We start from the raw sequence: 72,089 nt of genomic DNA on the forward strand, positions 1-72,089 counted from the left end.
AAGGGATAGATTTTGAGGAAACATTTGCTCCCGTGGCCAGATTAGAAGCTATTAGATTACTTCTAGCTTTTCCATGTTTCATGGATTTCAAATTGTATCAAATGGATGTGAAAAGTATCTTCTTAAACGATTTTATAGAGGAAGAAGTATATGTAGAACAATCTCCTGGTTTTGAGAATTATGAATTGCCAAATCATGTGTTTAAATTACATAAGAAATTATATGGATTAAAACAAGCACCTAGGGCTTGGTATGATCGACTAAGCAAATTTCTACTGAATAATGATTTCAGTAGAGAAAATGTAGATAAAACACTTTTTCTCAAAAGGAAAGACAAAAATCTGCTAGTGGTACAAATATATGTAGATGGCATAATATTTGGTGCCACAAATGATAATCTTTGCAAAGAGTTTGCTAATTTAATGCAAGGAGAATTCGAGATGAGTATGATGGGAGAACTAAACTTCTTTCTCGGATTACAAATCAAGCAAATTAAGAAAGGTATCTTCATTCATCAAACTAAATACACAAAGAAAATATTAAAGAAGTTTGGGAATGAAAATCACAAGGAAATAGGCACCCCAATGAATCCCACTAATAAACTAGACAAAGATGAAAAAGGAAAAAGTATAGATATGAAGCTTTATAGAGGCTTAATTAGATCCTTGCTTTACCTTACTGCTAGTAGGCCAGACATAGTGTTTAGTGTGGGAATTTGTGCTAGATACCAATCAGATCCTAAGGAGTCACATCTAAGTGCTGTTAAAAGAATCCTTAAATATTTGAGAGGAACTACAAACATAGGATTATGGTACTCAAGAGACTCCTATCTAGATTTGCTTGCATACTCTGATGCAAATTTTGCTGGTTGCAAATTAGATAGGAAGAGCACTAGTGGAACATATCAATTTTTAGGAAATAACTTAGTATCTTGGTTTAGCAAAAAGCAGAATTCAGTAGCATTGTCAACAGCTGAAGCCGAATATATAGCTGCCGGCAGTTGCTGTGCTCAAGTACTTTGGCTCAAGTAACAACTAGAGGACTATGGAATTAAACTAGATAACATTTCTATTAAGTGTGATAACACTAGTGCCATTAACCTTACCAAGAATCCAGTTCAGCACTCTAAAGCCAAACATATTGAAATAAGATATCATTTCATTAGAGATCATGTGCAAAATGGGAACATATGTATTGAGCATGTGTGTATTGAAAAATAATTAGCTGACATATTCATAAAACCTTTGAGTGAAGATAGATTCTGTATGCTTAGGAGGGAATTAGGCATATGTGATCCTTTTGATTAAGGAGATATAAAAAGGAGCAAGTTGTCTCATGATACTCTCATCCCATTTCGAAAAACCCATGAAACATTAGTCAAACTAGTCATCTATAGATTCCTTACTAATGTATCATTGTCCCAGTAAGAATTTGTAAGGTTTGGAGGAAAGGAAGAATTTTTTTTTAAGAAAAAAGGAAAAGAAAGAGAAAGAAAAATTTCTGAACTAGGATCGACCCAAGCTAGAATGGGGTCGACCCAATGTTGAGTCGACCCAAGAAAATTCTGGGGTCGACCCAACGACGGGACCCCACTTTTAAAAGGGGGACCCATGAGCATTCTAGGGTACTGTTTCATCTTCCAAAAACCCTATTTCCCACTCTCAAATCTCTTCCAATCATCTCCAAACAGTAGAAGGAAGCTTCCCCAAGCCGTTAAATCAAGATCTTGAAGGAATGGGACCCAAGCGAGCTGTGGCTAAGCGATCCGGGAGGGTTTCACGGACAACCCGTGTTGATAGAAATGCTACAGAGTCTTCTACAGTGCCTCAACAAGGTGAGACACGTGTAGAGCCTCCTCCTCCTCCCTCCCCTTCAGTCCAACTTGCAAAATATGCGGAGAGACCGGTTACCACGGGAAGAAGGATCCACTCCGAGTTTTTGGATCAAGAAGGGTTTCGGTTGGGTGATTGGATCCGAAGGCAAGGATGGGAGTATCTTTGCTCCCTAGATGTGGTGATCTACCCTGGGTTGGTTCGTGAGTTCTATGCCTTCCTGAAAGTTGGAATGGGAGGGCTTATATCTGAAGTCCAAGGAGTAAGGGTTAGGGTTTCAGAAGAAAGCTTGAGTGAGTTGCTTCATCTCCCCTGCGAAGGAGCTACACCGGAAAAACCAGAGAGTAAGTTGAGAGCTCTACAGCTAATTTTTGAGAGAGAGGATTTTGATTATTCAGAAAATCTAGTAGCTAGCTCTCTATCAGCTGAGATGAGGTTATTACATAACTTCATAGGTCGGATACTGTTTTCGAAGAGTGGAAGATTTGATCTCATATCTGAGCGAGATCTGGTTGTTATGGAGCATATTATTCAGGGCATTCCCCTGAACCTCCCAGCTATGATGATCAGACAAATGAGAAAGGCAATATGCAACTCAAGAGTCTCCTTGCCCTATGGTATGATACTCACCCTGGTCTTCCGACAGCATGACATATCAGTAGAGGGAGTGATCTCCAGGCATCTACTATTTACTGACACGTACACTGCACGATCTCTTATTCGCATGGGTTATGAGAAGGTGAACGGGCAATGGGTGCGTGCAGGAGCTGGGATACATACACCAGAGGGTGATGCACCAGAGGGTGATGTACCAGAGACTGGAGACCCCATCCCTAAGGATGAGGAGCCTGCGGATCATCCTACAGCACCTTCAAAGGCTGGACCTTCGTCATCCACACCTACGGGATGTACAGAGGAGTTTTGGAGTAGGATGACTGAGCTTGTATCAGCTCAGGTGAGGACTCTCTCTGATGGGATGTGGAGCAGGATGGATAGCATGACTGCTGAGATTAGCGATCTCAGAGAGCAGGTAGGAGCTTTACGGAGAGAGAGAGAGAGGCTCATGGTCCATTTGTGCCCCGAGCAGCTGAGTCAGAGGTTTCGGCACAGAGTCATCCAGCTCAGCGAGGTCGACGCCAGACTTTGTCCCATCAGGCTCGACCTTCCCTCGCCACTTATGCTAGGAGGATGAGGACTAGATCACAGCCATTAGATACCCCTAGGCTGATGTTAGCACTTTTGGTATTAGTGCCTAGGATTTATCTAGTTCTCATATTTATTTTGTGTTGATCATGTACTTTGCACTTTGATTGAAGAACATTGTATTTTTGTGTTAATGTATTACAATGTTTCATGTTTGATCAATAAAATCTGAATGTTTATTATTTACTGTGTCTACTTATCTATTGCCATGCACCTATTTGATGATAACAAAAAGGGGGAGAAGTAAGGAAAGAAATAAGTTGATAAACAAGATTGAAAATGATAATAGGAAAGATTATACACTTAAGGGGGAGTAATATGTAACAATGAAAAGGTTAAAGTCTCAAATTGAAATCAAATTTCAGAATTTGGCACGCACTTCTTGGTATCAGTGCCCGGGCTCTGATACCAAGAGACAAGTGCCCTAATCTTCTTCATCCAAGTGCTTCACTCAAGAGTCAAAAGGAGGTGGTAAAGCAGATTCCATGAGATATTAAGAGCTCCATCCACCCTTGAAGAGTAAAACATTCTTGACAAAGAAGAGAGAAGTTTCATCAAGCGATAACTATATTCTAAACTCTTCTTTGTAGTTTATTATTGTTATATTTGCTCATCTAGGAGCTTCAACTTTCTTCTTTCTTTTGTTAATCACCTTGTAAAGGTTTGTTGGTGAGCCCGCAAAACCAACGGTGTAGGTTTATTGGTGAACCCGTAAAACCAATTGTGAAGGTTCGTTGGTGAGCCCGTAAAACGAACATAGGTTCTTGGTGATCCCGAAAAAATAAAGGATAAAGGTTTCGGATTGTGAGCCCGGAAAACAACCCAACTGTAATTCGTGGGATTATAGTGAATTCCCAAGGGGTCGCTTGGGGAGTGGACGTAGGTGCTTAGGAGAGCACCGAACCACTATACTTCTTGTGTGTTTGTATTGTGTATTAGTTTAATTTCACTCACTCATCAATTGACTAAAGTAAGATAGCAAAAATTTAGAAAAACCAATTCACCCCACCTCTTGGCTTGTCACCTTGGGCAACACTCCTTCTTCTTCCTCCTCTTAAGGTAATCAAGAGTTGATTCAAAATAGAGGACTTCAGCCATCAATAGCCATCTCTGCAAGGGAGCTAGCGCCCTGGGGAGATACGAAAACTTCGATCGGTGCTTTGCCTCGTGTGGATACCCGTAGAGGCCGGATGTATGCGCGGCTTCCATCGAACCTTTCAACAAATCCACGAATATCAGATTTGTGGAGACCATCTACCCACACAAAGTGAAGATCTTATCTTCTTAATGATTTAAAAATGGTTTAAAGAAATTAATCCTAATCTATCTACAAACGAAGTTTTTAAAAATACGTTCATGCGATGAACGGGATCTTGCATGCCTTTCCGCTGCGATCTGAAAATTTTTTGAAATTTTTTGCAGCATGTGACAGATACTAACATTTCTCTTATGAGGAGATCAGTCGAAGTTTCTCACTTTATCGTGAAGAGCTGCTATTCAGACATTGGAACATTCTTTCACAGCAAACTACTTCATCGGCTTCAGCTTTTGCTTTCATTGACTTATTTTTTATATGCTCTAAAGCTTTAAGGTTTCAAGTTATAGCATTCTTTTAGTTGGATTAATTGCTGCTGTAACAGTTTCATTGATTTAAAACTTGTAAAGGCTCTTTCAAGCCTTGATTGGAAGTTGCTGAATCAGGTGTATTCAGTAAAGGTGATAGTTTTGGTTGGTTCATCTGAAAACCAATTGGGTTGTTTGTGAGTCCGGAAAAACAAACGGTATAAAGTTTTTGGTTAGTTTGTCTGAAAACCAACTAGGTTGTTTGTGATCCCGAAAAACAAAAGGTTTTCGGTTGGTTGTGAGGATGATAGTGTTATTTTGATGATTAACACAACCATTGAGGAAAAGCTCTATCATGGCATACACTCAAAATTGCTTGAAAATATGTTTCATTGATTATATGAATTAGTCTAACTTTAAGATACAGAAAAGTGTGGATTGAGTCGACCCCAAGCTAAGTGGAGTCGATCCTGGCACACCATGGAACTATCTGGCACACCCCTGCAAAAATGGCACAGATGAACAGTAAGTGGAGTCGACCCCATGTATCTTTGAGCCAACCCCAGGTGAGGAGCCGACCCCAAAGAACCTTGAGCCGACCCCAGTTTGAAGCCTCAAGAAAATAACTTTCTAAAATTTACTGAGAGGGCCGACCCCAAGATTCCTTGAGCCGACCCTAACTGGAGCCGACCCCAGGAACACTTGAGTCGACCCCAATGGAGCCGACCCCAACTGAACATGAGTCGACCCCAAGGATATGTGGTCAAAACCATGTCTCTGAAATTTCTGAGAGGGTCGACCCCAATGGAACTTGAGTCGACCCCACTGTAGCATGGGTCGACCCCAAGAAAGCATGAGTCGACGCTAATGAAAACAGCCAAAAATACAAGGTTCTATGGTTCCTGAGAAGGCTGACCCCACTGTAGCAGGGATCGACCCTAGAGAAAGTTGGGTCGACCCCAGAGGAAGTTGAGTCGACTCCAAGTCTGATGAACAATAAGTTGAGTCGACCCCAGAAAAGTTTGGGTCGACCCCAACACAGGCAAGGGCATAACGGCTAGTTCTGCAGAAGTACTTTTTGACCTTCCAACGGCTAGTAACAGATAGTTTTTCAAATCTAACCAATAGGGAGTGACCAATAGAGGTAGGCAAGTATTTAAAGTGACACTATTCATCAGAGGAATGATATTTTGCCAAGAAATCAAAGTTCATTTAAGAAAAAGCAAGCCCTAGCATCCTTCATCCAGGTTCTCCATTTAAGTCTCAAAAGGAGGTGGTTGAGCAATCTGAGTGTGCATTCAATAGCTCCACCAAACCATTGTGAAGTGAAGAAATCTTGGCAAAGAAGAGAAGAGCATCCTCAAAGTGATAACTATTTTCTCATCTCTTCTATTAGTGTAAAATTGTTATATTTGCTCTTCTAGGAGTTTCAAACTCTTTCTTCTTTATTACTTTGTAAGGTTTGTTGGTGAGCCCGTAAAACCAACGGTGAAGGTTTGTTGGTGAGCCCGCAAAACCAACATAGGTTTTTGGTGATCCCGGAAAACCAAAGTGTAAAAGTTTTTGGATTATGAGCCCGAAAAATAATCCAACTATAATCCGCGGGGTTATAGTGAATTCCCCAGGGGATGCTTGGGGAGTGGACGTAGGTGCTTAGGAGCGCACCAAATCACTATACTTCTTATGTGTTTGTATTGTTTATTGTTCTAACTTCACTACATGCACTCAATTAATATTAACTTAACCACTCACTCATCAATTGATTTTTTTTAAGGATTGAAAAAAAACTTAGAAAAACCAATTCACCCCTCCTCTTGTCTTGTCACCTTGGGCAACAAGTGGTATCAGAGCAAGGTGCTCTTATAGTATTTATTGATCTCACGATCAAGAGTCAAAAATCATGACAACCCAAGTAGGATGTTCTATGAGCGAGGGGCAATCCACAAATAGACCTCCTCTGTTTAATGGCACTAATTACACATATTGGAAAGCTAGGATAAGGAGATTCATTCAAGTTCTAGATTATGACTTGTGGAATATCATAACTAGAGGACCACACACACCCATAATTAGTATAAAGGGCATAATCATTCCTAAACCAGAAATGGATAGGAATGAGAGTGATAGAAGACTAGCACAATTAAATGCTAAAGCAATTAATGTACTTTACTACTCACTAGATGTAAGTGAATTTAATTGAATATCTACATGCATCTCTGCGAAAGAAATTTGGAATAAACTAGAGGTCACACATAAGGGAACTAATCAGGTTAAAGAGTAAAAAATAAATATATTAGTACATAGGTATGAATTGTTTAAAATGAAATCCACAGAGTCCATAACTGAAATGTTCACTCGATTCACGAAAATCATAAATGGACTAAAGAGCTTAGAAAAGTCTTATACTAACTCTGAACTAGTGCGAAAAATTCTCAAGTCACTACCAAGAGTCTGGGAGGCCAAGGTAACTGCAATCCAATAAGCTTAGGATCTCAATACACTACAATTGGAAGAACTTCTAGGATCACTCATGACCCATGAGTTGACCATGAAGCAAAACTCAGAAGAGAAGGTCAAGAAAAAGAAGACCATTGCCTTGAAATCTACGACTCCAAAATAGGAAATTGAATCAGAAGAGTCTGATGATGAGGAGGAATATGATGAAGAAGGAATGACTATGCTCGCAAGAAAATTTAGAAAATTTATGAAAGGGAAGAAGAAATTTCATAAGAGGAAGCCCTTCCTCAAAGGTAGCTCGAGCAAGGAAAAGGGAAAGGATAAAGAAAAAGAAAAGAAAATGCCAATTTGCTATGAATGTAACAAGCCCGGGCATTTCAAGATAGATTGTCCGGAATTGAAATAGATGGTAAGAAAGCTTAAAAAGAGGAACCTCATGGCTGAATGGAGTGAAAGTGAGGAGTCAAGTTCGGAAGAGGAAGATCAACAAGAGACGGCCCAAATCTGCTACATGGCCAACGACGATGAGGTAGATTCTGAACTTGAATGTGATTTTACGGTAGAAGAGTTACATGATGCAATTTTAGAACTCATGGAAGAACACAAGAAGCTAATCAATAAAAATAAAGTTCTAAAATGTGAAAATCAATCTCTTATCAAAGAAAAGCTGAAACTATCTAATGACTATGAAACATTAAGTAGGAAGTTCACTAATGAAACTAAAAGTCTAATTACTGAAAATTTCAAGCTAAAAGAAGATGCAGAAAAATACAAATTCTTAGTGAACAAGTTTACACTTAGCTCAACTAAATTAAATATGATTCTTGATAGTCAAAAAGCTGTATATGATAAAGCTGGATTAGGATATAAAACAAATAGGAAGCAAAAATACTTAAAGAACATATTTGTGAAAGCCAAAAATAAAAACATAACTTGTCATTGCTGCAATAAAGTAGGACACAAAGCATATGAATGTAATTTTAGAAATTTCAACTATAACAAATAGAGTGATAAGAGTAAGCTAAAATTCAAAAAAAATTGGGTTCCAAAAGAAACATCAAGTACTAACCCTAAAGGACCCAACATAGTTTGGATACCTAAAGTATATTCTTGATTTTGATTGCAGGAGTGTCTTACAGCTAATAAGAGGGATAGACGATGATATCTAGATAGCGGCTGCTCAAGACACATGACAGGTGACATAGAACAATTTGTCACTTTGGAATCTAAGGAGGGTGGAGTGGTAACCTATGGAGACAATGGAAAAGGACTTATCATTGGAAATGGTAAAATTTATATTACTCTATCCACTTTTATAGAAACTATTTTATTAGTTAATGGTCTGAAACATAACTTACTTAGCATAAGTGAATTTTGTCATAAAGGTCTTAAAGTCACATTTGAAGCCTCAATATGCATAATCACAAATCCTAAAGATAATAGCATTGTACTTATAGGACATAGGCATGGAAACATTTATATGATAGATCTTCATGATCTAGGCAAGAAAAATGGATTATGCTTAATCACTAATGAAGAAAGGAAAAGTGAAACAAGTTGGCTTTGACACCATAGACTAGGACATACTAGTATGGACTTAATATCAAAACTAGTCAAAAAGGATTTGATAAAAGATGTGCCAAAATTGATTTTTGAAAAAGTCAAAATCTGTGGACCATGCTCATTAGGAAAGCAAACAAAATCATCTTTCAAATCAAAGAATATAGTATGAACCATTAGGCCTTTTGAACTCATACACATGGATCTATTTGGGCCTATTAGAACTGTAAGTCTAGGAGGAAAAAAGTTTGGATTAGTTATAGTAGATGATTTTTCAAGATATACATGGGTTTCATTTCTTGCACATAAGAACGAAGCATTTTCAGTATTCTTGAAATATTATAAAAATATCATAACTGAAAAGAAGCTCACCTTAATTGCAATTCGAAGTGATCATGGAACTGAATTTGAAAATCAACACTTTGAAGAATTATGTAATGAAAATGGTATTTCTCATCAATTTTCAGCACCTAGAACGCCTCAACAAATTGGGGTTGTTGAAAGAAAAAATAGGACATTGGCAGAAATGGCACGCACGATATTGTGTGAGTCAAATCTTCCAAAGTACTTTTGGGCTGAAGCCATAAATACTGCTTGCCATATTTTAAATCATATTTTAATACGTCATATAACAAAGAGAACTCCTTATGAACTTTGGAAGAATAAGAAACCAACTGTTAAATATGTTAGAGTATTTGGGTGTAGATGTTTTATTTTAAACAATGGCAAGGAGGATCTAAGTAAATTTGATGCCAAGTCAGATGAAGGTATCTTCTTAGAATACTCTACTTCTAGCAGGGCATACAGAGTATTCAACAAAAGAACTCTTGTAGTTGAAGAGTCAATTAATATTATTTTTGATGAGTCTGATAGTGAGTCTCCTAGGAGAGAAAGTACTTTTGATGATGATGCAGAAATTATTGAGTTTGAAAAATTGAATCTTAATGACGTGCCAAACCAAGAAAAAGAAGATGATCGTGTGCCACCACAATCTCAAGACTTGCCAAAGGAATGGAAGTACGCACATGGACACCCTAAAGACTTAATCATTGGTGATCCATCTCAAGGAGTAAGAACTCGATCCTCTCTTAGAAATTTAAATGACTATCTTGCTTTTGTTTCACAAATAGAACCTACGACTTATGAAGAAGCTGAGAATGACATAAATTGGATTAATGCTATGCAAGAAGAATTAAATTAATTTAAAAGAAGCAATATATGGACATTAACTGAGAGACCAAAGCATAATTCTGTAATTGGAACAAAATGAGTTTTTAGAAATAAATTAGATGAAAATGGGATAGTTATAAGAAATAAAGCTAGACTTGTAGCTAAGGGATACAATCAAGAAGAAAGGGTAGATTTTGAAGAAATATTTGCTCCCGTGGCTAGATTAGAAGCTATTAGATTACTTCTAGCTTTTGCATGCTTCATGGATTTCAAATTATATCAAATGGATGTAAAAAGTGCCTTCTTAAATGGTTATATAGAAGAAGAAGTATATGTAGAGCAACCCTCTGATTTTGAGAATCATGAATTCCTTGATCATGTATTTAGATTACCCAAGACACTATATGGATTGAAACAAGCACCTAGGGCATGGTATGATCGACTAAACAAATTTCTGTTAAATAATGATTTCAGTAGAGAAAATGTAGATAAAACACTTTTTCTCAAGAGAATAGAAAAAAATTTGCTAGTAGTACAAATATATGTAGATGACGTAATTTTCGGTGCCACTAATGATAGTCTTTGCAAAGAATTTGCTGAATTAATACAAGAAGAATTCGAGATGAGTATGATGGCAGAACTAAATTTTTTTCTCGGATTGCAAATCAAGCAAACTAAGGAAGGCATCTTTATTCATCAAACTAAGTACACAAAGAAAATATTAAAGAAGTTTGAAAATAAAAATCACAAGAGAATAGGCACCCCAATGAACCCCACTAGTAAACTAGATAAAGATGAAAAAGGAAAAAGTGTAGATATGAAGCTCTATAGAGGCTTAATTGGATATTTGCTTTATCTCACTGCTAGTAGGCCAGACATAGTATTTAGTGTGGGAATATGTGCTAGATACCAATCAGATCCTAAGGAGTCACATCTAAGTGCTGTCAAAAGAATTTTTAGATATTTGAGAGGAATCACAAACATAGGATTATGGTACTCTAGAGACTCTTGTCTAGACTTGCTTGCATATTATGATGCAGATTTTGCTGGATGCAAATTAGATAGGAAGAGCACTAGTGGAACATGTCAATTGTTAGGAAATAACTTAGTATCATGGTTTAGTAAAAAGCAGAATTCAGTAGCATTGTCAATGGTTGAGGCCGAATATATAGCTGCCGGGAGTTGTTGTGCTCAAGTACTATGGCTCAAGCAACAACTAAAGGACTATGGAATCAAACTAGACAACATTCCTATAAAGTGTGATAACACTAGTGCTATTAACCTTACCAAAAATCCGGTTCAGCACTCTAAGGCCAAGCATATTGAAATAAGGTATCATTTCATTAGAGATCATATGCAAAATGGGAATGTATGTATTAAGCATGTATGTACCGAGAAACAATTAGCTGATATATTCACAAAATCTTTAAGTGAAGATAGAGTCTGCATGCTTAGAAGGGAATTAGGCATATGTGATCCCTTTGATTGAAAGCAAATGAAAGGAACAGGTTGTCTCATGATACTCTCCTTCCATTTTGAAAAACCCATGAAACGTTAGTAAAATTATTCATTTATAGACTCCTTACTCATATATCAATGTCCCATAAAGATTTGATAAGGATCAGGAAGAAGGAAGAATTAAAAAAAAAAAAAATCTGAACTGGGGCCGACCCGAGCCAGAATGGGGTCGACCCCTCCTTGAGTCGACGCAAGAAAAATCTGGGGTCGACCCAACGGCGGGACCCCATTTTTAAATGGGGGACCCGTGAGCCATTTTAGGGCATTCTTTCCCTTTGTCCTCTTCCTAAAACCCTATTTCCTACTCTCCAATCCCTTCCAATCAACTTCAAACAGTGCTAGATTGCTTCCCTAAGCCATTAGTTCAAGACCTAAGGAAGCACTTGGTGAAAATGGGACCCAAGCGAGCCGTTGCTAAGAGATCCGGGAGAGTCTTACGGCCAACCATCGTAGAAGAGCATGCTAGAGAATCTTCTATAGTGCCTCCACAAGGTGAGACACATGTAGAGCCTCCTCCACCACCTTCCCCTTCAGTTCAACTTGCTAAATATGCAGGAAGACCGGTAACCATGGGGAGAAGAATCCATTCTGAATTTTTGGATCAAGAAGGGTTCCAGTTGGGTGATTGGATTCGAAGACAAGGATGGGAGTATCTTTGCTCCCTAGATTTAGTGACCTACCCGGGCTTAGTTCGTGAGTTCTATGCCTTTCTAAAAGTCGGTCCGGGAGGGCTTGTGTCTGAGGTCCGAGGAGTACGGGTTCGTATTTCAGAAGAAAGCCTAAGTGAGTTGCTTCATCTCTCCTGCGAAGGAGCCACACCAGAAAGACCAGAGAACAAGTTGAGGGCTCTACAGATAATTTTTGAGAGAGATGATTTTGACTATTCAGAAAACTTAGTAGCTAGCTCTCTATCAGCTGAGATGAGGTTATTGCACAACTTCATAGGTCGGATATTGTTTCCGAAGAGTGGGAGATTTGATCACATATCTGAGCGAGACATGGTAATTATGGAGCATGTCATTCAGGATTTTCCCTGAATCTTCCAGCTATGATGATCAGGCAGATGCGAGAGGCCATATGCAAATCGAGAGTTTCTTTGCCGTACGGTATGATACTCACCCTGATATTCAGGCAGCATGACATATGTGTGGAGGGAGAGTATCCAAGCATCTGCTATTTACCGACACCTACACTGCACGGTCCTTAGTTCGCATGGGTTATGAGAAGGTGGACGGTCAGTGGGTGCTGGAGGTGCAGGGATACATGCACTGAAGGGTGATGCACCAGAGATTGGAGACTCTATCCCTGAGCCTGAGATACCTACGGATCATCCTACAGCACCTTCAGAGGCTGAACCTTCGTCATCCACACCTACAGGATGTACAGAGGAGTTTTGGAGTAGGATGACTGAGCTTATGTCAGCTCAGGTGAGGACCCTCTCTGATGGCATGATGCGTAGGATGGACAGTATGACTGCTGAGATTAGAGGCCTTCGAGACCAGATGACAGCATTAGAGAGAGAGAGAGAGGCTCATGGTCCATCTATGCCCCGAGCAGCTGAGTTAGAGGTTTCAGCACAGAGTCACCCAGCTCACCGAGGTCCACGACGGACTCAGTCCCATCAGGCCAGACCTTCCCTCGCCACTTATGCTAGAAGGATGAGGACTAGATTACAACCCTTAGATTCCCCCTAGGCCCGATGATAGCACTACAGGAGTCCATCATGATTAGTGTCTAGGATTTATCTAGTTCTCATATGCATTTTACTTTGTTGATGTACTTTGCACCTTAATTAAGAACATTGTACTTTTGGCATTAGTGTACTACAATGTTTCATTTTGATCAATGAAATTTGGATTTTATCATTTATTGCTTCTACTTATCTATTGCTATACATTCTTTTGATGATAACAAAAAGGGGGAGAAGTAAGAAAAGAAAGAAGTTGCGATATAGGAGGAGAAATAAGTTTGGAAATTAAATAGGATGAGATTATATTCACTTAAGGGAGAGCAATATGTAAATGTAACAATGAAAATTTTAAAAATAAAAAAAATTGAATTTTCAATCAAAATTTCTGAATTTGGTACATACTTCTCATGCCTCGATACATAACCTAAAACTCTTACTTTATCTCAAATTTTTGAAGTTTTATCTTTAATAAAATACAAAATAAATGGGGAGAAAATCAAAAGTTCAAATTGGCAATATTTGGATGAAAGAGAGGAAGTCTTCACTTCAAATTTGAAAAGCTGAAATTTAGCAACTTGAACTCTTTCTAAAACAAAACTTCTAATTTAAATATAAGTGTCAATCTGCTCATGCTCAATATTTTGTAATCATCAAAAAGGGGAAGATTGAGGATGATAGTGTTATTTCGATGATTAACACAACCATTAAAGAAAAGCTCTATCATGGCATACACTCAAAATTGCTTGAAAATATGTTTCATTGATTATATGAATTAGTCTAACCTTAAGATGCAGGAAAGTGTGGATTGAGTCGACTCCAAGCTAACCAGAGTCGACCCTGGCACACCACGAAACCATCTGGCACACCCCTGCAAAAATGGCACAGATAAACAGTAAGTGGAGTCGACCCCATGTATCTTTGAGCCGACCCCAGGTGAGGAGCCGACCCCAAAGAACCTTGAGCCGACCCTAGTTTGAAGCCTCAAGAAAATAACTCTCTAGAATTCACTGAGAGGGTCGACCCCAAGATTTCTTGAGCCGACCCCAGCTGGAGCCGACCCCAAGAACACTTGAGTCGACCCCAATGGAGCCGACCCCAACTGAACATGAGTTGACCCCAAGGATATGTGGTCAAAACCATGTCTCTGGAATTCCTGAGAGGGTCGATCCCAATGGAGGCCCAGTAAAGTGACAGTTACATAATTAAGAGAACTTGAGTCGACCCCACTATAGCATGGGTCGACCCCAAGAAAGCTTGAGTCGATCCTAGTGAAAACAGCCGAAAATACAAAATTTTGTGGTTCCTGAGAAGGCCGACCCTACTATAGCAGGGATCGACCCCAGAGAAAGTTAAGTTGACCCTAGAGAAAGTTGAGTCGACCCCAAGTCTGATGAGCAGTAAGTTGAGTCAACCCCAGGAAAGTTTGGGTCGACCCCAGTACGAGCAAGGGCATAACGGCTAGTTCTACAGAAGTGCTTTTTGACCTCCTAACGGCTAATAACGGATAGTTTTTCAAATCTAACCAATGGGAAGTGACCAATAGAGGTGGGCAAGTATTTAAAGTGATACTATTCATCAGAGGAATGATTTTTTGCCAAGAAATCAAAGTTCATTCAAGAAAAAGCAAGCCCTAGCATCCTTCATCAAGGTTCTCTACTTAAGTCTCAAAAGGAGATGGTTGAGCAATCTGAGTGTGCATTCAACAGCTCCACCAAACCATTGTGAAGTGAAACAACCTTGGCAAAAAAAAGAAGAGCATCCTCAAAGCGATAACTATTTTCTCATCTCTTCTATTAGTGTAAAATTGTTATATTTGCTCTTTTAGGAGTTTCAAACTCTTTCTTCTTTATTACTTTGTAAGGTTTGTTGGTGAGCCCGTAAAACCGACGATGAAGATTTATTGGTGAGCCCGCAAAACCAACATAGGTTTTTGGTGATCTCGGAAAACCAAAGTGTAAAGATTTTTAGATTGTGAGCCCGGAAAACAATCCAATTGTAATCCACGAGATTATAGTGAATTTCCAAGGGGACGCTTCGAGAGTGGACGTAGGTGCTTAGGAGAGCACCGAACCACTATACTTCTTGTGTGTTTGTATTGTGTATTATTTTAACTTTACTACACGCACTCAATTAATATTAACTAAACCACTCACTCATCAATTGATTTTTTTTAAGGATTGAAAAAAAACTTAGAAAAACCAATTCACCCTCCCCTCTTGTCTTGTCACCTTGGGCAACAGGTTGCCTGGAAAAAATAACTGAATTTTTGATTGTGAGCCCGAAAAACAATCAGGCTGTAATCTGCTGGATTATAGTGAAAATCGCAAGCTAGGCTTGAGGAGTGGACGTAGGTGCTGGGAGTGCACTGAACCACTATAAATCTTGGTGTTTGTAATTATGGTTCTTCTCTTCCTTTCCTCTGCATATTTCTTACTGCATTCCTAACTTTTATTTACCGTCATATTTGTGCAATCTCATTCCGCTGTTGAATCTATAAGATATTAGTAACTCATACTCTCCATACGTTTCAACGTTAATAATATTTTTTTAAGAGACCCAATTCACCCCTCTTCTTGGGCTGCACCTCTGGGCAACAAGTGGTATCAGAGCCTGGTACTCCAGAAACTTTTTGATCTAACAATCAAGAGTTAAAGGTCATGGCAGCCACTATGGGATCCACTGTTGCCGAAGGGCAATCTACCAATAGACCACCTATTTTGAATGGCACAAATTTTACTTATTGGAAAGCTCGTTTGAGAATTTTTATTCAAGCACTTGAATATAACTTATGGACAGTTATTATTAATGGACCTCACACACCAACTAAAATTGTTGATGGCATCACCTTATTCAAACCTGAGATTGAATGGGATGACCATGATAAAAGAATGGCTCAGCTGAATACAAAAGCCATGAATATTCTTTACTGTTCTTTAGATGCAAATGAGTTTAATCGTATATCTATTTGCATGACTGCTAAAGAAATCTGAGATAGGCTGAAAGTTACACATGAAAGCACTAACCAGGTCAAAGAATCTAAAATCAGTATGCTAGTGCATAAGTATGAATTATTTAGAATGGAAAACAGTGAATCTATAACTGAAATATTTACTAGATTCACTGATATTATAAACAGCCTGAAAAGCCTTGGTAGATCTTACTCTAACAGTGATCTTGTTCGGAAAATTCTTAGGTCTCTTCCTAGAGCATGGGAAGCAAAGGTCACTGCTATTCAAGAAGCCAAAGATCTCAACTCTCTCCTACTGGAAGAACTGCTGGGTTCCTTAATGACTCATGAGCTCTCAATGAAACAGAATCTTGAGGAGGATGAACCTAAGAAGCATAGAACCATCGCTCTTAAATCTACTCTGCATGAGGATGAAAGTGAGGATTCTGAACCTGATGACAGTGAGAAAATGGTCCTGATTACAAGAAAGTTCAGAAAATTCTTTAGAAGAAAAAGAGAAAACTTTAACAAAAGGCCTATGATCAAAGGGAAGCAAAGCAAAGAAAATAAGGAGCAATATGTTTGTTATTGTTGCCCAAAGTGACAATCCAAGAGGGGGGGGTGAATTGGTTTCTTCTAAATTTTGGTGCTTTAACAGCTTTCTTAATTAAGTGCGGTGGTTGCTTTCTTAGATTATTAGAATGAGTTAAACTAGAGTAAAGATAGAAGATAATGCAAGAACAAATGTAAACACAAGCACAACACAAACACAACAATATATAGTGGTTCGGTGCTCTCCTTAGCACCTACGTCCACTCCCCAAGCGACCCCTTGGGAATTTACTATAATCCCGCGGATTACAGTTGGATTGTTTTCCGGGCTCACAATCCAAAAATCTTTGTTGGTTTTACGGGCTCACCAACGAACCTTTACACTTTGGTTTTCCGGGTTCACCAAAAACCTTTGTTGGTTTTACGGGCTCACCAACGAACCTTTACACTTTGGTTTTCCGGATTCACCAAAAACCTTTGTTGGTTTTACGGGCTTACCAACGAACCTTTGTTGGTTTTACGGGCTCACCAACGAACCTTTACAAAGTGTTTAATAAACAAAAGGAAAGATTCAAACTCCTAAATGAGCATATGAAACAATATAAGCTACAAGGAAGAGTTAGAAAGTATTTATCGCTTTGAAGTGGCTTTGCTCTTCTTTGTCAAGGATGCTTCACTCTTCAAGGGGGGATGGAGCTCTTGATGCCTCTTTGAATCTGCTCAATCCCTTTCTTTGATTCTTGAATGAAGCTCTTGATGAAGAAGATTAGGGCACTTTTGTGTTCTTGAGTACTCTTTGATATTCCTTTCAAAAGTTATTCTCTCTGATGAATAGTGCCCCTTTAAATAGCTTCCCACCTTCTTTTGTCAAGCCCCAATGGTTAGAATTCAAAAACTAGCCGTTACTGACCTTGGGAAGGACAAAAAGTACATCTGCAGAACTAGCCGTTACTGTTCAGCCCGTGTTTGGGTCGGCTCAACCTGTCCTTGGGTCGACCCAACTTTGCCTTGGGTCGACTCAAACATTCCTTGGGTCGACCCAACTTTGCCTTGGGTCGACTCAAACATTCCTTGGGTCGACCCTCTCAGAGAACACAGAAACTTTGATTTCAGCCTTCCTTCCCATGGGTCGACCCAACCATTCTTTGGGTCGACTCAAAGTCCACTTGGGTCGACTCAACTTCTTCTTGGGTCGACCCTCTCAGTAATTCCAGAGAACCATTTTCTTTCTGTCTTTCTGTCTTGCCTTTGGGTCGACCCTCTCAGGGTTTGGGTCGACTCAAGCTTGGGTCGACTCAACCACTGTTTGGGTCGACCCTCTCAGTAAATCCAGAGAGCATTCTTCAGTTGTGTTTTTGAGGTTCTTCAAGGTTGGGTCGACTCATGCTTACCTTGGGTCGACCCAACTCACTGTTCATTTGTGCCATTTTTGCAGGAGTGTGCCAAATGATTTCTTGATGTGCCGGGGTCGACCCAATCAACCTTTGGGTCGACTCAATCCACACTTTGCTGCACTCTCAAGGTTAGATTCATTCAAATGAACAAGGTCATGTATCTATTTTCAATTAACCAAATATACTGAGAGTAATGAACTTATAAATGAAGTATCAACTTAACTTATAGCATACTCTAGATAATTGCTTGTTAATCATCAAAATAACACTATCATCCTCAATCTCCCCCTTTTTGATGATTACAAAATAAAGAGTATAAGTCTATTGATACTTGTCTTTAAAATCAGTTTATAAAAGGGATTAAATTGCTGAATTTCAGCTTTTCATATATACTTGTGAAATCTCCCCCTATATCATTCAAATGTTGCCAATTTGACTTTTTGAATTGCTCCCCCTTTCATTTATAATTCATTAGCAATGAAACTTCAAAAATTTGAGATAAACTCTGAGTTTCAGGTTATGTATCGGGGTGCGAGAGGTGCGTGCCAAATTCTGAATTTATATGTGCCAAATTCTGAACTTTGATGGAAATTTTTGATTTAATCAATTTCATTGTTGCAAATTGCTCCCCCTTAGATGTATAAGCTTTCTTATATGATTTTCAATTTGTTTGCCCATTTATTTCTCTTTTCTTTACATAACTTTTATCTTTATTTCTCCCCTTTTTGTTATATATCTTTACTTCAATTGAATACTCTTTCTTTTCTTAATACTCTTTCTTTTCTTAAATACTCTTTTTTTTCTTAAATACTCTTTCTTTTCTTCTCCCCCTTTTTGTTATCATCAAAAATATATATATGGGAAAAGATGCAATAAATAATAAACTTCAAACTTCATTGATCAAAATAAGAACATTTTCATACATTCATGTTAAAAACAAAGACAGATACAATGTTCCTTAATCAAGATTTAAAGATACATAAGATAAAAACAAGATACATAGGAGAAAAGCAAGATACATGTGAGAACTAGATATCTAGCCTAGGCTCTAAACATAGACGCTAAGATCAGCCTAGGAGGAATCTAATGGCTGGGATCTAGTCCTCATCCTCCTAGCATACGTGGCGAGGGGAGGTCGAGCCTGGTGAGACTGTGTCTGGCGTGGAGCACGACGAGCGGGATGACTCTGTGCCGATATCTCTGACTCAGCAGCCTGTGGCACAGATGGTCCATGTGTCTCTCTCTCTCCGGAGTGCTCCTATCTGCTGCCTCAGATCACTGATCTCAGCAGACATGACATCCAACCGGGCGTCCAATCGGCTCGTGAGCCCGTCAGTAATAGTCCTCGCCTGAGCTGTCATGAGCTCTGTCATCCTGCTCCAGAAGTCATCCGTATCTGTCGGAGGAGCGGATGACGATGGTCCAGCCTCTGAGGGTGCAGTAGGATGATCCATAGGCTCCTCATCCTCATCCTCTGGTGCCTCTCCCTCTGGTGCCTCACCCTGAATGCCTGCACCGGTGTGAATCCACTGCCCGTTCACTTTCGCATATCCCATGCGTATGAGTGTCCGTGCAGTGTACGTGTCCGTGTGATGCAGACTCTTGGATGCCTCCTCCTCAAGAGGTAAACCATGCTGACGGAAGATCAATGTAAGTATCATACCATAAGGTAGTGATACCCTGTTGCTGCACATCACCTTCCTCATCTGCCTTAATATCATAGCCGGAAGATTTAGAGGAGTCCCCCGAATCATACACTCCATAACTGCTAGATCTCGCTCTGAGATGAGATCAAATCTCCCGGTCTTCGGAAATAAAATCCTATTTATCATATTGAGCAATAACCTCATCTCAGCAGAAAGAGAACTAGCTATTACCTTCTGAGAAAAATCGAAGTTCTCGTTTTCCATGATCAATTGCAGAGCTCTCATTTTGTCTTCTGGCCTCTCCGGAGTGGCTCCTATGCAGGGTAGGTGTAGTAACTCACTCAAGCTCTCCTCGGACACACGGATCCGAACCCCTCGAACTTCCGACACAAGCCCTCCCATACCAGTCTTGAGGAAGGCATAGAACTCTTGTACCAACCCGGGGTAGATGACCACATCTAGGGAGCAAAGATACTCCCAACCTTGTCTTTGGATCCATTCCCAAATCCGAAACCCTTCTTGATTGAAAAACTCCGAATGGATCCTTCTCCCGGTAGTAACCGGCCTCCCCGCAAATCTTGCAAGGATCACTAAGGGGGAAGGAGGAGGAGGGACCTCCGCACGTGCCTCACGTCTTGGAGACACGGGAGAAGGCTCGGTAGGGTGCCTTTCCTCTGGTTGGACCCGGGTCACTCTTCCGGATCTCTTGGCTACGGCTCGTTTGGGTCCCATTTCTCCAAGATCCTTAGGAAATCTACTGTTTGGAGGAGTTTAGTGGAGATTGGAGAGTGGGAGCTAGTCTTTTCGGAAGAAGACAAAGGGTAAACAGTGCCCTAGATAGCTCACGGGTCCCCCTTTTAACAGTGGGATCCCGACGTTGGGTCGACTCAAGAAACTTCTTGGGTCGACTCAACGTTGGGTCGACCCTATTCTGGGTTGGGTTGACCCAAGTGCAGAATTTTTCTTTTCTCTTCCTTTTTGCTTCTAAAAATTTTTCTTGCTTCCAATCCTTATAAATTCTTTCTGGGACAATGATACATGAGTAAGGAATCTATAGATAACAAGTTTGACTCATGTTTCATAGATTTTTAGAAATTGGAGGAATGTATCATGAGACTACTTGCTCCCTTTTATATTTCTTCAATAAAAAGGATCACATATACCTAATTCTTTCCTTAGCGTGCAGAATCTATCTTCACTCAAGAGTTTTGTGAATATGTCGGCTAATTGTTTTTCAGTGCATATATGCTCAATACATATGTTTCCATTGTGCACATGATCCCTAATAAAATTATATCTTATTTCTATGTGTTTGGCTTTAGGAATGAGATATTTAGGATATAAGCCAGAAGTGATCTCTAAATGTAGATTCCAAAGATAGTTTTGAAATCAAGTGTAGATGGAATCTTTTTCAAGTTATTTCAAGAAGTATCAAGAATAATATTCAAAGAAAGCACGAATGAAACTTCAATACCCTTTTTTTTTTAATATATTAAGTATATAGCAACATGAGAGCAATCTAATTAATTTTTAGAGTATAGTTTAAGAGCAGATAAAGATCAAAACTTATATACTCGAAAAACATAAGATTATATTGAATCCTTAATTCTTAATGACTTCAAAGTTCTTTCATGATATAAAAGTATTGGAGCATAGATACCAAAATATGAATTTATGCAATGTAGGATACATAAAATTCAGGACTTTGAAAGTTCTTTGAAAGCTCTCTTAAAGACTTTCTTTTACTCCTTTAAAGATCATATCATCAAAATCAATTAAAATGAATTGGCTCATGATTGACACACTAAAGTGCAAGCCAATAAGAGCTCATTAGTAGATTCCAAAGTAAATTTCCAATACTAAGACAAATGGAATCCTTTTCACTTAGTTTTCAAAACAAGTGATTTACCAATTAAGTACAGATGAAAATCCAACTTTCAAAAGATATTCAATGAGGCACAAAGTTTAATACCACTTTACATTTAGTATTCTTTCTCTCATCTTTAGTTGTGAATTTACATGATTAAGTTCTGTATGATCTCTCCCTCTGAAATTTTCTTTCTTTTAAGAATCATTTGAGTGAGCTGAAATATTTCTAAACTTAAGATCATTCACTCTTTTAATAATATATATATACATATATATTTTGATAGAAGTCTTTAATAATGTAGGAGAGGAAAAAAAAAACATATAGATGATCATTGAAGTATATATATTTATAGAACTCAATTTCTTAATCAAAGTTTTTCAGCAATGTATATATGAAGCACAATAAATCTTTTCAATATCAAAATAAAATCACATATTTAAAAATATTTGTTTGCAATCAAGATCATCGAAAGACACATCATTCAGACCAATATTAGTACACTTTGAAGATAAGAAATGATATGTTTCATATGCGTATCGGGGCAAGCAATCAAGGCATCAGAATTATTCTATTTTTCTTAAGCTGTAGTTTTATCTAGAAATTCATATTGAGTTTAAGCTTTTATACAAAATCAGATTCTGAATTTCATAAAGATTCTCAAGGAGGCTTTCAAAGTTGTAATTTGAGATATGTATCTTCACATTGTAGCTCATCTTAAATCATTACGATTGAAAACACATATTTCAAACATATAAGAGCATATTCAGAATATTTGTATTTATGTTGAGTTTTGGTATGAATTTGAACATTATATACCAAAGTTAAGCAAGTTGAAGGATAAAACAAAATCAATTCATTTTGCCTAAATAGAGATATCCTTCTCTTCTCCTTTTTACAAATTTATTCAACTTTCAGATTTTAAAGATGATTGTGAACGACAATTCTGAAATTTCTTTTCAATAATACCAAATAAAAATTTTATGTAGTATTTCAAACATTCAATCAAATTGTCCAAGCATGGAGCATTACAAAATATTGAGAACCCATAATTCAAGACATCATGCCATATCCAAAATATATTATGTGTTAAGTCATGCATTAAAATATTAAGAGCAAGCATGTCAATGATCAAAATCAATTCTTTTCAAATAAAACTCCTCCTATTTAAATATAATCTTGTACTGATTTCATCCTTAAAGTGCGTTTTCAAGTGATTAAAAATTTGACTTGATTCTTCTTATATACTTTCATTTTTACCTTCTTATGCTCTATACTCTATTTGCTCCCTATCCGGTGGAGTTGGAAGGGGCACGAGGTACTACCACTAGCCTCCCTCTTGTGCCGTCCCTAATATACCCTACACCGAATAGTTGGGTCAAATAGTGCCGGGTACTACCACTAGCCTCCCCATTGGCACCATCCCTATAATGAGCAATGTAGAAATGTTAAACTGTTCTCTTTAGCAACAAGATATTCACTCCAAACTCTCCCTATTTAAATATAATTAATTACGGATTTTATCCCTTCCAAAAGAATGTTCACACAAGTCTCACAAATATGCTGAATATATTATGCTTGCGCTGCTTTTACTTAAGATTGGAGTATTTACTTAGCTTTTACTTCTTCTGAGCAATGTTCATTTTCTTTTTCTTTATCTCTCTCTCTTTTTGTCATTTTCAAGTAGTTACATGAAAGAGCAGAATAAAGAATTAATCTAATATGCTGCATATAAATATATATCATGCAAACAGCATTTTCATTATGCCCAATGATTCATAGCTTATCACAAGTTATTTTGAATTAGAAACTTGAGGCATAAACTTGTGTATTTCATGGTTATGCATTATACAGGCAAAAGTGAACTTCAATTTAATCATACCATGAAACAATTATCATTAGCATGAGAATGAAGCATGATATCAAGAAGATTAGCAATTTAAAGGTTTAATCATGCTACCATATAATTTCAGACTATTGATTTTGCTCAACTAACTCACAAGAGAAGAGTTTAGATTACCAGTGCATTTAGCATTCTTCAAGCCAAATACCTTTTAGATTCTTTACACCCTTGGCTGAAGAAAATCTTCCTCTTTTTTTGTTTCCAAGGGAATGTTTATTGTATCTTTCATCGAGGTGTCCTTCAAGTTGAAATTTCTTGCTCACAAATCCTGTATCATTAGCAAAATCTTTTTCTTTTCTTGAAGGCAATTCATTAGGTTCTCTAGGATACAAAAACATTCATACAACATATCTCTTAACTAGATGACTCAACATGAGACATGACAATAATTGAATTTGAGTCACTTTACTCAAGAGATTGCCTAAATATAAGCAAGCACAAGTCACTTGAACTGAAGAGATAACTTTATTAAATAATATGGTTCAAGGACACCCATGTGAGGCAATAAGAAGATTTATCAAAGTCAAACCAATTTCTTATTTTCAAAAGCAATTTAGCTTAGATTCTATTTGCTTAAGATAATTATCAATAAGATATACCAGTTAAGTTTTAATCAAATTATCTTAAATAGTTGTTTCTATCAAAATTCAGATTATTACATAGAATCAAAGTGATAAACTATATTCTCAATCAAAGATCTAGTTTTAATAAGAATAATATAAATTGATCTTTCTACAACTAGTATCTTTTCATTGAATATTCTATATGCATTGCTTAAAGAGTAATATCCAAAGAAATACTTGTTTTATCAAATTTGGCATATATTTCGTTCTTGAGAACATAATATGTATAACTGAAAAACATGAAGGTATGCAACATTTGATTTTCTGTTTTTTTTTTATGAGTTCACATGGGGTTTTCTTTAAAAATAGATTTAATAGAAATCTTATAATATGACAAGCTGTGATGATAGTTGCTATCACAAAGCATTGTCCTTACATAACAAAGGTTCTTTTTTTTTTTATATTTTTATAACCCCAATATGCAATAGTGTTCTTGGTGCAAGCACAATTGTATTCAATACCATTTTATCCACAAATTGGTTTTCAAAGCTGTGCCATGAATTTTCACAGTTTGCAAACCTTTTTCATTTGAAACCTTTTGTAAGTTTGTGCCAAAACAGAAAATATTTCAATTTAAGTGCCAAGAATAAAACCAACATTAGCTTTGAGAAATCATCCATAATTACAAAATTAGAGAGCTTATCTCCTAGGTTCATAATCCTAGAGATCCAAATAAGTTCTTATGGAGAATTTCCAACGGCTAAAAGGTGGAAACAATGTTTTCAAATTTAGAAATGATTCTAGTTTATTTTTCTAGATGACATACATAGCAAACTTTGACCTTGCGAAAATTAATCTAAGTGAACCAATGACAAGATCTTTTGAGATTAAGTCCATACTAGTATGAGTTGATTTTATATGCCAAAAGTGGTTTCTTTAATCTTGGTATTCATAGTGCATATATTTAAAGGCATACCAAGTATACATTCTCATGTCTATGATCAATAAGATAATACCATTGATAAAAACTCTCAATCAAGCATATAGAGAATTCATAGAGTTATTCTTAATAAATTGATTAATCATTTAGCAACTTATCCAGCAGTAAGTAAGGCATACTATAAAATGAAGTGATTTGATTATATTTTTTTAAAAATATTACCTATATCACAAAATTGATTAATACCTCCAATTTATGTTTTAATTAGATACTAAGGCAAAGAGAATGATGAGATGCAAGGATTACTAATTTCATTATTCTTTTCATTTCAATTATTTTTCTAAAGTATATTTTAAGTTTCATTCTTTAATATATGTCTAGAGCACCCAATTTCTAAATTAGCATCTTTTGTTGGAGCCTTGAGTGCTAGACACACCTACAGAAAATATTCAGATTTTCAACTTAGGAACCCAAGCTCTTTTGGGTCCTTGTAAGTTAGCTATTATTGTTCCTTTTGGAACCCATATTTTCTTAATGGCTATTTTGTCCATAGGCTTGCAGATTTTAGGATTATAAGGAATGTATTTCTGCATACTCTTATTAAATTTAACAAACATCGATTTAATATAAGTAGATGATGGACTTTTAATTTTCTGTTTTTGTTCATTAGGTTCATCAGATAAATTAGAATCCGTTTTAGGATAGATAGTGGAGGATTTAACACATATATCATTAAGGAATTTTTGTGTGTACCAAGATTGATATCCTAATCCAGCCTTTTCAAATTCAGCTCTTTGATTATTTATCATTAAGTTCAGTTTTTCAGAGCTGATAGTAAATTTTTCAACTATAGGCTTAAATTTGTTAACTTCTTTAGTTAGCCTTTCATTGTCTTCTGAAAGTAATTTATTATTTTTCTGAGTTATATCATAGCTTTCAGCAAGAGATAGATTTTTCTGATTTAGCTTTTTATTCTTTAAACTAAGCTTCTTATATTCTAAGTATAAATCAGAAAAAGCATCATGAAGTTCATCAAATGTAAAATCAGATTGAGCTTCAGTATGTACTTGATTTTTGAATGAGAAATCACTTTGTGTTCGAGTACATACCTCATCTTCATGTGCTACAAAGCATAGATTTTCAGTTTCAGTTTGATGCTCTTCTTCTTCGGAACTAGTTTCAAATTCACTAGAAACGTTAGTGCATTCATATTTAACTTCAAGCATATTCCATATTTCCTTAGCAGTTATGCAAAAAGATATGCTATTAAGTTCACTATCATCCAATGCACAATATAGAATATTCATGGCTTTTGCATTTTGCTGAGCCATTTTCTTATCATGATTAGCATTTGTATGTAGCCCATTGACTATGATACTCCATAAATCGTAGTCATGTGCTTGAATGAAAATGCGCATGCGTGCTTTCCAATATGTGTAGTTTATACCATCAAATAGTGGAGGTCTATCAATTAATTGTCCCTCACTCATAGAACATCCCACTTGGGTTGTCATGATCTTTAACTCTTGATTGTGAGATCAATGAGTACTATTAGAGCACCTTGCTCTGATACCACTTGTTGCCCAAAGTGACAATCCAAGAGGGGGGGTGAATTGGTTTCTTCTAAATTTTGGTGCTTTAACAGCTTTCTTAATTAAGTGCGGTGGTTGCTTTCTTAGATTATTAGAATGAGTTAAACTAGAGCAAAGATAGAAGATAATGCAAGAACAAATGTAAACACAAGCACAACACAAACACAACAATATATAGTGGTTCGGTGCTCTCCTTAGCACCTACGTCCACTCCCCAAGCGACCCCTTGGGAATTCACTATAATTCCGCGGATTACAGTTGGATTGTTTTCCGAGCTCACAATCCAAAAACCTTTGTTGGTTTTATGGGCTCACCAACGAACCTTTACACTTTGGTTTTCCGGGTTCACCAAAAACCTTTGTTGGTTTTACGGGCTCACCAACGAACCTTTACACTTTGGTTTTCCGGGTTCACCAAAAACCTTTGTTGGTTTTACGGGCTTACCAACGAACCTTTGTTGGTTTTACGGGCTCACCGACGAACCTTTACAAAGTGTTTAATAAACAAAAGGAAAGATTCAAACTCCTAAATGAGCATATGAAACAATATAAGCTACAAGAAAGAGTTAGAAAGTATTTATCGCTTTGAAGTGGCTTTGCTCTTCTTTGTCAAGGATGCTTCACTCTTCAAGGGGGGATGGAGCTCTTGATGCCTCTTTGAATCTGCTCAATCCCTTTCTTTGATTCTTGAATGAAGCTCTTGATGAAGAAGATTAGGGCACTTTTGTGTTCTTGAGTACTCTTTGATATTCCTTTCAAAAGTTATTCTCTCTGATGAATAGTGCCCCTTTAAATAATTTCCCACCTTCTTTGGTCAAGCCCCAATGGTTAGAATTCAAAAACTAGCCGTTACTGACCTTGGGAAGGACAAAAAGTACATCTGCAGAACTAGCCGTTACTGTTCAGCCCGTGTTTGGGTCGGCTCAACCTGTCCTTGGGTCGACCCAACTTTGTCTTGGGTCGACTCAAACATTCCTTGGGTCGACCCTCTCAGAGAACACAGAAACTTTGATTTCAGCCTTCCTTCCCATGGGTCGACCCTCTCAGAGAACACAGAAACTTTGATTTCAGCCTTCCTTCCCATGGGTCGACCCAACCATTCTTTGGGTCGACTCAAAGTCCACTTGGGTCGACTCAAAGTCCACTTGGGTCGACCCTCTCAGTAATTCCAGAGAACCATTTTCTGTCTGTCTTTCTGTCTTGCCTTTGGGTCGACCCTCTCAGGGTTTGGGTCGACTCAAGCTTGGGTCGACTCAACCACTGTTTGGGTCGACCCTCTCAGTAAATCCAGAGAGCATTCTTCAGTTGTGTTTTTGAGGTTCTTCAAGGTTGGGTCGACTCATGCTTACCTTGGGTCGACCCAACTTACTGTTCATTTGTGCCATTTTTGCAGGAGTGTGCCAAATGATTTCTTGATGTGCCGGGGTCGACCCAATCAACCTTTGGGTCGACTCAATCCACACTTTGCTGCACTCTCAAGGTTAGATTCATTCAAATGAACAAGGTCATGTATCTATTTTCAATTAACCAAATATACTGAGAGTAATGAACTTATAAATGAAGTATCAACTTAACTTATAGCATACTCTAGATAATTGCTTGTTAATCATCAAAATAACACTATCATCCTCAGTTATGAATGCAAAAAGCCTGGACACTTCCGAATAGAGTGTCCTCTATTAAAGAAGGCGCCGAAGAGGTTAAGGAAGAAAGCTATGATGGCTACTTGGAGTGACAGTGATGAATCCAGCTTTGGAGAAGAAGAACAGTAACAGGAAGCTGCAAATCTGTGTCTAATGGGATACGAAAATGAGGTATATCTGAATACTGATTATGATTTCACTTTCGATGAGCTTCAAGATGCTTTTTCTGAGCTTATGATTGAATATAAAAAACTTAGCTTAAAGAACAAGAAACTGAAGACTAAGAACTAATCATTAGAAAAAGAAAATACATTGCTTCTGGATAACAAGAAGAAACTGCATGAAGTAAATTAGAAGTTAGCTAATGAAGTTGAAAAATTGAAACCTATAGTTGATAAATTCACCCTAAGCTCTGAGAAATTGAATTTAATTCTAGAAAGTCAGAAAGTTGTTTATGATAAAGCTGGTTTAGGATATAATCCTTGGAAGAAATAGAAATCATTGAAAAATATTTTTGTGAAACCCGCTTATGTTAAACCAAAATCGGTACTGTTACGGAGGAACTAAGCCGCCATGCTCCACGTGACCGGCACGCGCGCCCATGAAGACTACGGCTGTCCTTTGATCCAGCAATCCGACCCCGAGTCGGACATCTTCGGCTCCACAGCCCGACCTCGAGTCGGCTGCCCTTTGATCCAGCAGTCCGACCCCGAGTCGGACATCTTCGGCTCCACAGCCCGACCTCGAGTCGGCTGCCCTTTGATCCAGCAGTCCGACCCCGAGTTGGACATCTTCGGCTCCACAGCCCGACCTCGAGTCGGCTGCCCTTTGATCCAGCAGTCCGACCCCGAGTCGGACATCTTCGGCTCCACAGCCCGACCTCGAGTCGGCTGTCCTTTGATCCAGCAATCCGACCCCGAGTCGGACATCTTCGGCTCCACAGCCCGACCTCGAGTCGGCTGTCCTTTGATCCAGCAATCCGACCCCGAGTCGGACATCTTCGGCTCCACAGCCCGACCTCGAGTCGGCTGCCCCCTGATCCAGCACTCCGACCCCGAGTCGGAGATCTCTTGATAACGACAGGCTGCTTCCCAGAGGCACGCCGAGGCCTCCTGCTCCACTACTCCCTGCAACGGCTGTATCCGATGCTGCTCCACGATCTCCCGTATCAGCCGTACAAAGCGGAACTCCACTACGCCCTGTCATGGCCGTACCCAGCGCTGCTCCACGACGCCCTGTAACGGCCATGTCAGTGGCCACTCCATCGCGCCCCACGATGACAAACCCCCCTGAGAGACCCCCCAGCCAGGTATATATGCGGCTGGGGGGAGAAGGGGGGGGTAAGCAATATCTTCCAGAGCACTCTCTTGCTTGCTATTATCATCTCTCCTCCTCCTCCAATCTCCTCTGACTTGATCGTCGGAGGGCCCCCACTACCCCAGTGGTGGTGCGAGGCTTGCTCGCAGGTTTCCCGGTGGAAGGTGGAGCGTAACCAACACCAACCAAGACAACTCAGACGGAACTCCGTTCACACCGCTGTGTCAATCGTTCTCGGTTTGGACCACCAGCAACAGTTGGCGCTAGAGGAAGGGCCCGAATCTCAGAGCGATCGTAATGGCACGGCGAGGTGGCCGTGGAGCTTCCAATGCCTCCGGTCGCGGGGCCTCTCGCGCCTCCGGCCGGGAGGCCGCTGCGTCTCCAACACATTCTCAGCAACACTCCACCATTCCACCCCCCATTCAGATGGTCGAAGCCGCTCAGTTCGACCAGTTAGCCCAGCAGGTTCGCACCCTCGCGGAGGCAGTGCAGAACCTGCAGGGTGTGATGTCTCGAGCGCCACAGCGGGCCCAGGAGCCGCTGCCCCCTGAGCGCTCACCTGTCTTCCTCAACCCGCGCTCCTTCCTCTCCCATGGGGAGGAGCGCCGGCGCGAGGAAGGTTCTCGAGCACGGTCCATTCTGCCAGGACCTTCTCATCGAAGCTGCGCGGGGTACGAGAGGCGGACCCGGGCGCGTTCTCAGACCCCCCAGTCCTCGAGGGGCCCGCACTCCAGTCGGTCCCCCTCGCGCCGCTCCTTGTCTCCCACCCACCGGTCGCGCTCCCTGGACCGGCGGGTGGACGATCTCCACAGACAACTCCAGGTCCTTAAGGGCCACTCCAAAGATCCCTTCGCCGACTTGGAGATCTCCTCCCAACCGGCGCTTGCCTCGAGGATCCTGCGGACCCCAAATCCGCCGGGATTCAAAATGCCGGCGATCGAGCCCTATGACGGGGCGGCGGACCCGCGGGATCATGTGGAGAGTTTCAGGACTCTTATGCTCCTCCATGGAGCATCAGATCCTCTCCTCTGCAAGGCCTTCCCGGCGACCCTCCGTGGCCCAGCCAGGGCGTGGTTCGCCGGCCTGGAGGCTGACTCTATCCAGTCCTTTGACCAGTTCACTCGCCTCTTCATCAGCCATTTCGCCGTCAGTAGCCGGCGGCGATTGGTTTCCGACTCCCTCTTTGATGTCCGGCAAAATGAGGGAGAAAGCCTGCGGGATTACCTTACCCGCTTCAACAAGGCTACATTGGAGGTCCGGAACCTGAGCCAGGAGGTGGCTCTCTCAGCCCTGAAGCGTGGCTTCCGGAAGGGCAGACTCACCTTCTCCCTGGACAAACGCCTGCTGCGGAGCTTCCCGGAGCTGTTGTCCCGGGCGAACCAGTATGCAGACGCCGAGGAGGCAGCCGCCCACCGGAACAAGGAGGCCGCCGAGGTCCCTCTAAAGCTCGGGAAGAAAAGGCGAAAAGAGGCACCCCAGAGGAGGAGCCCGACGCCTCAACGTCGGCGCAGAAGCCCGTCACCGGCGAGGAACCACGGCGCCCCACGCCCTCGTTCTCCGCACCGACGCTTCAACCGGTACACCCCACTCCTGGCCCCCCGGGCCCAGATCCTTATGGAGGTCAAGGGGCGGGAGAACCTCCCGGTCCCGAGGCAGATGAAGAAAATCCCTAGGAGGAGGCCCTCTCGGGCGTACTGTGAGTATCACCGAGACCACGGCCACGACACCGAAGACTGCTTCCAGCTTCGGGACGAGATCGAGGCTCTCATCCGCCGAGGGCGTCTCGGTCGATATGTAAACGACCGACGTCCCCCCGCAGACCCGCGTCCGGCCGATCCGGCCCCTCAGGAGCCTCGGAAGCGGCCTACGCCCTCAGCGAAGTCCACGAAGGCATCTGCGGATCGCACCTGGGGGCTAGGTCCTTGGCGCATAAGATCATGAGGCAAGGCTATTATTGGCCTACCTTGTTGGAGGACTCAAAGGATCATGTGCGGAAATGCGACGCCTGCCAGCGCCACGCCAACGTCCAGAGAGTCCCTTCTGTCCCCTTGGCACCAATCACGGCACCCTGGCCCTTCGCCCAGTGGGGAATGGATATCCTTGGACCATTCTCCGTTGCTTCAGCTCAGCAGAAATTTTTGATCGTTGCAATCGACTACTTCACCAAGTGGGTGGAGGCGGAGCCACTGGCCACTATCACGGAGGCACAAGTCCGGAAGTTCGTGAAGAAGAACATCATTGTCCGATTTGGGGTACCTCGGGTCCTCATCTCGGATAATGGCCGACAGTTCGACAACAAGCATTTCCGTGACTTCTGCGAGGAGTTCGGGATCGAGCATCGGTTCACATCTGTGTCGCATCCCCAAACCAACGGCGAGGCCGAGGTCACAAATCGGACAATCCTCCAAGGTATCAAAGCGCGAATCGGTCGGACGAGGCAAGCTTGGGTCGAGGAACTCGAGAATGTCCTCTGGGCGTATCGGACCACGCATCGGACCCCTACCGGGGAGACACCTTTCAGCCTAACCTATGGCACGGAAGCCGTTGTCCCCGTAGAGCTCGGACTTCCCTCACCTCGGGTGGCCGCACACCGACCCGAGGCCAACACGGAGCAACTCCGAGGGAACCTGGATCTCTTGGAAGAAGCAAGGGAAATGGCGCAGGTTCGGATGGCGAAGTATCAGCGGAGGGTGGCCCGATATTACAACTCCAAAGTCCGACCGAAGCTTTTCAGAATCGGAGATCTGGTGCTAAGGCGAGCTAAAGCATCTCAACCCACGGAAGGTGGGAAGCTAGCGCCAAATTGGGAAGGCCCATATAGGGTTCGCTGGGTAAACCGACCTGGCTCCTACCAGTTGGAAGCCCTAGATGGCCGAGAAATTCCAAGGAGCTGGAATTCCGCTAACCTGCGGATGTATTACCAGTAGAACGACAAAGCCAGAAAGACAGTTCGAGAATGTATAACACTTTTCATTTCAATAATTTCTGGTTACAATGGCGTACTCGTGTGATTACAAGAAATTCCCAGAGGGGAGTTAGGGAGTAAAGAAAGTAAAGAAGAGGTGGAGACTCCGTGGAACTGAAGATCCGGGATCTCAAACCCTCCATCCGAAACAGCTGCAACCCCGCCGGAAGTGGGTGCTTCTAACCGGAGGCACCAGCGACGCCTCACGAAGAAGACGAGGAACCACCGCTGGAGAAGCCCCCGCTGCCCCCAGGGGAACGCCGCCTCCAAAGGATATTCCGATCCTCCCCAGTGTCAGAGGAGAGAAGGAATACGAGGGAGAAGAGCATATGGAGGCGCGGTCCCGGATCGAGCGTCTGGTGCAGAGCTCAATCGGGAGGCTGAACTTCAAGGAGGGGAGATGTGATCCCGGATGAAACGCCTAGAGCGGAGTTCCGCCGGGGAGACCCTCCTTGCTGATCCCAGATGAAACGGCTAGTTGGCTGAAGTCGCGAGGGGCGCGCCTCCCGTTCCTTCGGCAGGAGTCTCTCAGCCATGCGCCAGAGAGAAGGTCCACGATCCATGGCAACTTGAACAGCTCCGGCTTGGCAAACTCCATCGCACCTGCACCTGTATTTATAGCCAAACTGCAGCCCCCCGGTTGTTCCGATGCGGGTGGCTCCCATAAATGCGGACGCATTGAATCCGGAGCCGTTCTGGCTCTCGAGGCGTATCTTTCCGCGATTTCCTAAGCGTCATTCTCCTTAATCGCATTCTTTGTGCAGGACACTCCGGGTGGCACGTACCCCTAGGTCCACATATCTCCGCTCGCGCCTAGGCCGCATCCGCCTCGAAGAACGCGCGCATCGCGGCCGCTTAACTGACACTCCTCGCAAGCAGCAACTGGCGATCCGATTTCCCAGGTAACGCATCAATTAGCGTTTAATGCCCTTCTGGTGTTCCCCAGGCAACGCTTGGAGAAGAGGAGAAACACGATCGCAGCTGGCCACGGAGAAACCCCGTCGGGCTGCAAGCGACAGGCGCATGGCCAACGAGCGGAATTTCTCGAGGCTCGGTCCTCGGATGCCAGGCTAACCCGATGATCATCCCGGGAGCAGACTAGCCTGAAGCCCCGACCGGTCGCCTCGGCTTGCGCCAGCCTTGGCCGACCAACGAGCGGAATCTCCCGAGGCTCGGCCCTCGGATGCCAGGCTAACCCGATGATCATCCCGGGAGCAGACTAGCCTGAAGCCCCGACCGGTCGCCTCGGCTTGCGCCAGCCTTGGCCGACCAACGAGCGGAATCTCCCGAGGCTCGGCCCTCGGATGCCAGGCTAACCCGATGATCATCCCGGGAGCAGACTAGCCTGAAGCCCCGACCGGTCGCCTCGGCTTGCGCCAGCCTTGGCCGACCAACGAGCGGAATTTCCCGAGGCTCGGCCCTCGGATGCCAGGCTAACCCGATGATCATCCCGGGAGCAGACTAGCCTGAAGCCCCGACCGGTCGCCTTGGCTTGCGCCAGCCTTGGCCGACCAACGAGCGGAATTTTCCGAGGCTCGGCCCTCGGATGCCAGGCTAACCCGATGATCATCCCGGGAGCAGACTAGCCTGAAGCCCCGACCGGTCGCCTTGGCTTGCGCCAGCCTTGGCCGACCAACGAGCGGAATCTCCCGAGGCCCGGCCCTCGGATGCCAGGCTAACCCGATGATCATCCCGGGAGCAGACTAGCCTGAAGCCCCGACCGGTCGCCTTGGCTTGCGCCAGCCTTGGCCGACCAACGAGCGGAATCTCCCGAGGCCCGGCCCTCGGATGCCAGGCTAACCCGATGATCATCCCGGGAGCAGACTAGCCTGAAGCCCCGACCGGTCGCCTTGGCTTGCGCCAGCCTTGGCCGACCAACGAGTGGAATCTCCCGAGGCCCGGCCCTCGGATGCCAGGCTAACCCGATGATCATCCCGGGAGCAGACTAGCCTGAAGCCCCGACCGGTCGCCTCGGCTTGCGCCAGCCTTGGCCGACCAACGAGCGGAATTTTCCGAGGCTCGGCCCTCGGATGCCAGGCTAACCCGATGATCATCCCGGGAGCAGACTAGCCTGAAGCCCCGACCGGTCGCCTTGGCTTGCGCCAGCCTTGGCCGACCAACGAGCGGAATTTCCCGAGGCTCGGCCCTCGGATGCCAGGCTAACCCGATGATCATCCCGGGAGCAGACTAGCCTGAAGCCCCGACCGGTCGCCTTGGCTTGCGCCAGCCTTGGCCGACCATCGAGCGGAATCTCCCGAGGCCCGGCCCTCGGATGCCAGGCTAACCCGATGATCATCCCGGGAGCAGACTAGCCTGAAGCCCCGACCGGTCGCCTCGGCTTGCGCCAGCCTTGGCCGACCAACGAGCGGAATCTTCCGAGGCTCGGCCCTCGGATGCCAGGCTAACCCGATGATCATCCCGGGAGCAGACTAGCCTGAAGCCCCGACCGGTCGCCTCGGCTTGCGCCAGCCTTGGCCGACCAACGAGCGGAATTTCCTGAGGTCTAACCCTCGGATACCTGGCTTAGTGCCGGAAGAATTTCCTGAGGCCTAACCCTCGGATGCCTGGCTTAGTGCCGGAAGAATTTCCTGAGGCCTAACCCTCGGATGCCTGGCTTAGTGCCGGAAGAATTTCCTGAGGCCTAACCCTCGGATGCCTGGCTTAGTGCCGGAAGAATTTCCTGAGGCCTAACCCTCGGATGCCTGGCTTAGTGCCGGAAGAATTTCCTGAGGCCTAACCCTCGGATGCCTGGCTTAGACGCTGCCAAGAGTTAAAAAGAAAAAAAAGAGGAGGACGAAAGCGAGATGAAGAAACATTCGACTTGTATTAATTTTCATTGTTTCAGGGCCAAGGCCTATACAATTTGGCAAAACGCCGACATACAAAAAAAGAGGACAACGAAAGGTACAAGAGGTCAGCTTGGAGGAACCCCCGGGTCGGGAACGTCGGGCTCGTCCGCAGGGGGTAGGGAGGCGGTAGGAGAATCAGCAGGCGATGGCGCCGGAGAGGAGTCGAGAAGGGAAATCCCACTCAGGTCAACTTCGGGGTACTTAGCCGACACCCTTGCCAGGCCCTCCTCGAAGCCTAAGATGAAGGATTCGGACCCCGCGTCTGACGCGTCACGGACGAACTCGTCAGACTGACGATAGGCCCGTACCGCCTCCGACATATCACGGGTGAACTCGGCGGACTGACGATAAGCCTGTACCGCCTGGCGCCCGATCTCCGCACTCTTCTCGGCCAGCGCCGCCTCTGCTCGCTCCGTAATCTGAGCCTTAGCCTCCAAGACCTTCGCCACAATCCGGTCTTCAGCCTCGGAGGAGACCCTCAGCAGATTAGCCTGAGCCTCCTTATGCTTCGCCTCGGCAGCAGTGCGAGCGGCCTCAGCTTCCTCCAGGCGCGAACGGAGCTCTTGGTCGTTCGCGCGGGACCTCTCCAAGGCTGACTCCAATTCGCCCAGTTTGGCTTCAAGAGACCGGGTTCGGTTGCGGGCGCTGTCGGCAGACCGCTGAGCCTTCTCCCACCTCTCTCGATAGTCCGCGACCTTCCGGGACTGCTTTTCAGCTCGTTCCTCCGCCTTCTTAACCCTGCTTTCGAGGCCCGAGGCGACTTTGAGTTGCTCCCGAGCTTCCAACAGTTGCTTCTCGAGGGCGGCGAAGCCGAGTGCCCGCTCTTCGGCCTCCCGGAGCCTCGCCTCGAGGTCCCCGGTCGTCCTGCCCGCCACAGCCTGGCCTCCCTCTTCCACTGCTTTCAGTCGGTCCTCGGCCTTCGCCAGAAGCCCCGCCTGTTCCTTGTAGCACTCCTCTAGACGAATCATGTACTGGGCGAGCTAAGAGATAGGAAAAGTGAGGGCGTCAGGCGGAGAACAACAGAGCTAATAAATGGTGAAAAGCGGCCAGAAGAACACTCACCGACATGAGACAGACGCAGCTGGCAGCCCCGACGTCAGAGACCCCCAACTCCCGGACCCGCCGATGGTCCTTCTCCAGCAGCACTGTTTCGATGAGGTTTCGGGCGCCATCGGTAGTGAAGGCCGACCCCGATTTCTCCCCGGAGCCGGATGGTGGTTCTGCAGCCTTACCCTTATCCATCGCCTGGGGAAGAGTCCTGCTGATTGTGCTCGGGGCGGGGGTCACTCCAGGAATCGATAGGGCCCCGCTCGGCCGGGGCCTCGGCGCGTCCCTCCTCGAATCATCAGGAGCCGGCTGAGTCGAAGGCCGGGCCGGGGACCGATCACGTCCGACCCGTCCGTCTCGAGCGGGCTCGGATGATACCTCCGGAATAGCGGCAGTCTCACCACCGGAGGGCTGATACAGCGTCAGCTGCCGGTCCGTGCCCACGGCGTCTCCCTGATCGGTGGGCCCGGACTCGTCGGTCGGCGTCGGAGGCACCTCCTTGCGGGACTTCTTCGCCGGCGGGGCCCCGCTCGGAGGAGCTCGTTTCCTCCTCCGGACCGCTTCCAGTAGGGACGACCTACCAACAGCCGGTCCCTTGTCCGACCGCATGACGTCGTCAATCTCTGCAACAAGAATGAGATGGTCGAGGGCTGAGAAACCGAAGGAAAGAACGAGACGAAAGAGGAGAAAAGAGTCAAAAAGAAATGGTGGCGGGCTCACGGTCGGTGGGGACCGAGCTCAGACCGACATTCACCAAGGTATCCTCGGAAATAAGGCGGGCCACCGGGGGGAGCTGGCCCTCGGCAACCAACCCCTTCAAGGCGGCCAAGCCATCGGATTCCTCCCTCGACAGTCTCGATAGGCCGATCGGGGACTTCATCGGCGTCTCCCAGGTCGCCCTGATTTCCCAAGAGGGATCTACATCGATGAAGAAGAAACGCTCCTTCCAGCCGTGAATGGAGGAAGGAGCCTCTTTGACGAGGCCGCACCCTCGCCGCGCCGCAAAGCACCACCACCCTTTGTCCTGGGGGTGGCCACTCAGGCTGTAGAACTCCCAAAAAACATTCAGAGTGGCGGAAATCTCGTGCATGCGGCAGAGAACCTGGAAGACCGTCAGGGCACGCCACGAGTTCGGCACCAGTTGCGTCGGCGCAACTCTTAAACCCCGGAGTACCTGCACGACTAAGTCCGAAGGGGGAAAGCGGAACCCGGCCTGGAGAATGCCCTCATTGATGGCGATCTTCCCTGGAGGAGGATGGGACATCCTCTCCTCAGGCCCCGGGAGCGTAACGTTGCAGGCCTCGGGAAGGTGGTACCGAGCCACGAGTTTGTCTAAGTCTTCGGCGACCAGCTCCGACTTAATGTGATCTACTCTCACTTCGCCCATTCCTAATGGCCAATAAACCTACGGTCAGGACGGGGACAAGAAGGGGGGAAAGACCGGGACGACTGGGGTACACTAGTACAAAAGGAGAAAGTATGGAGAGCCCTAAGTAGAAGAATGGGGTAACTCACCGGAAGAGAAGGAAGAACGGCTCCGAGAGCGTCAAAGGAGAAGCAAGCGAACAGTCCGACGGCAACAACGGCAGCGCAAAGGAGAAACTCGAAAATGTCTGTAAAGAGGAAGACGGACGGGGGAGGGCCCCCGGTTAAATAGGCGGAAAGGCGGGTGATGCCTCAATGACGCCAGAGGATGCCTGGCCGCCGAAGGGTCGCTCGCGCCCCAAAGGCGAATCGACACCATTATGGAAGGATGTCCGCCGAAATCCTCAGACTGCCAGGTCAGCAACAACCGCCATACGCCATAAAGAAGGCGGGGAGCTCGAAGCGTGCGCGCCTCTCCGAGGGATGGCGGCAATCTCGAAGCATCACTCCCTTCACCCGTTCCCCTTCTGATTCCAGGCTCGGAAGTGGGGGGCTACTGTTACGGAGGAACTAAGCCGCCATGCTCCACGTGACCGGCACGCGCGCCCATGAAGACTACGGCTGTCCTTTGATCCAGCAGTCCGACCCCGAGTCGGACATCTTCGGCTCCACAGCCCGACCTCGAGTCGGCTGCCCTTTGATCCAGCAGTCCGACCCCGAGTCGGACATCTTCGGCTCCACAGCCCGACCTCGAGTCGGCTGTCCTTTGATCCAGCAGTCCGACCCCGAGTCGGACATCTTCGGCTCCACAGCCCGACCTCGAGTCGGCTGTCCTTTGATCCAGCAATCCGACCCCGAGTCGGACATCTTCGGCTCCACAGCCCGACCTCGAGTCGGCTGCCCCCTGATCCAGCACTCCGACCCCGAGTCGGAGATCTCTTGATAACGACAGGCTGCTTCCCAGAGGCACGCCGAGGCCTCCTGCTCCACTACTCCCTGCAACGGCTGTATCCGATGCTGCTCCACGATCTCCCGTATCAGCCGTACAAAGCGGAACTCCACTACGCCCTATCATGGCCGTACCCAGCGCTGCTCCACGACGCCCTGTAACGGCCATGTCAGTGGCCACTCCATCGCGCCCCACAATGACAAACCCCCCTGAGAGACCCCCCAGCCAGGTATATATGCGGCTGGGGAGAGAAGGGGGGGTAAGCAATATCTTCCAGAGCACTCTCTTGCTTGCTATTATCATCTCTCCTCCTCCTCCAATCTCCTCTGACTTGATCGTCGGAGGGCCCCCACTACCCCAGTGGTGGTGCGAGGCTTGCTCGCAGGTTTTCCGGTGGAAGGTGGAGCGTAACCAACACCAACCAAGACAACTCAGACGGAACCCCGTTCACACCGCTGTGTCAATCGTTCTCGGTTTGGACCACCAGCAACATGTACCATTCAAATTAGACAAACTGAAACAGAGATATGCCACTTACAATCCTATAAGTCAGAATCATATAAACAATGTTTCAATTAAAACGATATGGGTTCCAAAGGGAACCATCATTGTTAACATTCAAAGACCTAAGAAAGCTTGGGTACCAAAGATAAAGAATTGAATTTCTGTTTTACAGGTTTGTCTAGCATCCCAAACATCAAACAGAAAATGGTACTTGGATAGTGGGTGCTCTAGACACATGACAAGGGATGAATCCCAATTCATGTCCCTCAAAAAGAAACATGGAGGAATGGTTATCTTTGGTGATAATGAAAAAGGCAAAATCATTGGTATTGGTAACATTCGGATTTCACCAACTACTTTTATTGAAAATGTTTTATTGGTAGATGGATTGAAACATAATTTGCTAAGCATTAGTCAATTCTGTGATAAAGGATATGTTGTGACTTTTGAATCATCATTATGCTTAGTTTTTTGTAGTAATGATAGTGGTATAATATTTACTGGACATAGACATGGAAATATATATTTAGTTGATTTAAATCAAATACTCATGAAAAACATGGACTATCTAGTAGCAATGAAGACCAAAAACAGTGAAGCCAGCTAATTATGGCATCGAAAATTAGCTCATGCAAGCATGGACTTAATTTCAAAACTTATCTGAAAAGAACTTATTTTCAGCTTGCCCAAATTATCATTTGAAATAGATAAAATCTGCTCTGCATGCCAATGATGAGAGCACAAAAGTGCGATCTACACGCTGCTTAAATTAGTATTACTGCTAACATATAACGATAAAATCACTAAGTTAATATTATATTTTTGTTTGGCACAGGTTAGTATAAATTAAAGTTTAAATACGCATTTGGTAGGGTTTAGAGGGATGCATCATGGCACCAAACCGCGCGGGCCCAATTCTGTAATGATCTGATCGAGCACATTAGCACCCAAACATCCGAGCCCGCATGCGATCTCCTAGTGATCCTTGCATTCCCTTCTTTCCGGATTAGCACCCGCACTCTTCCGGAATAGAGATTCCCACTCTCACTTCATCACAAACAAAAAGAACTTTTTAATCTCCAATCCCATGAAGAATAGCTGGAAATACTATTCATGCTGAAATCACTGTTCATATGAACAGTGTTCCGAGATGATACTGTTCATATGAACAGTGTTACGTGAACACACTGTTCATCTGAACAGTGTTACGTAAAAACACTGTTCATATGAACAATGTTAGGGAAATATTTTGATGTCACTGTTCTTCTTCCTTCCGTAGCGTCCCAACCTCGACAGCACGTCATCTTCTTCGCGTGCGTCCTCCCGCTGCCCAATCCCGGCCAAGCCAACGCCCGAACTCGTAGCCAGCACCTCCCCGACGTCCTCCGACTAAGCATGTCTTCATCCCTGCCATCTTTCTGGAACAGCAGATGTTCTCCACGGATTTTCCATCCTCAACGCCTTCAAAGCAAGCCATCTTCTTCAGCCATTTCCATACAGTTTTTTTATCAATTTCCCGGGTTCTTCTCAACAAGGTCCCAACCGAAGCACATTCGTCCGCGTCACTGCCAGCGCATTTCAACCGCATCCCCACCGCATCCATGCCACGTCCCCGAGCGCCTTCCATCCCGGAACTCTAGCCTCAACTGTGGCCATGATCGGCTCCTCCCACGATCCCGCGACGGCCTCCAAGTGATCCCGCATCCAGCGCATCCAGATCAGCTCCCTCCGACTTCATCCTTCCCGTGATCCCAGCCTCCACCGCGGCCGTGATCGGCTCCTCCCAGCGTCTCACGTCCGCTCCTCCCAGCATCGAGCCCAGCAACCGGTAATCCCAGCCTCCTCCGCGTTTCAGCCGCATCTTCCTCCTCTTCCGTGATCGACATTCCCATCGATCACGCGTCAAGATCTTCTTCTCCCGACAAATCCCCCAACACCCGCGACTGTTACACCTCCATCAGGGATCCATCGCTGGCCAAACAAGGATGGGCAACCTATAAGAGGAGGGTGGAGGTGTTCGGCTGAAGGGAGGAAAAGAAACAGAGGAGAGAGGGGGGTGGTGACCGGCGGGTCCAAGGAGGAAAGGGAGGCCATCGGTTTGGGAGAGAAGAGGCAAAGAAAACAGAGGAGAAGCCCTGTTTTCCGAGAAGAAGGAAGAAAAAATACTATTTTATTTTTTTTTAAGTGTTCAACCGAGTTGCTGGTTCCTTTTATTTTATTTTTTTTATTTTATGTTCTTGTAATCAATTTTCTTTTTATGAAATCCATCAGTTTCTTTTATGAAATCCGTGCTCTAGGTTTAGTTTAATCTTTGCAATTTATTCTGAAATTCTTAATTTTAAGATAACTCTGAAATTAATCTCTGCTATTCGACTGGCAATTTTAATTCATATTCTATCTTTAGAAATCAACCCCTAATATGCATCCAATTTCAATTGCAAAGTTTTCTTTCTCCCCTTTGTTTATTTTCAATTAGAAAACGTTAACATCTCCAACGTAATATTTTTTTTTATTATTCAAAAATTGATTTTGAATCCGAGTGAACGTTTTGATTTTATGCAACTCCAATCGCCTCCCTGTGGATCGACCTCTTATAACCACTATTCTTCGAGTAGAACAGGTAAGAGTTAAATTAATTTAAACTTTGTTTGTCGGTTCTAACAACGATCTGTTTAGCATATTTTTAAGTAAACAGGAATCGGACAACAAAATTTTTGGCGCCGTTGCCGGAGAGGCAAATCGAGAAGCAAGAATGATCACGAAGATCAAATCGAGTTTTGGATGCCCGGAGTGAACGCACTCCGATAGTAAGTTTTTATTTTTTTTTCTTATTTTGATTATTTTTAGTTAATAATTTCGTAGTTATTAAATTCTAAAATTTGAAATTCAAAATTTAAAGTTTTTTTTAAAAAAGTAAAAAAAATAAAAATTCAAAAAAAAATTTGAAAAAAATTTCCAAAATTCAAAAATTCAAAAATTTAAATTCAGAAGTTGAATTCTGAGATTCAAAATTTGAAAATTAAATTAAAAAAAGGTTAAAAAAATTAATTAAATCAAAAAATTAAAAAAAATATTATTTTTGCTAGTAATTGATAGGGTGCAATCCCCCAAGGTTATGATACCTTTATTGGGGCTTCTCACGGAGTAATCTCCAGAGCTTATTCAACGGGCATTCGGAGATTGACTGACACATACGGATTGTGTTTAGTTTCATTCAAGTTATTGCTATATAAAAATTAAAAAAATATTTTAAAAAAATAAAAAAAAATAGTAAATTAAAAAAAAAATGCTTGCTCATTTAATCAATACAACCTAATGACATTGCATAAATTTTAAAAAAATTATTGATTATTTGCTGTATTTAGTATTAAGCATTTGCATAAAATAATTTAAGGGCAAAACCCATTAAAAAGATAAGGTCGGAAAGTCATTACCTGTCCTTAGCCCAAAAATCACCACCTTGCATACATATCCTAAGCCAAATCTAATTAAAATCAATTAGACGTTGGCCTTAGGATTTTCGAGCTCAATTAGGCTCTTGGAAAGAAGCGGCTGAAAGCCACTCCAGTGAGGATTTAGTAATTGGTGATGTCTAGGAAAGTTTTACAACAGTGAGAACTGTTACGGGTATTGTGGTATCGGTGTATCCCTTCTGGCACCACCACACACCCCGGAACTTTTCTGGTCACTGGTTACTGGATTGCTTAACTGGTAAGCTCAAGCTTAATCTGAAAGGGAGATTAGGAGCTGTCTAATCTAGAGAGAATTTCAGAAACTTTTTAACCTGATGAATCTCCGTGCAACTAGATTTAAGAAGCTACTAAACCTCACTTAATTCTAAGACTAATAGGGTCAAATTGTTGTGTGGTGTTGGTTGTGGTCATCTGTGTCTAGCCCTTCTCTTCTTTTAGGATTTCGTTCATTGTAGGAGTCAAATATAATGAAGTGTTGATAATGTATGCATGGTAGAAGATCATTAAGGGAGAAGTTAACTCCCTTTGATCCTGAGATTGACAGAACTTTTCATCACAACCTGCGAACTGTAAACCAACCGCCAATCTCTACAATGGGTGAACATATTAGAACTTTGAATGAGTTGTTTGCACCCGCATCCGCTAGTCCCCCTACTTGCATAGTATTACCAATTAATAATGCAGTCCAATTCGAGATTCGGACTGCAATAATAAACATGTTACCCAAGTTTCATGAGTTCGAGAGTGAACAACCCTACATTCATCTAAACAAATTTTTGACAATCTGTCAAACGTTTAGAAATCAAAACTTAGATGAAGAGGGTATTAAATTAAGGTTGTTCCCCATGACTTTAGAGGATCGTGCTGCTGCATGGCTGTATTCCCTTGCTTCAAATTCCATCACATCATGGGAACAACTATCTAAGAAGTTCATGGCTAAGTTCTATCCCATGGTAAAGACTGAAAAAATTAAGGATGCCATAAGAACTTTTAGAGGAAAATCTGAGGAGGAATTTTTCCAACTTTGGAAAAGATTCCATGATCTACTGGTCAAGTGCCCGCCCCATGGGCTTGATAAGGCTGGTCTGGTCCACTTCTTTAATAAAGGACTAACTCCGGCACATAGAAACATGATTGAGTCCATGCACAAGGGTAGGTTCATGAACCAAACCCCAGATCAAGCTTATGAATTTCTTGTTGACTTAGCTGAAAATGCCCAAAATTGGAGTAGCTATGGTGAGGAAGTAAATAGAGATGAGTTTGGATCTTGAAAACTAGGTAATTATGAAATGAAAACAGATCCAGAACTCAAAAATGTCATGTCCAATCTGGTGACTGGAATGACCAACTTAAGTAAAAAGTTTGATGCTTTCACTGTTTTCACTAGTTCGAGTTCATACAAAGAGTCAAATCCCGTCATGAAAGTGGATCACGAGTCATATAGTTTGTGTGTCTTGTGTAACATTCCGGTGCATCTAGTGGAGTGCTACCCTAATCTGCCCACCATAAAGGCCGAGCAAGCAAATGCTCTAAATTCATATAGTGCCTTTAAGAAGCCCACTCCCAACTCATTTAGCCCAGTTTACCATCCTGATAATAGGTTCCACCCAAACTTCTCATACAAGCAGAATGAACCTATTCAGCATCAAGGTGGTCCACCAGGTTTTCAGAACAACTTCCCCAGGATAGGTCCATCACAAATGAACCAACCATTGGTTCCATCTATACCTCCTTATAATGCCCCTATCCCACAGCAACCTTCACAATTAGAAACCATGATGGCTAATATGATGAAACAACAACAAGATTTTATTAAGCAACAACAACAGACCAATACAGCCCAAGCCCAGACTAACCAATTCCATGCTCAAGCAATTGCAAAACTTGAGGTTAGTCTAAGCCAAATAGCAAACTCTCTAGGGGATAGGAAGAAAGGAGAACTACCTAGTCAACCAGTGCCTAACCCTAGTAGACAACAAAATTAAGGTCAGAGAGGTCAGTATCAAATCGATTCTAATGGAAATCCGACCTATGAAGTTCAGGCAATTACCACTTTAAGGTCTGGCAAGTGGACAATAAAGTCCAACTTCCTGAACATGAAAAAGAAAATAAAAATGAATCCGACAAGAACCCTATTCAGAAGAGAGGTCAAGAATAGGATAAATCAAAAAAAAAAGGAAGAACCCATAGAAACATACAAACCTAAGGTTCCCTTTCCCAGTAGACTTCGGGACTCCAAGAAACAATCTAACTTTGATGAAATCATGAAAGTCTTTAAAACTGTTCAAATAAATATACATTTTCTCAATGCCATACGACAAATTTCCTCCTATACAAAATTCTTAAAAGACCTCACCACAGTCAAAAGAAAAACCAGCATTCCTAGGCAAGCTGTTATGGCTGCACAAGCCTCATCTCTCATTCAACAACAGATTGCCCCAAAATTCAAAGATCCTGGTTGCCCCACCATTGAGACGATCATCCAAAGAGCCCTATTAGATTTAGGAGCCAGTGTGAACTTACTTTCCTACTATGTGTACCAAAAGTTAGGTTTGAAAAAATTAAAACCCACAAATCTTACCCTTTCCTTAGCAGATAGGACGGTGAAGTACCCCAAGGGGATTGTAGAGGATGTAATAGTGAAGGTAAACGAGTTTTACTATCCTGTGGACTTTGTTATCCTTGAGACCGAACCTGTAATACATCCAGACATTCACACACCTATAATTTTAGGGAGACCTTTCTTAGCCACAGCAAATGTTGTGATCAATTGTCGAAATGGAATGCTAAAGTTATCTTTTGGCAACATGAAAGTCAAGCTTAATGTCTTTAACATAAGTAAACAACCACCAGACGATGAAGAAATCAATGAAGTTGACATGATTGAAAGTTTGGTTCAGGAGACTTTCTTTCAAACTTATAGTAAGGACCCTTTCGAAGCTTACCTTGCCCATTCCGATGAAGGGGTTGAGCATGCGCTCCCTAATTCTGTTCCCCTCATGAGCATAGATCGTCATCAACTGACTGTTCTTCCTCGGACTCTTTCAAAACCATTCTTAGATAATGGTTGAAAAAAAAATGGGGGATCTACATTATGTCTGGCTGAAGACATAAAACCTAGCGCTCTTGGGAGGCAACCCAACATATAAATATTATAAAAAAATAAAAATAAAAAAATAATAAAAAAAATAAAAATAAAAAGTAATTATTTTTTCAAAAAAAAAAATTTAACATGCAGGTTTGGGGGTTTTGCCCCAATTGTCAATTTACCCATCCATATCAGGTAACTTCTCCTCTGTTCTATTACTACTTTAAATCTTCTTTAACATTGAGGACTCTTGCTGGTGGTCCAAACCGAGAACGATTGGCACAGCGGTGTGAACGGGATTCCGTCTGAGCTGCCTTGGTTGATGTTGATTGTGCTCCACCTTCCACCGGAAAACCTGCAAGCAAGCCTCGCACCACCACTGGGGTAGTGGGGGCCCTCCGACGATCAAGTCAGAGGAGATTGGAGGAGAAGGAGAGATAATTGCAGGTAGTAGGAGAATGCTCTGGAAGTTCTTGCTTACCCCCCCTTCTCCCCCCAGCCGCATATATACCTGGCTGGGGGGTCTCTCAGGGGGGTTTGTCATCGTGGGGCGCGATGGAGTGGCCACTGACATGGCCGTTACAGGGCGTCGTGGAGCAGCGCTGGGTACGGCCATGACAGGGCGTAGTGGAGTTCCGCTTTGTACGGCTGATACAGGAGATCGTGGAACAGCATCGGATACAGCCGTTGCAGGGAGTAGTGGAGCAGGAGGCCTCGGCGTGCCTCTGGGAAGCAGCCTGTCGTTATCAAGAGATCTCCGACTCGGGGTCGGAGTGCTGGATCAGGGGGCAGCCGACTTGGGGTCGGGCTGCGGTGCTGAGGATATCCGACTTGGGGTCGGATTGCTAGATTAAGGGGCAGCCGACTCGGGGTCGGGCTGCGAAGCCGAAGATGTCCGACTCGGGGCCGGACTGCTGGATCGAAGGGCAGCCGACTCGAGGTCGGGCTGTGGAGCCGAAGATGTCCGACTCGGGGTCGGATTGCTGGATCAAAGGACAGCCGTAGTCTTCATGGGCGCGCGTGCCGGTCACGTGGAGCATGGCGGCTTAGTTCCCCCGTAACAGTAGCCCCCCACTTTCGAGCCTGGAACCAGAAGGGGAACGGGTGAAGGGAGTGATGCTTCGAGATTGCCGCCATCCCTCGGAGAGGCGCGCGCGCTTCGAGCTCCCCGCCTTCTTTATGGCGTATGGCGGTTGTTGCTGACCTGGCAGTCTGAGGATTTCGGCGGACATCCTTCCTTAATGGTGTCGATTTGCCTTTGGGGCGCGAGCGACCCTTCGGCGGCCAGGCGTCCTCTGGCGTCATCGAGGCATCACCCGCCTTTCCGCCTATTTAACCGGGGGCCCTCCCCTGTCCGTCTTCCTCTTTACAGACATTTTCGAGTTTCCCCTTTGCGCTGCCGTTGTTGCCGTCGGACTGTTCGCTTGTTTCTCCTTTGACGCTCTCGGAGCCGTTCTTCCTTCTCTTCCGGTGAGTTACCCCATTCTTCTACTTAGGGCTCTCCATACTTTCTCCTTTTGTACTAGTGTACCCCAGTCGTCCCGGTCTTTCCCCCCTTCTTGTCCCCGTCCTGACCGTAGGTTTATTGGCCATTAGGAATGGGCGAAGTGAGAGCAGACCACATTAAGTCGGAGCTGGTCGCCGAAGACTTAGACAAACTCGTGGCTCGGTACCACCTTCCCGAGGCCTGCAACGTTACGCTCCCGGGGCCTGAGGAGAGGATGTCCCATCCTCCTCCAGGGAAGATCGCCATCAATGAGGGCATTCTCCAGGCCGGGTTCCGCTTTCCCCCTTCGGACTTAGTCGTGCAGGTACTCCGGGGTTTAAGAGTTGCGCCGACGCAACTGGTGCCGAACTCGTGGCGTGCCCTGACGGTCTTCCAGGTTCTCTGCCGCATGCACGAGATTCCCGCCACTCTGAATGTTTTTTGGGAGTTCTACAGCCTGAGTGGCCACCCCCAGGACAAAGGGTGGTGGTGCCTTGCGGCGCGGCGAGGGTGCGGCCTCGTCAAAGAGGCTCCTTCCTCCATTCACGGCTGGAAGGAGCGTTTCTTCTTCATCGATGTAGATCCCTCTTGGGAAATCAGGGCGACCTGGGAGACGCCGATGAAGTCCCCGATCGGCCTATCGAGACTGTCGAGGGAGGAATCCGATGGCTTGGCCGCCTTGAAGGGGTTGGTTGCCGAGGGCCAGCTCCCCCCGGTGGCCCGCCTTATTTCCGAGGATACCTTGGTGAATGTCGGTCTGAGCTCGGTCCCCACCGACCGTGAGCCCGCCACCATTTCTTTTTTGACTCTTTTCTCCTCTTTCATCTCGTTCTTTCCTTCGGTTTCTCAGCCCTCGACCATCTCGTTCTTGTTGCAGAGATTGACGACGTCATGCGGTCGGACAAGGGACCGGCTGTTGGTAGGTCGTCTCTATTGGAAGCGGTCCGGAGGAGAAAACGAGCTCCTCCGAGCGAGGCCCCGCCGGCGAAGAAGTCCCGCAAGGAGGTGCCTCCGACGCCGACCGACGAGTCCGGGCCCACCGATCAGGGAGACGCTGTGGGCACGGACCGGCAGCTGATGCTGTATCAGCCCTCCGGTGGTGAGACTGCCGCTATTCCGGAGGTATCATCCGAGCCCGCTCGAGACGGACGGGTCGGACGTGATCGGTCCCCGGCCCGGCCTTCGACTCAGCCGGCTCCTGATGATTCGAGGAGGGACGCGCCGAGGCCCCGGCCGAGCGGGGCCCTATCAATTCCTGGAGTGACCCCCGCCCCGAGCACAATCAGCAGGACTCTTCCCCAGGCGATGGATAAGGGTAAGGCTGCAGAACCACCATCCGGCTCCGGGGAGAAATCGGGGTCGGCCTTCACTACCGATGGCGCCCGAAACCTCATCGAAACAGTGCTGCTGGAGAAGGACCGTCGGCGGGTCCGGAAGTTGGGGGTCTCTGACGTCGGGGCTGCCAGCTGCGTCTGTCTCATGTCGGTGAGTGTTCTTCTGGCCGCTTTTCACCATTTATTAGCTCTGTTGTTCTCCGCCTGACGCCCTCACTTTTCCTATCTCTTAGCTCGCCCAGTACATGATCCGTCTAGAGGAGTGCTACAAGGAACAGGCGGGGCTTCTGGCGAAGGCCGAGGACCGACTGAAAGCAGTGGAAGAGGGAGGCCAGGCTGTGGCGGGCAGGACGACCGGGGACCTCAAGGCGAGGCTCCGGGAGGCCGAAGAGCGGGCACTCGGCTTCGCCGCCCTCGAGAAGCAACTGTTGGAAGCTCGGGAGCAACTCAAAGTCGCCTCGGGCCTCGAAAGCAGGGTTAAGAAGGCGGAGGAACGAGCTGAAAAGCAGTCCCGGAAGGTCGCGGACTATCGAGAGAGGTGGGAGAAGGCTCAGCGGTCTGCCGACAGCGCCCGCAACCGAACCCGGTCTCTTGAAGCCAAACTGGGCGAATTGGAGTCAGCCTTGGAGAGGTCCCGCGCGAACGACCAAGAGCTCCGTTCGCGCTTGGAGGAAGCTGAGGCCGCTCGCACTGCTGCCGAGGCGAAGCATAAGGAGGCTCAGGCTAATCTGCTGAGGGTCTCCTCCGAGGCTGAAGACCGGATTGTGGCGAAGGTCTTGGAGGCTAAGGCTCAGATTACGGAGCGAGCAGAGGCGGCGCTGGCCGAGAAGAGTGCGGAGATCGGGCGCCAGGCGGTACAGGCTTATCGTCAGTCCGCCGAGTTCACCCGTGATATGTCGGAGGCGGTACGGGCCTATCGTCAGTCTGACGAGTTCGTCCGTGACGCGTCGGACGCGGGGTCCGAATCCTTCATCTTAGGCTTCGAGGAGGGCCTGGCAAGGGTGTCGGCTAAGTACCCCGAAGTTGACCTGAGTGGGATTTCCCTTCTCGACTCCTCTCCGGCGCCATCGCCTGCTGATTCTCCTACCGCCTCCCTACCCCCTGCGGACGAGCCCGACGCTCCCGACCCGGGGGTTCCTCCAAGCTGACCTCTTGTACCTTTCGTTGTCCTCTCTTTTTTTTGTATGTCGGCGTTTTGCCAAATTGTATGGGCCTTGGCCCTGAAACAATGAAAATTAATACAAGTCGAATGTTTCTTCATCTCGCTTTCGTCCTCCTCTTTTTTTTTCTTTTTAACTCTTGGCAGCGTCTTGCCGACTCCTGACTCTCGAAGTTCTTCCGGCCCTAAGCCAGGCATCCGAGGGTTAGGCCTCAGGAAATTCTTCCGGCACTAAGCCAGGCGTCCGAGGGTTAGGCCTCAGAAAATTCTTCCGGCGCTAAGCCAGGCATCCGAGGGTTAGGCCTCAGGAAATTCTTCCGGCACTAAGCCAGGCATCCGAGGGTTAGGCCTCAGGAAATTCTTCCGGCACTAAGCCAGGCATCCGAGGGTTAGGCCTCAGGAAATTCTTCCGGCACTAAGCCAGGCATCCGAGGGTTAGGCCTCAGGAAATTCTTCCGGCGCTAAGCCAGGCATCCGAGGGTTAGGCCTCAGGAAATTCTTCCGGCACTAAGCCAGGCATCCGAGGGTTAGGCCTCAGGAAATTCTTCCGGCACTAAGCCAGGCATCCGAGGGTTAGGCCTCAGGAAATTCTTCCGGCACTAAGCCAGGCATCCGAGGGTTAGGCCTCAGAAAATTCTTCCGGCACTAAGCCAGGCATCCGAGGGTTAGGCCTCAGGAAATTCCGCTCGTTGGTCGGCCAAGGCTGGCGCAAGCCGAGGCGACCGGTCGGGGCTTCAGGCTAGTCTGGTCCCGGGATGGTCATCGGGTTAGCCTGGCATCCGAGGGCCGAGCCTCGGGAGATTCCGCTCGTTGGTCGGCCAAGGCTGGCGCAAGCCGAGGCGACCGGTCGGGGCTTCAGGCTAGTCTGGTCCCGGGATGGTCATCGGGTTAGCCTGGCATCCGAGGGCCGAGCCTCGGGAGATTCTGCTCGTTGGTCGGCCAAGGCTGGCGCAAGCCGAGGCGACCGGTCGGGGCTTCAGGCTAGTCTGGTCCCGGGATGGTCATCGGGTTAGCCTGGCATCCGAGGGCCGAGCCTCGGGAGATTCCGCTCGTTGGTCGGCCAAGGCTGGCGCAAGCCAAGGCGACCGGTCGGGGCTTCAGGCTAGTCTGCTCCCGGGATGATCATCGGGTTAGCCTGGCATCCGAGGGCCGGGCCTCGGGAGATTCCGCTCGTTGGTCGGCCAAGGCTGGCGCAAGCCAAGGCGACCGGTCGGGGCTTCAGGCTAGTCTGCTCCCGGGATGATCATCGGGTTAGCCTGGCATCCGAGGGCCGAGCCTCGGGAGATTCCGCTCGTTGGTCGGCCAAGGCTGGCGCAAGCCAAGGCGACCGGTCGGGGCTTCAGGCTAGTCTGCTCCCGGGATGATCATCGGGTTAGCCTGGCATCCGAGGGCCGAGCCTCGGGAGATTCCGCTCGTTGGTCGGCCAAGGGTGGCGCAAGCCAAGGCGACCGGTCGGGGCTTCAGGCTAGTCTGCTCCCGGGATGATCATCGGGTTAGCCTGGCATCCGAGGGCCGTGCCTCGGGAAATTCCGCTCGTTGGTCGGCCAAGGCTGGCGCAAGCCAAGGCGACCGGTCGGGGCTTCAGGCTAGTCTGCTCCCGGGATGATCATCGGGTTAGCCTGGCATCCGAGGGCCGTGCCTCGGGAAATTCCGCTCGTTGGCCATGCGCCTGTCGCTTGCAGCCCGACGAGGTTTCTCCGTGGCCAGCTGCGATCGTGTTTCTCCTCTTCTCCAAGCGTTGCCTGGAGAACACCAGAAGGGCATTAAACGCTAATTGATGCGTTACCTGGGAAATCGGATCGCCAGTTGCTGCTTGCGAGGAGTGTCAGTTAAGCGGCCGCGATGCGCGCGTTCTTCGAGGCGGATGCGGCCTGGGCGCGAGCGGAGATATGTGGACCTAGGGGTACGTGCCACCCGGAGTGCCCTGCACAAAGAATGCGATTAAGGAGAATGACGCTTAGGAAATCGCGGGAAGATACGCCTCGAGAGCCAGAACGGCTCTGGATTCAATGCGTCCGCATTTATGGGAGCCACCCGCATCGGAACGACCGGGGGGCTGCAGTTTGGCTATAAATACGGGTGCAGGTGCGATGGAGTTTGCCAAGCCGGAGCTGTTCAAGTTGCCATGGATCGTGGACCTTCTCTCTGGCGCATGGCTGAGAGACTCCTGCCGAAGGAACGGGAGGCGCGCCCCTCGCGACTTCAGCCAACTAGCCGTTTCATCTGGGATCAGCAAGGAGGGTCTCCCCGGCGGAACTCCGCTCTAGGCGTTTCATCCGGGATCACATCTCCCCTCCTTGAAGTTCAGCCTCCCGATTGAGCTCTGCACCAGACGCTCGATCCGGGACCGCGCCTCCATATGCTCTTCTCCCTCGTATTCCTTCTCTCCTCTGACACTGGGGAGGATCGGAATATCCTTTGGAGGCGGCGTTCCCCTGGAGGCAGCGGGAGCTTCGTCTGCGGCGGCTCCTCATCCTCTTCGTGGGGCGTGGATGGCGCCTCCGGTTGGAGGCAGTGTGGACTTCTCCTTCGTCCACTTCTTCTTCATCCGCGCCGGCTCTTCGTCTCTTTCGTGAGACGCCGATGGCGCCTCCGGTTGGAAGCACCCACTTCCGACGGGATTGCAACCGCTTCAGATGGAGATTTCGGGATCCCAGATCTTCAGCTCCTCGGAGTCTCCACCTCTTCTTTACTTTCTTTACACCCTAATTCCCCTCTGGGAATTCCTTGTAATCACACGAGCACGCCGTCGTAACCAGAAATTATTGAAATGCAAAGTGTTATACATTTTTGAACTGTCTTTCTGGCATCGTCGTTCTACTGGTAATACATCCGCAGGTTAGCGGAATTCCAGCTCCTTAGAATTTCTCGACCATCTAGGGCCTCCAACTGGTAGGAGCCAGGTCGGTTTACCCAGCGAACCTTATATGGGCCTTCCCAATTTGGCGCTAGCTTCCCACCTTCCGCAGGTCGAGATGCTTTAGCTCGCCTTAGCACCAGATCTCCGATTCTGAAAAGCTTCGGTCGGACCTTGGAGTTGTAATATCGGGCCACCCTCCGCTGATACATCGCCATCCGAACCTGCGCCATTTCCCTCGCTTCTTCCAAGAGATCCAGGTTCCCTCGGAGTTGTTCCGAATTGGCCTCGGGTCGGTGCGCGGCCACCCGAGGTGAGGGGAGTCCGAGCTCCACGGGGACAACGGCTTCCGTGCCATAGGTTAGGCTGAAAGGCGTCTCCCCGGTAGGGGTCCGATGCGTGGTCCGATACGCCCAAAGGACATTCTCGAGTTCTTCGACCCAAGCTTGCCCCGTCCGACCGATTCGCGCTTTGATTCCTTGGAGGATTGTCCGATTTGTGACCTCGGCCTCGCCGTTGGTTTGGGGATGCGACACAGATGTGAACCGGTGCTCGATCCCGAACTCCTCGCAGAAGTCACGGAAATGCTTGTTGTCGAACTGTCGCCCATTATCCGAGATGAGGACCCGAGGTACCCCAAATCGGACAATGATGTTCTTCTTCACGAACTTCCGGACTTGCACCTCCGTGATAGTGGCCAGCGGCTCTGCCTCCACCCACTTGGTGAAGTAGTCGATTGCAACAATCAAAAATTTCCGCTGAGCTGAAGCGACGGGGAATGGTCCGAGGATATCCATTCCCCACTGGGCGAAGGGCCAGGGTGCAGTGATTGGTGCCAAGGGGACAGAAGGGACTCTCTGGACGTTGGCGTGGCGCTGGCAGGCGTCGCATTTCCGTACATGATCCTTTGAGTCCTCCAACAAGGTAGGCCAATAATAGCCTTGCCTCATGATCTTGTGCGCCAAGGACCTAGCCCCCAAGTGGGATCCGCAAACGCCTTCGTGGACTTCGCCAAGGACGTAGGCCGCTTCCGAGGGGCGGAGGCACCTTAAGAGGGGGGCGGTGAACGAGGTCCGATACAGCCTCCCTTCATAGAGTACGTAGTGGGCGGACTTCATGACGAGTCGCCGAGCTTGATCTTCATCCTCTGGGAGGATCCCTTCGGCGAGGTAGGCGACGAGCGGGTCCATCCAAGATGGCTCCGGATCAATCGCCATCACCGCTCCGGCCTCGCCGATGCTCGGGGCATCCAGGGTCTCCAGGTAAATCGCCCTCGACAAGTTGTGCGCGTCTGCGCCCACCAAGCGGGACAGCCTGTCGGCCCTGGCATTTTCGCTTCTTGGGACCTGCTGAATGTCAACACTGCCGAGGTCGGGAATGAGTGCTTGCACCTTTCAGACATAGCTCTGCATGGTCGGGCTCCGAGCCTCGAACTCCCCTCGGACCTGCCCGACCACCAGCTGGGAATCGGTGAAGACCTTCAAACGCCGGATGCCGAGCTCCTTGGTGAGTTTGAGTCCTGTGACTAGGGCCTCGTATTCCGCCTCGTTGTTGGTCACTGGAAATCCGAACCTCAAGGCATACTCGGCTATCACTCCATCGGGACTGGTAAGGACCAGCCCGGCCCCTCCACCTTCGGGGTTCGACGACCCATCAATGTGAAGCGTCCAGATTGGGAGGTCGAGGCTGGGTGTTTCCGGCGGCCTAGGTTCCGCCTCCTGCACAGTGCACTCAGCGAGGAAGTCCGCGAGCACCTGGGCCTTGATGGCGGGTCGGGGCTGGTAGCGGATGTCGAACTCACCAAGTTCTACTGCCCACTTCACCAGCCGTCCCGCATTCTCAGGATTGCTGAGGATCTGCCGCAGTGGTTGATCGGTCAAGAGGGTGACAGGGTGAGCCTGGAAATAGGGGCGAAGCCTCCTGGCCGCGGTGAGCAGCGCGAAGGCGATCTTTTCCGCCTTCGTATACCGCGTCTCGGCATCCCGTAGGACCCGGCTGATGTAGTACACAGGCTTCTGGAGCTTTGCCTCTTTCCGAACCAGTACTGCGCTGACTGCGGTTGGGGAGACCGCCAGATAGAGGTAGAGCATCTCCCCCTCTTGCGGCTTGGACAGCAGGGGAGGAGACGCCAAGTACTCCTTGAGTTGGTCGAATGCCACTTGACATTCGGCCGTCCAAAGGAAGTCTTTCGGGCGCTTCAACACCTTGAAGAACGGTTGGCAGCGTTCGGCCGATTTTGCCACAAATCGTCCGAGCGCGGCGACCCTTCCAGCGAGCTCCTGAACCTCCTTCACTTTGGTCGGAGGGGACATATCTTGGATGGCCTTGATTTTGTCCGGGTTGGCCTCGATCCCCCACTGGTTGACAATGAAACCGAGGAACCTTCCGGCCGAAGCACCAAAGGCGCACTTCGCTGGGTTCAGCTTCACGCGAAACTTCCGCAAGGTGGCGAAAGTCTCCTCCAGATCCGCAATGTGCTGGTCTGCATGGCGACTCTTCACCAGCATATCGTCCACGTACACCTCCATGTTCCGGCCGATTTGCCCTTTGAAGATTTTGTTGACGAGGCGCTGGTAAGTGGCGCCAGCATTCTTCAGACCGAAGGGCATTACCTTGTAACAATACAGCCCCCGGTCTGTTATAAAGGTAGTTTTCTCCTCGTCCTGTGGAGCCATCATTATCTGGTTGTAGCCGGAGAAGGCGTCCATGAAAGACAACAGCTGATATCCGGAAGTCGCGTCGACCAGTTGGTCTATCCGCGGAAGCGGAAAGCTATCCTTGGGGCATGCCTTGTTCAGGTCGGTGTAGTCGACGCACATCCTCCACTTTCCGCTCGCCTTCCGGACAAGTACGACATTTGCCAGCCATTCGGGGTAGCTGACCTCCCTTATGAATCCTGCCTCCAAGAGCTTGTCTACCTCCTGGTCGACCACTCGGATCCGATCCGTGGCACAGTGTCTCTTCTTCTGCTTTACTGGTCGGTGGGTTGGGTCGACGTTGAGGGCGTGAGAAATGACCTCCGGGTCGATCCCAGGTACATCGGCCGCCGACCAGGCAAATACATCGGCGTTGGCTCGGAGGAATTCCACCAACCGAGCCCGAGCTCCCGGGTCGAGATTGGTGCCGACCCGGACCGTCCGGTCCGGGCGACCTTCCTCGAGGGGAACTTCGATCACACCTTCGGCCGGCTCCCCGTGCCGCAAGGCCACCTCGTCCCTGGCGTCGAGGGACTCGACGCTTAAGGCTTCTACGGGCTTCTTCCCTTTGAGAGTTGCTAAGAAACATTGCCTTGCGGTCGGTTGGTCACCTCGGACCTCTCCAATCCCGGCCGCCGTGGGGAACCGCATGAGCAAGTGGTACGTTGAGACCACCGCGCGAAGGGCGTTCAGTCCGGGTCGTCCGAGGATAGCGTTGTAGGCCGAGGGAACACGGACGACCAAGAACCCGAGCCGCACCGTGGCCTCTGCGGGTGCAACGCCCGCAGTCACAGGCAGCTCAACGACACCTTCGGCCGAGACAGCGTCTCCAGTGAATCCTATGAGGGGGGTGGATGTTTTGTGCAACAATTGTCTGGACAAGCTCATCTTTTGGAAGGCCTCGTAAAACAAAATATCAGCTGAGCTTCCGCTATCCACAAGAACACGCCTTACATCATAGTTTGCCATAGTGAGGGAGATCACCATGGCGTCGTCGTGGGGGGTCTGAACCCCCTTTACATCTTCATCACAAAAAGTGATTACATTACCGACCCTCTGCCTCTTTGCGACGGCTGCCCTTGATGCTTCAGTCGAGCCCCCGTGTTCCTCTCGGGCCGGGGGCAGCCCCCAGTGATAGTATGGATCACGCCCGTGACGGGTCGATTCTGCTCCCGAGGCTCTGGAGGGGCCGGGTCGGCCGGACGCGAGTCTGCGGGGGGACGTCGGTCGTTCACGTATCGACCGAGACGCCCTCGGCGGATGAGAGCCTCGATCTCGTCCCGAAGCTGGAAGCAGTCTTCGGTGTCGTGGCCGTGGTCCCGGTGGTACTCACAGTACGCCCGAGAGGGCCTCCTCCCAGGGATCTTCTTCATCTGTCTCGGGACCGGGAGGTCCTCTCGCCCCTTGATTTCCATGAGGATCTGGGCCCGGGGAGTCAGGAGAGGAGTGTACCGGTTGAAACGTCGGGGCGGAGAACGAGGGCGTAGGGCGCCGTGGTTCCTCGTCGGCGACGGGCTTCTGCGCCGACGTTGAGGCGTCGGGCTCCTCCCCTGGCGTGCCTCTTTTCGCCTTTTCTTCCCGAGCTTTGGAGGGATCTCGGCGGCCTCCTTGCTCCGGTGGGCGGCCGCCTCCTCGGCGTCCGCATACTGGTTCGCCGGGACAACAGCTCCGGGAAGCTCCGCGGCAGGCGTTTGTCCAGGAAGAAGGTGAGTCTGCCCTTTCGGAAGCCACGCTTCTGGGCTGAAAGAGCCACCTCCTGGCTCAGGTTCCGGACTTCCAACGTAGCCTTGTTGAAGCGGGTAAGATAATCCCGCAAGCTTTCTCCCTCGTTTTGCCGGACATCAAAGAGGGAGTCGGAGACCAGTCGCCGCCGGCTACTGACGGCGAAATGGGTGATGAAGAGGCGGGTAAACTGATCGAAGGATTGGATCGAGTTAGCCTCCAAGCCGGCGAACCACGCCCTTGCCGGGCCACGGAGGGTCGCCGGGAAAGCCTTGCAGAGGAGAGGACCTGATGCTCCGTGGAGGAGCATAAGGGTCCTGAAACTCTCGACGTGATCCCGCGGGTCCGCCGCCCCGTCATAGGGCTCGATCGTCGGCATTTTAAACCCCGGCGGATTCGGGGTCCGCAGGATCCTCGAGGCAAGCGCCGGTTGGGAGGAGATCTCCAAGTCGGCGAAGGGATCTTTAGAGTGGCCCTTCAGGACCTGGAGTTGTCGGTGGAGATCGTCCACCCGCCGGTCCAGGGAGCGCGACCGATGGGTGGGAGACAAGGAGCACCGAGAGGGGGACCGACTGGAGCGCGGGTTCCTTGAGGACTGGGGGGTCTGGGAACGCGCCCGGGCCCGCCTCTCGTACCCCGCGCAGCTTCGATGGGACGGTCCCGGCAGAATGGACCGTGCTCGAGAATCTTCCTCGCGCCGGCGCTCCTCCCCATGGGAGAGGAAGGAGCGCGGGTTAAGGAGGACAGGTGAGCGCTCAGGGAGCAGCGGCTCCTGGGCCCGCTGCGGCGCCCGAGACATCACACCCTGCAGGTTCTGCACCGCCTCCGCGAGGGTGCGGACCTGCTGGGCTAACTGGTCGAACTGAGCGGCTTCGACCATCTGAATCGGGGGTGGAACGGTGGAGTGTTGCTGAGAATGTGTTGGAGACGCAGCGGCCTCCCGGCCGGAGGCGCGAGAGGCCCCGCGACCGGAGGCATTGGAAGCTCCACGACCACCTCGCCGTGCCATTACGATCGCTCTAAGATTCGGTGCCCTCCTTCTAGCGCCAACTGTTGCTGGTGGTCCAAACCGAGAACGATTGGCACAGCGGTGTGAACGGGATTCCGTCTGAGCTGCCTTGGTTGATGTTGATTGTGCTCCACCTTCCACCGGAAAACCTGCAAGCAAGCCTCGCACCACCACTGGGGTAGTGGGGGCCCTCCGACGATCAAGTCAGAGGAGATTGGAGGAGAAGGAGAGATAATTGCAGGTAGTAGGAGAATGCTCTGGAAGTTCTTGCTTACCCCCCCCTTCTCCCCCCAGCCGTATATATACCTGGCTGGGGGGTCTCTCAGGGGGGTTTGTCATCGTGGGGCGCGATGGAGTGGCCACTGACATGGCCGTTACAGGGCGTCGTGGAGCAGCGCTGGGTACGGCCATGACAGGGCGTAGTGGAGTTCCGCTTTGTACGGCTGATACAGGAGATCGTGGAACAGCATCGGATACAGCCGTTGCAGGGAGTAGTGGAGCAGGAGGCCTCGGTGTGCCTCTGGGAAGCAGCCTGTCGTTATCAAGAGATCTCCGACTCGGGGTCGGAGTGCTGGATCAGGGGGCAGCCGACTCGGGGTCGGGCTGCGGTGCTGAGGATATCCGACTTGGGGTCGGATTGCTAGATTAAGGGGCAGCCGACTCGGGGTCGGGCTGCGAAGCCGAAGATGTCCGACTCGGGGCCGGACTGCTGGATCGAAGGGCAGCCGACTCGAGGTCGGGCTGTGGAGCCGAAGATGTCCGACTCGGGGTCGGATTGCTGGATCAAAGGACAGCCGTAGTCTTCATGGGCGCGCGTGCCGGTCACGTGGAGCATGGCGGCTTAGTTCCCCCGTAACAAGGACAATGTTAGATTTAGGTATGGGGGTGAGAATATTTTTGATTTTTTTATGCAATTAAAAAAAAATGAAAAAAAGGGGATTTCAAATTTTTAACTCAAACTCTAATCTTTTTGGCTGTATAAACTAGAAATTGCTTTGACAATAGCTTTGAGTTAAGAAATATGATAGCAGTTCTAGCTTGAGTTTTCGTCCCACCATCTTCTGCTAACATAATATAAGATGATTTAGCACCTACACGTAAGCACATGAATAGTGGGGTATGTATACTTGCAACTAATATGAATACTTTTAATCTTCGGGATAATTTAAAGTTATATGTGTGATGAACACCCTAAGCAAAAAAAGAAATGGATAAAATAAAATAATGAGTTTATTTTAAGTCTTCTCACTGAGTAACCGGGCCTCTTGCCTGGCAAGCAGCGAGTGTTCGCGTAAAAAAGTGAGTATGATTGAGATTAAACTTGGAGTGACTAATTTGGCCTTGAAGCCTAGTTAACTTGAGTTATTAAGCCTGTTAGGGTGTCTCTATACCTAGTGTCCTGAGCCATCTGGATCGGGAGTCATTGGCCTAACACTCACTACATGGGTCAGCTAGAAAGCTTAATAAGGCTAGATATTGCACAAGTCATTCTTCTTAGCATTCAGTCTGAATATATATAGATATATATATATATAAATAAATCTGGGATGTTCATTATCATTTAACTCTAGAAAGTCTTAAAAATTGGAGCGATCATATTGGAAGTAAGTGAAAGCTACTCATTTATATGATACTATCTTGCACATCACTACATTCTTGACTTGTTGGCAGATAGATGGGAAGTAATGAAACTTGAGTTAGAGTCTGCTTAAATATGATAGCAATAAGTCTTTATTGTCCTTGCAATTCTAAGTTCATACAATAATACTTGTTCAAATTTTGAGTTAAACATTAGAAATTCCTGACTAATGAAGTTTGTGGGTAACTTCACTGCAAATCCTCACGAGACAACACTTATCCACTAGGGTAACTGATGAGAGCACAAAAGTGCAATCGTCAGACCATTTTAATTAGTATTTTAGCTAATCATTAATAAAAAAATTAACTAATTAACGTGGTATTTGTGTTTGAGTGCAGTAATCCAAGAAACCAATTAACATTAGGTTTGAGCCCAATGCCCGGCAGCCCGAGCTCAAGTCAAGCCAGCATCTTCCAGGGCCTGCACATCCTGATTTCATCCCGCTATACATCACAACATCGCGAGCATCTCCGTGTCCGCATCCAAAGAGCCAGATCAACTCCCTCCGGCTTCAGCCCCTCTTCCAAGACTCCCAAATAAGCAAGCCGCATCAAATCCCCCCTTTCCAGCAAAGCAGATCCTAGCCATCCGATCCATCTTCCGTGATCCCAGAAGCTTCACAGCACCCACAGCCGTCCGTATTCATCTTCCGACTCAGCCCTCCTCCGCGCTCATCATCCACGGATCCTCCTCCCCGTCGATCCAGCTTCCAATCCGGCACCCAAAGAAGGAAGCCCCAGCATCCTTCCTCTTCCGCGTGCGATCCCGGATGATTCGCCTCCCATCAACGCCACAGCATCCCGTGGCATCTTCCATTCCGAGTCATCCCATGGTCCAAAGAGGAAATCTCAGCTCCTCCGTGATCTTCTTCTTCAGCGTGCCAGCAATGCCCGCATCCCAGGGATATCGCAATCATCCCAGACGCATCTTCAGCGCGTCCCCATTGCATTTCAGCCCCTCCACCGCGTCCGTGATCGGCTCATCCTAGCTCATCCCACGCGCTTCCTTCCTTCCGCGACTGGTCCACCATCCACCGAGGCCATGATCGGCTCCTCCCGAGATCTCGCGGCCGGCCGTGAAGCATCCCGAAATCCCAGCATCCCGGATGATCCGTGATTCCACCTAAAATCCAAGCGACCCTGCGGCTATAAGAGGAGAAGGAGAAAGAGAGGGGGTGTGCTCGGTTGGGGGTCGGTTCCAAAGAACAGAGGAGGGTGGAGAGTTCGTTGGAGGCCAAGAAACAGAGCCAGGGGGAGAAGAAGGAGTCGGCTCGGGAGGGGAGTCAGCTGGTTCAAAAGAAACAGAGGAGAAGCCCTATTTTCCGAGAAGAAGGAAGAAGAAAATATTATTTTAATATTTTTTTTATAGTGTTCAGCCGAGTTGTTGGTTCCTTTTATTTCAAGGATTTTCTTTTATGTTCTTGTAATCAATTTTCTTTTATGAAATCCATGTTTTAGGTTTGGTTTAATATTTGCTTAATACACAATCTATTAATTTTCTTTTATGCAATCCGTGCTCTAGGTTTGGTTTAGTCTCCGCAATTTATTTTATATATTCTGAAATTTTTAGTTTTAAGATAACTCTGAAATTTATTTTTGCTGTTCAATTGACGATTTTAATTCATAATCTGTCTTTAGAAATCGACCCCTAATCTGCATCCAATTTCAATTGCAAAGTTTTCCTTCTTCCCTTTATTTATTTTCAATTAGAAAACATTCAACATCCCGGACGTAATGTTTTTCTTTTGATATTCAAAAATCGATTTTGAATCCGAGTGAACGTTCTAATTTTTATGCAACTTCAATCGCCTCCCTGTGGATCGACCTCTTACGACCACTATTCTTCAAGTAGAACAGGTAAGAGTTAAATTAAATTTAACTTTTGTTCGTCGGTTCTAACAACGATCTGTCTAGCATATTTTTAGGTAGACAGAAATCAGACGAACAAAATTTTGGCGCCGTTGCTGGGGAGGCAAATCGAGAAGCAAGAACGATCACGAAGATCAAATCGGATTTTGAATGCCCGGAGTGAACGCACTCCGGTAGTATGTTTTTATTTTGATTAATTTTCCTTATTTTGATTATTTTTAGTTAGTAATTTCGTAGTTATTAAATTCTGAAATTTGAAATTAAAGTTTTCTAAAAAAAGTAAAAAAAAATTTAAAAAATTCAAAAATTCAAAAATTTAAATTCAAAATTTGAATTCTGTGATTCGAAATTTAAAAATTAAAAAAAAATAATTAAATCAAAAAAAAATTTCAAAAAAAAATAAATATTATTTTTGCTAGTAATTGATAGGGTGCAATCCCCCGAGGTGATCATACCTCTATTGGGACTCCTCACGGAGTAATCTCCAGAGCTTATTCAACGGGCATTCGGAGATTGACTGACGCATAAAGATTGTGTTTAGTTTACATTCAAGTTATTGCTAAAAAAAAAAAAAAAATAAAAAAATTAGTAAAAGTAAAAAAAAAAAATTGCTTGCTCATTTAATCCATACAACCTAATGACATTGCATAAACTTAAAAAAAAATATTGATTATTTGCTGCATTTAGTATTAGGCATTTGCATAAAGTAATTAAGGGCAAAACCCATTAAAAAGATAAGGTCGGAAAGTCATTACCTGTCCTTAGCCCAAAAATCACCACATTGCATACTTATCCTAAGCCAAATTAAATTAAAATCAAATTAGACGTTGGCCTTAGGATTTTCGAGCTCAATTAGGCTCTTGGAAAGAAGCGGCTAAAAGCCACTCCAGTGAGGATTTAGTAATTGGTGATGTCTAGAAAAGTTTTACAACAGTGAGAACTGTTACGGGTATTGTGGTATCGGTGTATCCCTTCTGACACCACCGCACACCCCGGGACTTTCCTGGTCACTGGTTACTGGATCACTTAACTGGTAAGCTCAAGCTTAATCTGAAAGGGAGATTAGGAGTTGTCTGACCTAGAGAGAATTTTAGGAATTTTTTTAACCTGATAAGTCTCTGTGCAACTAGATTTAAGAAGCTACTAAACCTTACTTAGCTCTAAGACTAATAGGGTCAAATTGTTGTGTGGTGTTGATTGTGGTCATCTTGGTCTAGCCCTTCTTCTTATCTTTTAGGATTTCGTTTAAAAAAATTAAGTCTAATTAAGTTGTGGAAAATGTATGCATGGTAGAAGGTCATTAAGGGATAAGTTAACCCCATTTGATCCTGAGATTGACAGAACTTTTCATCATAACCTGCGAACTGTAAACCAACCGTTGATCTCTACAATGGGTGAACATATTAGAACCCTGAATGAATTATTCACTCCTGCATCCGCTAGTCCCCCTACTTGCATAGTATTACCAATTAATAATGCAGCCCAATTCGAGATTCTGGCTGCAACAATAAACATGTTACCCAAGTTTCATGGGTTCGAGAGTGAACAACCCTACATTCATCTAAACAAATTTTTGACAATCTGTCAAACGTTTAGAAATCAAAATTTAGATGAAGAGGGTATTAAATTAAGGTTATTTCCCATGACTTTAGAGGATCGCGCTGCTACATGGTTGTATTCCCTAGCTTCAAATTCCATCACATCATGGGAACAACTATCTAGGAAGTTCATGGCTAAGTTCTATCCCATGGTAAAAACTGAAAAAATTAAGGATGCAATCAGAACTTTTAGAGAAAAATCTGAGGAGGAATTTTTCCAACTCTGGGAAAGATTCCATGATCTTTTAGTCAAGTGCCCGCACCATGGGCTTGACAAGGCTGATCTAGTACATTTCTTTTACAAAGGACTACCTCCAGCACATAGAAACATGATCGAGTCCATGCACAAGGGTAGGTTCATGAACCAAACCCCGGATCGAGCCTATGAATTTCTTGTTGACTTAGCCGAGAATGCCCAAAATTGGAGTAGCTATGGTGAGGAAGTAAATAGAGATGAGTTCGGGTCTAGAAAACCAGGTAATTATGAAATGAAAGCAGACCCAGAACTCAAAAATGTCATGTCCAATCTGGTGACTGGAATGAACAACTTAAGCAAAAAGTTTGATGCTTTCACTGTTTCCACTAGCTCGAGTTCATATAAAGAGTTAAATCCCATCATGAAAGTGGATCACGAGTCACAAAATTTATGTATCTTGTGTAATAGTTCTGAGCATCTAGTGGAGTGTTGTCCTAGTTTACCCAACATTAAGGCTGAGCAGGCAAATGCTCTAAACTCATATAGTGCCTTCAAGAAGCCCACTCCCAATTCATTCAGCCCAGTCTACCACCCTGATAATAAGTTCCACCCAAATTTCTCATACAAGCAAAATGAACCTATTCAGCATCAAGGTGGTCCACCAGATTTTCAGAAGAATTTTTCCAGGATAGGTCCATCACAAATAAACCAATTATTGGCTCCACCTATTCCTACTTATAGTGCCCCTATCCCTCAGCAAACTACATCATTGGAAGCCATGATGGCTAACATGATGAAGCAGCAACAAGACTTCATCCAACAGCAACAACAGACCAACATAGCTCAAACCCAGACTAATCAATTCCATGCGCAAGCGATTGCAAAACTTGAGGTTAGTCTGAGCCAAATAGCTAACTCTCTAGGGGATAGGAAGAGAGGTGAATTGTCCAGTCAGCCAGTACCTAACCCTAGTAGACAACAGAATCAAGAGCCGAGAGGCCAGTTTCAGATTGATTCTAATGGAAACCCTACCCATGAAGTCCAGGCAATTACCACTTTACGGTCTGGCAAGCAAGTGGACAACAAAGTCCAACTTTCTGTGCAAGAAAAAGAAGAAAAGCATGAATCAAACCCCACCCAGAAAAAGGCATAAGAACAGGGAACACAAGGAATAGAGGAGAAACCAATAGAAACTTACACACCTAAGGCTCCCTTTCCTAGTAGACTACAAGACTCAAAGAAAAAATCTCAGTACGATCAAATCATGGAAGTCTTTAAAAATGTTCAAATAAATTTACCCTTCCTAGATGCCATCAGACAGATCCCCTCCTATACAAAATTCTTAAAAGACCTAACCACGGTGAAAAGAAAAACCAGTATTCCTAGGCAAGCTGTGATGGCGGCACAAGCCTCATCTCTTATTCAACAACAGATTGCCCCAAAATACAAGGACCCTGGTTGCCCCACTGTTGAAATTAAAATAGGAAAAACCATCATTCGGAGAGCCCTATTAGACTTAGGAGCAAGTGTGAACCTATTACCCTATTCTGTCTACACCGAACTAGGTTTGGGGGAATTAAAGTCCACAAACATTACTTTGTCATTAGCAGATAGGACTGTGAAGTATCCCAAAGGAATTGTGGAGGATGTGATTGTAAAAGTTAATGAATTCTACTACCCTGTAGATTTTGTAGTCCTTGAAACTGAACCAGTAAAAAATCCAGAAAGTCACATCCCGGTGATCCTAGGTAGACCATTTTTGGCCACTTCAAATGCTATGATTAGTTGCCGAAATGGAATAATGACTCTAGCCTTTGGGAACATGACTGTCCAACTCAATGTTTTTCATAGTAGTAGTCAGTCAACTGAGATGGACGATTTAGAAGAAATTCACATGATTGAGAATATAATTAGCAGTTCTTTTGAAGAGTCGAGTTATTCTGACCCATTAGAAAGATATTTGGCTAATTTTGGTCAAGATTATGAGTCAAGTCAAGAGGTTAATGCATTGTTAGATTCCATTCCTGCGATGGATACTAGCAGATGGGCCACCAAGTTTGAATCATTGCCTATTTCGGAATCTCAGCTAGTGTCATCCAATGTCAAACCTCCACAACTAGAACTCAAAGACCTTTCCGAAAACTTGAAGTATGCATTTCTTAGAGAAAACAAGACCTTACCTGTTATAATTGCATCGAATCTAACTAAAGAACAGGAAGAGAAGCTGTTAAGTATCCTTCGGAAGAATCAGGAAGCTATCGGTTGGTCTATAGCTGATATTAAGGGGATTAGTCCTTCTGTGGTCCAACATAAAATCCATCTAGAAGAAGATGCAAAAATTTCTAGAGAACCACAAAGGCGACTTAATCCAATCATGAAGGACGTAGTTCGAGCCGAGGTCATCAAGCTTTTAGATGCAGGGATTATATATCCTATTTCTGATAGTCAGTGGGTAAGCCCAGTTCAAGTCGTACCTAAAAAGTCTGGCATCACTGTGGTGAAAAATGATCACAATGAGTTAGTCCCTACTCGAGTCCAAACGGGATGGCGAGTATGCATCGACTATAGGAAGCTTAATGCCATGACTAGGAAAGACCACTTTTCTCTACCCTTCATCGATCAAATGCTAGAACGGCTAGCTGGCCACTCCCATTACTGTTTCCTTGATGGTTATTCTGGATATAACCAAGTCCCTATCGCACGTGAGGATCAAGAGAAAACCACATTCACCTGTCCTTATGGCACTTTTGCCTATCGTCGCATGCCTTTTGGGCTATGCAATGCACCAGCTACATTCCAACGGTGTATGATGAGTATTTTCTCTGACATGGTGGAGAAATTTTTAGAAGTTTTCATGGATGATTTTTTTGTATTTAGATCCAATTTTGAGGAATGTCTACACCACTTGACACTTGTTGTAGAACGCTGTTAACAGAAAGACTTAGTTCTTAACTGGGAGAAGTGTCATTTCATGGTAGAATCAGGTATTGTTTTAGGACACATTGTGTCACAAAGGGGAATTGAGGTGGATAAGGCCAAAGTAGAATTAATTGCTAAATTGCCACCTCCCAAAACTGTTAGGAAAGTCAGATCCTTTTTAGGGCATGCGGGTTTTTACCGCCGCTTTACCAAGGATTTCAGTAAATTGTCAAAACCCTTATGCGATTTGTTGGCGAAAGATGCTACTTTTAATTTTTCGCCAATTTGTATAACTGCTTTCGAAAGACTAAAGTCTGAACTAACTTCAGCACCTATCATAAGGAGTCCTGATTGGAGTCGTCCTTTTGAAATCATGTGTGATGCATCCGATTATGCCATAGGTGCTGTCTTAGGTCAGCGAGTAGAGAAGCTTCCCCATGTTATTCATTATGCAAGCAAAACTCTAAATGACGCCCAACTCAACTATTCCACCACTGAAAAAGAATTGTTGGCAGTTGTTTTTGCTCTAGATAAATTCCGCCCCTACCTGATAGGATCTAAGGTTCTTATTTATTCTGATCATGCCGCCCTTAAGTACCTTCTCACAAAGAAGGATGCTAAGGCAAGGCTCATTCGTTGGATCCTATTGCTCCAGGAATTTGATCTCGAAATTCGAGATAAAAAGGGATCTGAAAATGTAGTAGCTGACCACTTGTCCAGACTGATTGTTGAGTCATCTGCAGAATCATTACCTGTATCTGAAACTTTTTTTGATGAACAACTAATGATGATTACCCATACCAATGTTCCATGGTATGCTGACATAGTCAACTACCTCGTTACTGAACAAATGCCTAGCTCTTGGACCAAACAGGAGCAATTTCGCTTCCTAGCTCGTGTAAAATGGTATTTTTGGGATGAACCATACCTGTTCAAATACTGTCCTGATCAAATCATCAGACGATGCATCCCTGAACACGATCAAAGGAATGTCCTTTCCTTTTGTCATGACCACGCTTGTGGTGGTCATTTCAGTGGTAAAAAGACGGCTGCAAAGGTTTTGCAGTGCGGATTCTATTGGCCCACACTATTTCATGACTCACACGAGTATTGCAAAGCATGCGACCGATGTCAAAGACTAGGAAAAATTTCAAGAAAAAATGAGATGCCCCTAAACCCAATCTTAATTATAGAAATCTTTGATGTTTGGGGTATTGATTTTATGGGTCCTTTTTCTATGTCATTTGGGCACCAGTTCATACTCCTAGCTGTTGACTATGTGTCCAAGTGGATTGAGGCTGTCGCATGTAAGACCAATGATCACAAAGTAGTAATCAAGTTTCTTAAGGAGTCTGTCTTCGCTCGCTTTGGCACCCCTCGTGCTATTATTAGTGATGGGGGGAAACATTTTTGCAATAAAATTTTTAAAGCCCTTGTTAGGAAGTACAACATCACCCATAAGGTTGGTACACCATATCATCCACAAACGAGTGGACAAGTTGAGATTTCCAACAGAGAAATCAAGACCATCCTTGAGAAAACTGTCAATCCATCTTAAAAGGATTGGTCCCTTAGGTTAACAGATGCATTGTGGGCATATCGTACGGCCTACAAAACACCAATTGGAATGTCCCCATACAGGATTGTCTATGGCAAGGCTTGCCATTTACCTGTCGAGTTAGAACACAAGGCCTATTGGGCAATCAAACGCTTAAATTTCGATCTCGACAAGGCGGGAGAACATAGAAAGCTTCAGCTCGACGAGCTTGAAGAAATTAGGAACGATGCTTACGAGTGTGTTAAGAAGTACAAGGATCGTATGAAAGTCATGCATGATAAAATGATTACTCGTAAAGAGTTTTACCAAGGACAAAAAGTTCTCTTATATGATTCTCGATTACATCTATTCCCTGGAAAACTTAAATCTCGCTGGACTGGTCCATACACAGTAGAGAAAGTACACCCGCATGGTGCAGTAGTAATATGCAACACCAAGGATGGTAGGACCTTTCAAGTCAATGGACATCGTTTAAAACCATACCTTGAGTATCTGAGTCCAGAAGTTGAGGAGACACTTTTGACCGACCCTGTCTATGATGAATGAATTAGAATTGTCTGGCTGAAGACATAAAACTTAGCGCTCTTGGGAGGCAACCCAACATGTAAATATCTTCTAAAAAAAAAATATTCAATAAATTACTAACATGCAGGTTTGGGTTATTTTGCCCCAACTTTCAATTTACCCACCCATATCAGGTACTTCTCCTCTGTCCTCTTACTGCTTTAAATTTTCTTTAACATTGAGGACAATATTAGATTTAGGTTTGGGGGTATTTTTACGCATTTGAAATTTTATTTTTTTTAAAAAAAATAAATAAATATACAACACACAAGGTATATAAAATCTAAGAGCCCAATAACTAGTTGGAAGTAGTGCAAAGTGAGTTCTTTTTATTAAGTTCCTTTTAGTGAGTTGTAAGCTAATTAGTGCTTTGAATTTCACAACACATCTGGCTTGCATTTTCTAAGGTATAGGTTCGACATTGTGTTGAGAATATGGTAGCAACCTCGAATCCTGATGAACCATCTTTTTCTGATCCAAAAAAAAAAAAAACTATTTGGTGAATTTAGTCAGGTACATCGAAAAGGGCTACCTATTGTCAAAGGTCAGCGGGCTTATGATGAGGAACCCGAGCATAGGTCCGTAGGGGAGTCTTGATGCCCGACACCTCATGCCAACTGGTGTGAGAATTGTCGACTAATTGCTCGCTACATGAAGGAATCATCACAGGAGTAAAAGTGCACAATATATACATTATCATTTCTCTTTCAAAAAAAAAAAAGAGAGAAGAAAAAAATGAAAAACAAAAAAATGTATATTGACCTTAAAAAAGACAATAGTGTGAAAGCCATCGTTGTAAAAATTCGAGTAAACTGGAATATTACATATAAAGCCCATGAGGTATTAAAGTAAACATCCACAACTCTCGAAATTCTGCAGAAAAGATGATTTTGAATTAGCAAATAGGTCTTGTCTGACCAATTCTTGGAAACTACTAATATTAGCGATATTTTGGAGATCGAAAACCTTAGCTTGTGCATGGTCCAAACTTCACTGAGCACTCAAGTATAAATAAGTTTTACAACTCCCTAACGGAAAACTTAATGACTTCAACTTAAATAGCATACTAACCTAGAATTTGGGCTACTTAGTAATTAAAACCTTGTGTGCTTTGAAATTCTTATCAGTTATGTACTTGAAATTAGACTTTCATTTCACAAATCAAATTTTATTTTGGGATTGAAGTTTGTGGGTAACTTCACTGCAAACCCTCACGAGACAACACTCGTCCACTAAGATAACCTAGGGGTTTAACGGCTTGTTGCACGTGCTAAGTGCAATCGTAATGCTCTACGAAAGTGAGTATTTATCTTAGTTCATGTATATTTATATATATATAATAAATAAAACTTTTTTTGCACTCTCATTTATCATTGTCGCACTAAATTGCTAGAGACTAGCAATAAGCTGGTTGGGAGGTGTGATGAGAGCACAAAAGTGCAATCGTCAGACCATTTTAATTAGTATTTTAGCTAATCATTAATAAAAAAATTAACTAATTAACGTGGTATTTGTGTTTGAGTGCAGTAATCCAAGAAACCAATTAATATTAGGTTTGAGCCCAATGCCCGGCAGCCCGAGCTCAAGTCAAGCCAGCATCTTCCAGGGCCTGCACATCCTGACTTTATCCCGCTATACATCACAACATCGCGAGCATCTCCGTGTCCGCATCCAAAGAGCCAGATCAACTCCCTCCGGCTTCAGCCCCTCTTCCAAGACTCCCAAATAAGCAAGCCGCATCAAATCCCCCCTTCCAGCAAAGCAGATCCCAGCCATCCGATCCATCTTTCGTGATCCCAGAAGCTTCACAGCACCCACAGCCGTCCGTATTCATCTTCTGACTCAGCCCTCCTCCGCGCTTATCATCCACGGATCCTCCTCCCCGTCGATCCAGCTTCCAATCCGGCACCCAAAGAAGGAAGCCCCAGCATCCTTCCTCTTCCGCGTGCGATCCCGGATGATTTGCCTCCCATCAACGCCACAGCATCCCGTGGCATCTTCCATTCCGAGTCATCCCATGGTCCAAAGAGGAAATCCCAGCTCCTCCGTGATCTTCTTCTTCAGCGTGCCAGCAATGCCCGCATCCCAGGGATCTCGCGATCATCCCAGATGCGTCTTCAGCGCGTCCCCATTGCATTTCAGCCCCTCCACCGCGTCCATGATCGGCTCATCCCGGCTCATCCCACGCGCTTCCTTCCTTCCGCGACTGGTCCACCATCCACCGAGGCCATGATCGGCTCCTCCCGAGATCTCGCGGCCGGCCGTGAAGCATCCCGAAATCCCAGCATCCCGGATGATCCGTGATTCCACCTAAAATCCAAGCGACCCTGCGGCTATAGGAGGAGAAGGAGAAAGAGAGGGGGTGTGCTCGATTGGGGGTCGGTTCCAAAGAACAGAGGAGGGTGGAGAGTTCGTTGGAGGCCAAGAAACAGAGCCAGGGGGAGAAGAAGGAGTCGGCTCGGGAGGGGAGTCAGCTGGTTCAAAAGAAACAGAGGAGAAGCCCTGTTTTCCGAGAAGAAGGAAGAAGAAAATATTATTTTAATATTTTTTTTTTATAGTGTTCAGCCGAGTTGTTGGTTCCTTTTATTTCAAGGATTTTCTTTTATGTTCTTGTAATCAATTTTCTTTTATGAAATCCGTGTTTTAGGTTTGGTTTAATATTTGCTTAATACACAATCTATTAATTTTCTTTTATGCAATCCGTGCTCTAGGTTTGGTTTAGTCTCCGCAATTTATTTTATATATTCTGAAATTTTTAGTTGTAAGATAACTCTGAAATTTATTTTTGCTGTTCAACTGACGATTTTAATTCATAATCTGTCTTTAGAAATCGACCCCTACTCTGCATCCAATTTCAATTGCAAAGTTTTCCTTCTTCCCTTTGTTTATTTTCAATTAGAAAACATTCAACATCCCCGACGTAATGTTTTTCTTTTGATATTCAAAAATCGATTTTGAATCCGAGTGAACATTCTAATTTTTATGCAACTTCAATCGCCTCCCTGTGGATCGACCTCTTACGATCACTATTCTTCAAGTAGAACAGGTAAGAGTTAAATTAAATTTAACTTTTGTTCGTCGGTTCTAACAACGATCTGTCTAGCATATTTTTAGGTAGACAGAAATCGGACGAACAGTAACCTAGGGGTTTAAAGGCTTGTTGCACGTGCTAAGTGCAATCGTGACTCCCTACGAAAATGGGTACATATCTTAGTTTGTGTATTTAGCTTCAAGAAAAAAAAAAAGATCTGTCTAGCATATTTTTAGGTAGATAGGAATCGGAAGAACAGTAACCTAGGGGTTTTAAGGCTTGTTGCACGTGCTAAGTGCAATCATGACTCCCTACGAAAATGGGTACATATCTTAGTTTGTGTATTTAGCATATTTTTAGGTAGACAGGAATCGGACGAACAGTAACCTAGGGGTTTAAAGGCTTGTTGCACGTGCTAAGTGCAATCGTGACTCCCTACGAAAATGGGTACATATCTTAGTTTGTGTATTTAGTTTAGGATTTTTTTTTTTACTAAAAAAAGAAGAAGAAGAAATCATAAGTGAGACTACATATTTTGTGCCCTCATTTTATCGTTTACTCGTTAATTGCTAGAGACTAGCAATAAACTAGTTGGGGGGTGTGATGAGAGCACAAAAGTGCGATCTACATGCCGCTTAAATTAGTATTACTGCTAACATATAACGATAAAATCACTAAGTTAATATTATATTTTTGTTTGGCACAGGTTAGTATAAATTAAAGTTTAAATACGCATTTGGTAGGGTTTAGAGGGATGCATCATGGCCCCAAACCGCGCGGGCCCAATCCTGCCATGATCTGATCGAGCACATTAGCACCCAAACATCCGAGCCGCGTGCGATCTCCCAGTGATCCTTG

Source organism: Phoenix dactylifera, chromosome 10, assembly GCF_051530095.1.
Source record: "Phoenix dactylifera cultivar Ajwa chromosome 10, Ajwa_hap1_PhDact_Kaust_v1.1, whole genome shotgun sequence".
Taxonomy (NCBI): Eukaryota; Viridiplantae; Streptophyta; class Magnoliopsida; order Arecales; family Arecaceae; genus Phoenix; species Phoenix dactylifera.